Raw genomic sequence first — 72,089 nt, 5'->3', positions numbered from 1 at the left:
AAGCAAAGGAGCGGAGGAAAATGTAATGCCTGTGACACATGAGCGGGCAGTACTGATTACGACGAGCCATGGCGTCCAACACAGCTGTGCCAAAACTGAGGACCATGCCACCAACACAGAAACCAGGTTGACAGACGAGGTACAGTAGGAAACAAACAGAGCAGCCGTCACCTGCTCAGATAACGCGCTGAACAAAACGGCGTAATTAAGTAATTAAGGTGCCGGTGCAGTAAGAAAGAAGAAAAGCTCTGCTACATTAGCATTTAGGTGCATAGGGGCACGAGTTAGGCTGTAAACCTTTGTGTTTTAGCAATCACCTTTCTCTTTTAGCTAGTGATGGCCAAATGAAGCCTCGTTAAGCTATGTACATCATTTTATTTAATTTCTGAGCTTGGTTTAAAGAAAAAGGCTCAAGGAATGGAAATTCATGGTGCTTTCAACCCTTTGTTGAACAGAGAACGCCATCTAGTTGGCTCAAAATGGTTCACAAAGCTTTATGAAGCTTCAAGAAGCTTCTTGAGGCTTCATTTGGCCATCACTAGCAAAGGAGCGGAGGCAAATGTGACGCCTGTGACACATATAAGCGGGCAGTACAGGAAACTGTAAGAATGCATACCTTACAATCTGATTGTGATGTGCCAAGGTGTCTAACCCAGCCGTGCTAAACTGTGAACCACGCCGCCAACACAGAAACCAGATTCACAGAATGAGTAAAAAAAAAAACACTAGAGCAGCAGTCACCTGCTCAGATATAGCGTTGAACGGCTTAATTAAAGGGGCGCTATGCAGTTTTGGCCATTTCTTCGCCGTTTTCTCACTTTTTGCTGGCAGGTTTCTCTATAGAGCCCCCCCTACAGCTTCAGAATAGATATTTGGCAGCTCTTATGTTTCCTCGTGTCTGACTCCTCGTCGGTCCGTCTGCCGTTTCCTCTTTCTCTGTTCCTCCTACAATGCTTTCCTAGCTTTCTGCTTCTTTTTTGCCAGCTCAGCCATGACGATAGTGTGAAAAACTCCATCGCTACCTTGTTAGCCGGATCCTGAATGGGCGTATGTATGCAGTGCCGTGAAGCAATTCATTACAGTGCGAGACCTGACATCATCAAGCGATACTTCCTGACGCTGAGGCCAGCGGCCCAGCGCCCAAAAGTTGCAAGGGTGGTTTTTCCGCACACAGGCACTAGGGGGGAGCGAGACGACCACCATTCAACTAAAAAAAAAGTCATATAACCATTCCAATGACTCCAAAGCTGTTCAGTTAAGGTAAGGTACGCTAAAAAAAAAACTGCATAGTTCCCCTTTAAATTATAAAGGTGCCAGTTTATCATTAGATCACAATTTAGTGGGCAGATAGAAAGGAGAAAACCTCTGCCACATTAGCATGCTGAAATTAGCATTTAGATTAAGGGCTACTAGCTTGGCTGTAGACCTTTTGTAAACCTGTGTTTAGACTTTTGTGTTTTAGTGATGGCCGCATGAAGCCTCATGAAGCTTTGTGAACAATTGTATTTATTTTCTGAGCCCACTAAATGGCGCTCTTGTGTTTTTTTTTTAAAAGGCTCAAGGAATGGCAATTCAGTGTGCTTTCAACACTTATTGAACAGAGAGCGCCATCTAGTGGGCTCAGAAAATAAAGGAAATGGTTCACGAAGCTTCATGAAGCTTCATTTGGCCATCACTACTTCTAGAACAATAAATGTTTGCACTTACTTGACATTCAGCTTCTGTGCTATATTTCTTCTTCTTATATTTAGAAAGGTCATGTTCCATTCAACCCCCTTAGCTAAGCAGCCCTTCTCTTCACTACATGGATGTGTCTAAAAGAATATTCCTTCATTATCAGAACGATTGAACCTGAACAAGCCTCCAGTTCATTACTGGGTCTACAGTATATCAATTGACAGATGGCTACACTGGGACCAGTAAAACAAGTGCACTTACGGGTTTTTTAATGGCCGTGTGACACCTAACCTGTGTAATGGAGCTCCAGCTGTCAAACACTGACTGATGCTAATGAGAGATCTGACTGTGTGATGCATGCGTAACAGAAAGAACAGGTCCGGGGTAAATGAGACCTGCTCAGGAGGGACTGTGCTTCAATGAGACAGGTTTAACTATGGCATTTTGACTAACCAGGTTGGATTATCTGGGGCATTTTTATTCCAGGATTGGATGTTACATGAACCACATTATACCTGGGACACCATTTCTTACATTTTGACATTTTATTGGAATGATAAAAAAACAACTAACGTTTTATTAGGTTTTTGCACAGGAACAGAGCCGTCTTCCTGAAAAGAGAGGAGGAGGAGGAGATCAAATCTTGTATAAAGAGGCTTATTAGAATAATATCTTGGTTGCCATGCCACCCGATGGTATGAATAATGAATTTAATATAACTCCATTGTGATTGTAATTTGTCATACTTGGTATGACACTGACGGTTTGATGGTCTCAGTGATGTCAGCAATGTGAAATCTTACTATGAAAGATTGTTAAAATGGACAAATGCAGAGATATGCTTGATGGAGCTGAGTAGTCTCGCATTGCCAGATGTATCGCCACAGCGCTGTAGAGTAAGGTCTGGCCCCTCCACACATACATTCCAGGATAGAAGAAAAAAATGATCTGGGTTGTTTGCATTTCTTTAAACCAATCACAGGCGACACTATGCAGCGACGGTTCTGCAAAATAGTCTCGGGAAGGAATTTGTTTTGGTGGAACATTTGCACCCAGCAAAAGAAAAACGGCACATTAAATATTAACTGTTTACACAACACAGTAACGTGAGCTATTTAAAGAGCGGAAGGCGAGGAAATATCCGGCGGAATATCAGGCGGTGCCAGATGTGAGGCAATTGTATCAAATTGAGTAACAAAAAAAAATGTAGTGAGTAATGTAAATAATTGCTGTTGCTGTTGATTACTTTTACTAAATAATTAATGATGTTTTTTTAGGTAACTTGCCCAACACTAGTGATGGTCAAATGATGGTCTTTATTTTCTGAGCTCACTAGATGGCGCTCTCCGTTCAAAGAAAAGGGTTAAAGGAATGGCAATTCAGTGTGTTTTCAACCTTTTGTTGAACAGAGAGCGCCATCTAGTGAGCTCAGAAAATAAAGACAGTGGTTCGCGAAGCTTCATTTGACCATCACTACCCAACACTGGTAACAATGCAACAAAAATAAAATGAGACCCATGAGTCTGTTGTCCCGGTGCATGCTGGGATGGTACCAATGCAAACTCATACAAGTACTAAGTTGGAACCAATTATAATTTTCAATATTCATCCTCCACTGTCAACTTAATATTTAATTTGCTTCATAAAGCTTTGTGAACCATTTTGAGCCCACTAGATGGCGTTCTCTGTTCAACAAAGGGTTGAAAGCACCATGAATTTCCATTCCTTGAGCCTTTTTCTTTAAACCAAGCTCAGAAATTAAATAAAATGATTTACATAGCTTAACGAGGCTTCATTTGGCCATCACTAGCTAAAAGAGAAAGGTGATTGCTAAAACACAAAAGTTTACAGCCTAACTCGTGCCCCTATGCACCTAAATGCTAATGTAGCAGAGCTTTTCTTCTTTCTTACTGCACCGGCACCTTAATTACTTAATTACGCCGTTTTGTTCTGTGCGTTATCTGAGCAGGTGACGGCTGCTCTGTTTGTATTTTAGTGATAAAATGAACTGACTCTGGCTCTGAATGCATACCTCTTTACCATAAGATGGGATATCACTTTGTTCGTAGGCACAACAATTTGTCTTGCAATACAAGCTCCAACAATTAAAAAGATAACACAAAAACAACTTAAGACAAAAGTTAAAAATATATCAGGCATCATTAAAAACATAAATAATTAATATGACGGGGGCCCAGCCCTGCAAGAGTGGTCACAAATAGTCATACATATATAAATATATGGGAGGAAAACTGTCACTTCCACTAATTATTCCACTAATTTTTTAAACAATGCAATTACCCATTTGAGCCACCAGGGGGGCAGTGCTCCTCCTGCCCCCCCAGCCGTCTCCGCGTATGCAGTCAGACCCATCTGCTAGGGGGCCGAGACTGAGAACTACATGGATAAATATTCACCAAACAAGCCACTTGGAAATTTTGCTCTTTTCATGAATACAAAAGTTGGGTGACCACCCCCCGGACTAAAAATTTTTTTAGTCCCCTCCCCTCAACAAAGAATAAAAAGACATGACCCTCCCTTATTTTCCTCCGGTGGTCCATTCCATAAATACCGAACGGTCCCTTAGGCCGGATATCCGTTGTTTTGGGCTTTCTTTGTGTTGGAATTTGAAACTCCAGTGGATTTGTGAGGACTATGGTTAACTGCTCCTCAGATCTCTGCAGGGTAAATCCAGACAGCTAGCTAGACTATCTGTCCAATCTGAGTTTTCTGTTGCACGACTACACACGACACCTTTTAAACGTACACCAAAACAAGTTCCTTCCCGAGGCTACAAAGACAATTGTGATTGGTTTAAAGAAATGTCAATAAACCAGAGCATGTTTTTCTCTCATCCTGGAATGCTGTGTGGATTCGCCAGACCCTCCTTCACAGCGCTGTGGAGGAAGGTGTGGGAAAGGGAGACTAGGAACAGCCCTTCAATTTAGCAAATAATTTCCATAGATTGGTCAAATTAGTTCTTACTTACTCGAGTTTTATTATAATGTGTCCTATGTATTTGAACTTTAAAAGGTATAATCAGTTGTCTTAACAAACAGAGGAGTTTTAGAGGGAATGGAGAAAGATAAGCAAACTAAGGACACCATCTTGTGGTCAAACATGTCAGAGCAACACCCTTTGCATTGGGGTGATGATAAAAACCTTTACTCACATGCAGTATATGCTAGTTTAAGTGATGTATATTCTTATGAATGGAATGTATGTCTTTGTTCAGTCAGTGATGATGTCTAACTACATTGGCGTTCCAAAAGCACCACTTTGGCTTATACCTTCCACACTGTACAGGCTCAGTGATCGTCACAGTGTTTCCTCTTATATCAGGTACGTAGTAGACCTCAAACTGGATCCTGACTGGGATCATGTTTTAACTTCATCTGATTTTGAAGAGGGAGCAGTCATTAGTCTATATTCATGACATTCCACTTCCGGAATTGCTCCAGTGCCGTCAGAAATTCCGACAGATGTCCCGTCACCTTCCGTTTTCTTTGTGTTGTAATTCTAATCTCTGGTAGATTTCTGAGGACTATGGTTAACTGCTCCTCAGATCTCTGCAGGGTAAATCCAGACAGCTAGCTGGACTATCTGTCCAATCTGAGTTTTCTGTTGCACGACTAAAACAACATTTGAACGTACACACGTTCCACCAAAACAAGATCCTTCCCGAGGCTATTTTGCAGAGGCACCGTGGCTCTGTCCGACACTTAAGCGCCGCCCAAGACAATTGTGATTGGTTTAAAGAAATGCCACTAAACCAGAGCACGTTTTCTCTCCCATCCCGAATGCTGTGTGACTAGCCAGACCTTCCTCCGCAGCGCTGTGGAGGAAGGTCTGGCAAAGCGAGACTACACAGTCATGAATGATCTGGTGCTTCCTGTTTTATGGTGATTTATTGTTTAAGTCTGTGTCTTGTATTTTTGTCTTGTTGAGTTCAGAGTTTTGCATCTTATTGTTGAGTTTGTGTTCTCTACTGTCTTTTATGTAAGTGTTGAGTTTTTTTTTCTTTTTTCTTTTTAAAGGCCCATATAGGGATGTGCAGTGCAAATAAGCTTAGACTATCAATGCTGTTGTGTGTGGCATAGGTCTATGCTACATTCATTGTCCCTATACAAATAAACATGAATGGTGTAACATGACAGATAGCTAGAGATAGAGATAAATAAGATACTCAATATATACAGAGAATATATGAAAAGATCGTGTGCAGCAACTGCTTAATAGCAAAAGCTATTTGCTGTGATTAAACTGTACTGAACTCTTTATACCACTAGATGGCAGTGGAGCATAGACAACAGTAAAACAGAGGGGTGTTACAGCCCGGCACAGTTTTGCATATCACTAAACATGACATATAACATTAAACATATGCTGAATTTAACCCTGATGTTGTATTTGGGTTCCTGGAGGCACCTTTTTTACCAGCTCAAAACAAGACAAAAACAGAAAATGACACATTGGGTTCTAAACAGTGGTAGGAGAGGATGAGAGACTGTGGACGGAGCAGATTCAAATATTGCACGTTAACATGTTTATGTCTGTTGAACAGGTGTATTGATTAGGAATTGGCTTTTTACTTCTGAAGGTTTTATTGCACGTACCAACGTGATTGGTTTAAAGAAATCCAAGAAAACCAGAGCACGTTTTTCTCCCATCCTGGATTGCTGTTTGGAGTAGCCAGACCCTCCTCCGCAGCGCTGTGGAGGAAGGTCTGGCAATGCAAGACTAGATCATATGTAATATATCTGTTTTGCACTCTTTGACCAACAGGTGGTATTGTGAGCAAATGAAGCCTCAAGAAATGAACCGAAAAGTTGGGTTTATATTTCCCCAAAACAAAGATTCAACAAAGGAAATAAAGGGAAAGAGTTATAGGGCCCTTTAAAAAAGGTCAACAAAACATAACTATAAAAAAATAAAATAAAGCTAGCAAAACCGAAATGTTAACTCAATTAAGGTACCTCTCGAATGAGACATGAGGGACACTTACAGTATATACAAGCTGGCCAAACCAATAAACACACAGGGGAGGACAACATGGACAATCACTAAAACTGGCTGAAAGAAATCCTTATCCCACCACCCCTGCTGTCAGATGTTTTGGTATGGTCCAAGGTTGGGGTCTTTGCATAAAATCAGGCTCCACCCTTTGCCCCATCTTTTGTTCCATCACGAAGAGAAGTCAGCAGACAGGTAACTCTAAGACAAAGAGAAATGAATTGATATATTGAACTAAATAGCAACATGACAAACAATGTAAACTGTGTGCTAGAAACATCGTATTGTCTAAATGCTAATAAGGTAAATCTAAACCAAACAAACTAATGTCTTATGTACTATTATGTGACTGCAACTTCAAATAACTGAACATGTGGTCATGATGTGGGTGAGTGTGGTACAACCTTAACCCTCCTGTTGTCCTCGGGTCAAATTTGACCCGTTTTTCAAAGTTTCCGCATCAGAAATGTGGGTCTCTTTCAACCAAATTGTCCCAAAAATAACACGGATGGTTACATACAACACTCATAGCAGGTCAAATTTAGGATCAGTTCACTACTTTCATTGCATTTTGGGTGTTTTATTCAATTTTTATAGCATTTGAAAAACTATGAAATCTCTCGCTTTCTAAACAGTATACCTGAGTAAACTGTGACAGTCTGTGATTATCCACTAAATTGTAACTTAGGTTTTAGTCTTGATTTAGTGTTCACATTCGTTGGGTCACCATGACTGAGACACTGGGGTAGATTGATGACCTCTGTGTATCGAGTGTGTGTAGAGGTTGAATAAACATCCGTAGATTTCAATATCTCTGGCTCGTTGACTTCTTCCACGTAGTTCACTACAATACGTATATACAGTCTGTTTCTCCCCCCGTCTCCTCCTACTGTTGGATTGTCCAGCCCATTCTGCTGCATTCTTACTCTTTCACCTGTTTCTTCAGCATGCTTTCTGTCACAAACCGGCAAAACTCATACCAGTGTATTCCCTTAGTATGGGAAGACTTAGGTGCGTGTATTTGGCGGTGGGTTTAACGTTGCATTTTTTAATTTGGAAAAAAAATGAAGCAATTTCCCCATACATTTTGTGTCTCTCTGTAGTCATGTCTCTTTTTGGTCATTTTTGTTTTCTTTGGGTTTTTTTTGGGTCTCTCTGGTCATTTGGCGTCTCTTTGTAGTCGGTTTGTGTCATTTTGTGGTAGTTTTGCGTCTTTTTCACATCACTTTGGACCGTTGTTATCACCATATCTGGGTCTGAAACGTTGGAAAAGCTAGAGCAGATAATACATTAATAACACACAAAAAGCTTCAAGACAAAACTTGCTGAAGAAGTCGAACTAGAATCATTAGGTCTGAGAAAAGTCTTTTAGTTACATCCATTAGGCCTATGTGCTGCCCAAAACGGCTCGGGTGCTGCACTTAACCCTTACAGTGGCAGGGAAAACCCTGCATATGTGTAACCAACAGTGGTGTGAATGTAACAAAGTACATTTACTCAAGTACTGTCCTTAAGTACAAATTTGAGGTACTTGTACTTTACTTGAGTCTTTTCTTTTCATGCCACTTTCTACTTCTACTCTGCTATATTTCAGAGAGAAATATTGTACTTTTTACTCCACTACATTCATCTGACAGCTTTAGTTACTAGTTACTTTACAAATTAAGATTTTGCACACAAAACACATAGTTTATAAAGTAGGATATGTTATTATAAATTAAACTAGCCAACAATATATAAGCCAACAAGTCCAGCTGAAATGACTAGCCAATTAAACACTTAGTTGATTGACAGTACAGTTTGGATCATTTCCAGTTTCTAAAATGGGAGGATTTTTCTGGGTTGAGTACTTTTACTTTTAATACTTTACTTACATTTTCCTGACGATACTTCCATACATTTACTTAAAGGTGCAGTAGGTAAGACTTATAAAACTAACTTTCTGTCATATTTGCTGAAACTGACCCTATGTTCAAGTAAAACTACATGCAGGTAATTAAAAAGAAAATCCAGCTCCTCTGGCTCCTCTGGCTCCTACAGCCTGTAGTGTGATTTGCAAAAATCCACCGCTCCCTGTTCAGATGCACCAATCAGGGACAGGGGGGGTGTCTAACTGCGTGTCAAACACTGCTCATGCACACGCATTCATTCTCCCTTGTGGGGGGAGGGGCTTAGGAGACAGGTTTTGGGCTTTAGCAGAAAGGGGGGGAGGGACTGAGAAGTTGTCGATGTTCAAATTTTTTGGCTAAGTCCTGGATCTTCACAATCCTACCTACAGCACCTTTAAGTAACATTTTCAATGCAGGACTTTGACTTGTAACAGAGTAATTTAACAGTGTGGTATTAGTACTTTTACTGAAGTAAAGGATATGAATACTTCTTTGCTGCCAAATGAATCTGTCTTCCCCCACCCACACTCTCGGATCTCAATTTTAAGGCTATTGCACGCATCGCAACCACAATAGCACAGGACAACACACACCCACTCAACAGCCACTTCACTATTCTGCCCTCTGGACGCAGGTGCAGGTCCGTAAGATACAAGAGAGCTCTCTATGGCAAAAGCCTGGTGCCTGCAGCCATAGCAACCCTAAACAAGAGACCCAGATTAATCACTGCCACTTTGTCTGCATTATCTGTCTATAGATATGTTTCCATACACTTGTCAAGTGAATTATCTGAAATTCTCTAAAAACATTAATGCAAATAAAGCCCATGAAATCGGTTTCCATCCGACGACTTTAAAGCGAATAAAAACCTGTGCATAATGACGTCACATGCTGTTTTGCGGTCAAAGTCAAAGTTTGCTAGCCAAAATGGATCGCGTCGTCTACTTACAAATGATTAATATTGCAAAAGTTGTAATGGTGCCAGCTGATAGCAACATATCAAGCTATAATAAGACAACAACGATGCTGTGATGATGCAGATGCACGTAAATGCCAGACGACAAAGATTTTTGCTATCTAAAATAGCTGTTGTCTTTTTGTCCACTTATATCTGTCTTTGTTGACACCTGCCATGTCTGAAAAGAAAGCGGAAATGCGTGGCGGAAATGAATAAAACTTAATGTTTTATGGCCAGTTGCAACCATAAAATGACCTAAAATGTAATCGCAACTCATTCCATCAGTGTTTATCGCATAAGAGAAAATTCCGATGAGAACGTGTCTATATTCATGAAATTCAGTCAGATTTTATTGTTTCCATGAGGCATTTTTCATACGATATTACTTAATTGGCAAAAAAACGTGTGGATGGAAACATGGCTTGTGTTATTTCTCTGCATGTCATTCTTTTATGTTTGTACTTTTGTTTGTCTTTAAACGTGCTGTGTCCATAACGTATGGTGTTTCTGGCACAGAATTTCACCTTGGTGACAATAAAGTCCAAAGTCATATGTGTGTAATGTGAAGGGGATATCATGAAGGCCCAGACACACAGAGCCGACGGCCAAACATCGGCAGAAAAGGCAGTTGGACTGATCAGTCTCCCCAAATTGGTCAAAAAAATGCCTCAGAACACACCAAAGCGACGAGATGTAATACGTCTCCATAACAGCAGGCGGCACTTATCTGTATTGTCGCCCAAAAATGAAAACCGGCAGCTGATTGGACGAACGCGTCACGTGGGTCTGGTTTCTCCGGAAATTCAAAGACAGACTGTCATGGCGGCTTGTTCAGATTCAGATCTCATATTGTACTAAAATAGTTCACCGAAACGTGTTTCTGAAAACATTTTAAGCGAGAAATAGGCCGTGCAGTTGCTGAATCTGTCTTCATTTCAGATCGACAAAGGTCAGTTTAAAAGATTTTCGTCAGATTTTGAGAGACTCAGTCACGCTCATTCCGCTCCCCATTTCCGGGTTAGCACTCTACCAATCGGATGGGTCTTTTGAGTCCGACTGCCGGCAGTGCCCGCCCCGCCGATTATACATGTCAAATCGGCCAAAATGAAGGCCGACGGACCCTCGGATGGAGGACGGCACGGAACACACCAAACAGACTCGAGTCACTGACGGCCAATTATCGGCTCTGTGTGTCCGGGCCTTTAGAATCAAGTTGTCATTTATTGAGAATATTTACATTTACATTATTCGATAGGGTTGTAATTTTACTACATACTACATACTACTACAAAGTCATGACAATATGATAAAAGTACTGTAGTCCTATTATTATGAGTCCTTTTTAAGATTATTTTTGGGCATTTTTAGGCCTTTATTGACAGGACAGCTGAAGACATGAAAGGGGAGAATGGCATGCAGCAAAGGGCTGCAGGTCAGAGTTGAACACTGGCCCGCTGCTGCTTCGAGGAGTAAACCTCTATATATGGGCGCCCGCTCTACCAACTGAGCTATCCAGGCGCCCTATTATGAGATTTTAAAGGAAAAGGTTATACAACATTAAGGAAAGGCATAACATGAAGTTGGGTTTTGTGAGAAGTCGTACTTTAAGATAAAAGTTGTACTTTTATGAGAATACATTTCAAAATATGAATCTAAACAAGTTGTTTATTCATACTTAGCTGTAGTAAAGCAATTCACTTTTACTAAAAAAACAACGTATTGTCACAGATATTGGGACAATGAAGTAAAATCAATTACATAATTTCAGAGTGGTATAATCAGATTCATTTTTTCTCAAAGAACATTTAAGTTTAAATTTTTCAGAAATAGTATTTACTTGTACACAACAGGTATCAAAATGTAAATCAGGACAAACATTAAGCTCAAACTTTGAAACCCAAGCAACACAAGGAAGGGAGAGATGTTTGGTTTGCAGACGGTCCTCCCCCCAAAAAACGACCCCATAAGTCATTTTTTAAAGCAGCAATTACGACCCATGTTTACGTTTATAGTTGAAGTCAGGTAACGAAGTATAAGAGCGCCCAAAACTCCACATCAGGAGGCAGATTTGGTAGGTGTGTCAAACAAATACAGGACTTTCACCCAGGAGACCGGGGTTTGTGTTCCATTTGAACTTTTTTAAGTTTACGAAACAAACGTAGTGATTTAAAACCAAACCATGATGGTTTTCTAAATATAACCAAGTAGTTTTTGTGCCTAAACATAATCAAACTGTGCCCGTTTAACAACGTTAAAGCTATAGTGTGATGTTTCTGTCTCCCCCATGAGGAATTCTAACTAAACAACATTGTCGGCGCGTCCACATGATACAAGCCTTCCGTGATCGCACACGCGCCCCCTCCCAACCCTCCTCCACGCAGTTGCTAGTAGCCAAGGAGGACACGGAGGATTAAATAAACATGGACTCTTCAGAAGAGGTCATTATCTTCACTTGAGCTTCTGCGCGGGAAAGTCACCGGACGACGACATTTTCTGACCATAGCCATACTGAGAAATACAGAGAGAGTTGTGTGGAGCTAATAGTCTTAATTAGCTTTGTAGCAACTCATTTGGCAATGGCTTGAATGTAACGGCCGTTCAATAATATCAAAAAGTTACGCACTAAAGCTTTAACGACGTGTTTAAAACCACGACCGTTACGTTCTCTGGTTTAGATATGAAAAACTCCTATGGGTCATATTAAAGGGTAGGAACATAGTCTATTGGCGCTTTTCCATTACATGGTACCTTCTCGACGCGCCTTGACTCTACTCGCCTTTTTTGGTTTTCCATTACGAAAAAAAGTCCCTGGTACCTGCGAACAGGTACTTTTTTTAGTACCACCTCGGTCGAGGTTCCAAGCGGGCTGAGCCGATACCAAAAGGTGACATGAAAGTGACAGAGGGGGGTGTCCTGAACAAACCCGCCATTTTTAAATAGTTTATCCAACTGTGTTTTTTTTTTTTGCTGCCTCCAGCTTCATTTCAAACTAAATGTGTCTTCTGGCTGTGGCAACAACAACACACCTTTGACGTTCTGTGTGTGTGTGTGTGTCGCGTTAGGTCACGGCAGTTTACTGCGGCGCCGCTATGACGACCAGCCACACTGAGGCGGTACTAAAATCTGCAATGGAAAACGGACGCACAGTGCGTCGAGGCAAGTAGAGTCGAGGCAAGTCGAACAAGTACCATGTAATGGAAAAACGCCATATATAAACGATTTGTCTTTGTGATGTAAAATTAAACTCCGGTGGATTTCTGAGGACTATGGTTAACTGCTCCTCAGATCTCTGCAGGGTAAATCCAGACAGCTAGCTAGACTGAGTTTTATTTTGCAGGACTAAAACAACTTTTGAGCTTCACATGTTCCACCAAAACAAGTTCCTTCCAGAGGCTATTTTGCAGAAGCACCGTGGCTCCTTAGCGCCGCCCATGACGATTGTGATTGGTTTAAAGAAATGCCAATAAACCAGAGCACGTTTTTCTCCCATCCTGGAATGCTGGGTGGACTAGCCAGACCTTCCTCCGCTAGTAGGAACGAAACACCAATGTTGTCGTATGGTTTGGAGGACTTTTTGGCTGGATGTAAACGTGGGTAGGTAAGATTTCTGCAGTTTTTGTCACTTTTTTCTGTTTTTAGTTTTTTTTTTCTCGCTTTTTCAACATTTTTTGGAACGTTTTTGTCGCTTGTTTCGACATTTTGTTGCTTTTTCCAAAATGTTTGTGTCGTGTCAGGCATTTTTGTCGGTTTCTTTCCTTTTTCACGCCTTTTTGACGTTTTTTTTTTTGTTTGTGTACTTTTTTTCGTTTGTGTACTTTTTTTCCGGCTTTTTGTCACTTTTTTCAACAGCTTTGGCGCTTTGTAGACGCCTGTGAGGCTTTCTTCGCCGTTTTGCTCGCTTTTTTCAAGGTTTTTGTCGCTTTTGTTTTCATCTTTTTGGCGTTTCTGTCTTCTTTTATTTGGACTGCCACGGGGCCATGTTTTAATTTATTTCTTTAAAAAAAATTAAACAAACTTTATTGACAGTTGACAATAACGATATCCACCAGGGGGTACACTAATGGCAGAAAAACATTACTAAACAAATAATTAAGTTGGTGTGCAGCAGCCCCGTGACGCGAACGGAATAGGAGCCCCGAAAATGCGCAGTTCCTCGGACGTGCTTGTGTTACATCTCTCTCTCTCTCTCTCTCTCTCTCCCCCCCCCCCCCTCCGGTTTACTAAAGGTGACCGCGCTCACTGCTCATTACTTAACGTCTTCAGATTGAGCGGCAGCGGGAAGACAAGCATTGCCGCAGATCTGCCCCGGTGCTCCGGACACACTGCTGTGTCTGCTGGAAAAAATCTGACAGTGCTGCCGGAGGGGTGTGTGTATGGTGTGTGTGTGTGTGTAGGCTATATGTGTGTGTTGACATCTAGAGTGCCGGGAGAATGTATGCGCCGCTTCATGCGCCAACCTTCACTCTTCATATAAAGTCTCCACACCTACAGGCGGGTTTCTTTTTTTCTTCATCATCGCGTTTTGGTCATTTTGTCTCACCTTGCCGACTGACGCTTGAATGTTGATACAACGACGCGCATGCGTTGCTCTCGGAATAATTTGTGCAGCCTAAGTTTGCATCCCTGAGATCTTGTGGTCAAAGTCGTCGGCAGGATCCGAGTTAGTGATGTGGACTACTCTGGACCGCGGATGCTGGGGAGTCTCGTGCTTGTCCTTGCTGGCGAGTGTGGTCTGCGGGGCGCAAAGGTGAGCTCACATAATAACATCATGTCATGTATTAGCCTATTTCAGACAAGGCCCAAAAGATTTCATTTATAGTTCTGAATTGAAACGTGTGTGTTTTGTCCTCAGCGCTAACGAACCTAGCAACATGTCCTATGTGAAAGCCACCGTGGACAAGCTGCTGAAGGGCTATGACATCCGTCTGCGGCCTGATTTTGGAGGTAAAAAAAAAAACTGTGTTTGTGTAACAAACATGTGGCAATCAGTGGGCTGCTGTAGCGCTGTATCATGCTTACTGATACTCTGCTGTCATGTTGTTTTTCAACAGGCGCCCCTGTGGATGTAGGCATGAGCATAGACATCGCCAGCATTGACATGGTGTCTGAAGTCAACATGGTGAGTTACCTTCTCCATTCTCCCTATACTGTAGGTGATGCGGTATGAGACACACACACACACACACACACACACACACACACACACACACACACACACACAGCCTCTTTCCTTTTTCCGTGCACTCTTCCAAAAACAGACGGAGAGAGGAGAGAAATCCGTGTCAGTCCGGTTTTGCCTCTGTACTTGGTGCAGCGCTGCTCCTGAAGGAAAACTAGCCCCGAGCCCCCCCTTCCCTCCCTACCTCCCGCTCCCTTTTCAGCACCATGGAGAGATCCGCAATGTGTCAAAGCCAATCCGTATGCATCGAGTACTTCACCGCGGTGGCACAACCAGCGAACGCTGTGAATTAACAAGACAGAGAGAGAGAGAGAGAGAGAGAGAGAGAGAGAGAGAGAGACTGTTAACTCATTCTACACACGTGTCTGCGGCCAGTGTGAGCCTGGTGTCAGAAGAAGTAGGGAAACGGACACAATCGGGAGGGAGAAAAGGAAATAAGATGTCTGTGTGCATGTTTTGTCCCTTTTTTCTGGCCTCAGTGCAGTAATTACATAACGGCTGACTGAGAGTATGAGTCAACAGGAGGAAGGAGGCCCAAAAAAAGCAGAGAGTGTCTGCGGAATATGATGTTACCACTTAATACACAGTACAATGCAGCGCTGCCAAGGTGCCCAGGGAATACACACCATCAGTGTTTTATAGCAGGACCAACTGTTTGAAGTCGGTGAGACTGTGTGTGTGTGTGTGTGTGTGTGTGTGTGTGCGCGTGCGTGCGTCTGCGGGAGGCATTCAGATCTATTAACACATACTGATGGTAATGTACATTTGAACTGCTGTTGCTTTACTGCAGCTTTACGTAGGCTACAGCCTGATCTGTTATGTAACTTCCTTTTACCTACCTGCGTACAGTAAGTCTCCTCTTAGATCCAGATATATTGCACCTTTTATTCTTCATCATGAGAAATGGAGATATTTGTAAATGCAAGGCAAGGCAGCTTTATTTCTACAGCACATTTCAGCAACAGGGCAATTCAAAGTGCATTACATAAACATTAAAGAGCAGTTGAAAACAATTAAAAAATATAAAAACAGAAAATAAAATGAGACAGATATGAAATGCATGAATAAGAGAGAGAGAGAGAGAGAGTTGCAGCGGACCTGCAGTTTTCTGGGAGTTTGTTCCAGATATGCAGGGTGCGATTTTCCGGGGAGGATGCATGGAATTTCCCCCTGTCTGGTATACATACCCCGGCCTCTGATGAATTATTTGTATTCCCACTGGGGACAAAATGTATACCCCCCTCAAAGTGATCAATGCAACTTCACCAATAGACTATATGCACTATATACAGTACCTAAAAGTATTTTAAACTAAGTAAAGCGCTGTAACGTGTCTATAGTGCGATAGAATGATAAAATCCGAGTGGGACGCCGGTTACCAGCGGCAGTTGTGTAGCCGCCAACAGGTGACTGCGATCCGGCTACAGGCACCGCCAGATGACGCTCCTTTCAGGGGCCGTGGTAGTGGAGTTTAGCCAGAAAAAGTGAGCGTCATGCAGCGATGACAGTTAAGTTTAGGCACCAAAACGATTACTTAAAGTGCTCATATTATGCTCATTTTTAGGTTCATAATTGTATTTAGAGGTTATATCAAAATACGGTTACATGATTTAATTTTCAAAAAGCACCATATTTTTGTTGTACTGCACATTGCTGCAGCTCCTCTTTTCACCCTGTGTGTTGAGCTCTCTGTTTTAGCTACAGAGTGAGGCATCTCACTTCTGTTCCATCTTTGTTGGGAGTCGCACATGTGCAGAACCTAGGTAAGGACTACTAGCCAGTCAGAAGCAGAGTATGAGAGCGTGCCCTGACAGTACCTAGGTAAGGACTACTAGCCAGTCAGAAGCAGAGTATAAGGGCGTGCCCTGACAGTACCTAGGTAAGGACTACTAGCCAGTCAGAAGAAGAGTATAAGGGCGTGCCCTGACAGTACCTAGGTAAGGACTACTAGCCAGTCAGAAGCAGAGTATGAGGGCGTGCCATGCTAGCAGCTAGGTGAGCATTATAACGTGTGTTCCAAAGTGACCACGTTTGTCTCTGAAGTAAAGGCTGGACTACAATAGAGCTGTTTGGAGCAGTTTGTGAACAGTGTTTTCTGTTGGAGATAGTAAGTCCCTTTGGGGTGGACTTTGGGCTTTTTCACTTTGTAAACCTATAACATGCACAAAAAGATATATAACACAATAAAGGAAAGGGAAAAAGCCAAAAAGCATAATATGAGCACTTTAAGTTTAGAGAAAAGATGGTGGTTTGATTAAGACATTCACCCAGGAAACGCTCGTTCAATCCTCGTGAAAATATTTTGTTTTCGCCGCGAAGTGAACTCCGCTCACCGGCTTTGAAAGCGCTGTTTTATTTTGACACCACGTTGTGTCATTTCATTTTGAGATTATTTTCCATTGAATATTGAAGTGCATAAGTAAGTGTTTTGGCCTAGCCGGCCGAGTGGCTCTATATCCATGGTATTGAAAGGGGGATTTAATTCTGGCATGTTTTGTTATATTGTGCATGATCAAAAAACATTTATGTACTTCCGTTGATCCAGACTTGGTGTTGTAACAAAAGCAGAACCTGTGATAATGGATGCATGTTGGGTATGTTAAATTCCTGCTGTAGCATGACTAAGACCATTGCTGTGTGAATTATCTTTTGTCATTGCAGTGTTTCCTTTAGGATGTTTTTTTAGTAGTGGGGGCAGGTCTGTCCGAACAACCCATCCCCCAACCCTGCGCCCTGCCGCCAACTGACACTTGGCTGCAACACAAACAAATATATGTATTCACCTCTATTCACACACAATGAGGCATATTTTTGAGGAACTATAGGGTACTTAACATCTACAACAGGTCTACACTTAGAACGGACCCACCGCGGTGACATTTTTGGTGGAGCTGTTCGTTTAATAGTCGACTCGGAAGAAAGCGAACGTTTTGACGATAAACTACATCAACACAACAGTATGTGGAGTTAAACTGGACGGGCCCAATAACTCTGAATAGTTCTACTTGTTGTTAAATGCAATGTGAGTGGCAGGATAATTTTAAAGGCAACCACGACTACATTTTTTGTACAACCCTGTTTCTGATAACGTGGCGGCAGAAATTCTTCCATGGTGGGCCGCCACTACAAAATCAACATAGAGGAAACACTGCATTGCCTGTAGATTTGCCTTCTTGCATTTGTGTATTTGCTTACTAGCAACCCACATTTTAAGGTATAATACATGTAAATTCAGCATTGGAATAACTGTTATGGGGTTGGAGTGCAACTGAAACTGCAATGTGTCATTTTGTGTCAGAAGCTAGGGCAACTGTCTGTATATAAAATAGATACTAGTATGCTTTGTGGAGTTAATGATGTGTTGTCATTGTGAGCCTAGGTTATGAATTGTTTAGCAGATTAACTTGGAGCTGTCAAAAGTACCCATGGAAAATGGATGGAGCCCAGCAGTGCTAAGATCTGATTGGTCTGCCTGTCTTTATGGGTCAGTGATTGGACCGTGGTGCCCTGTCTGATTATGCATCTCGATGAAAACAAGGATGGGAAAGGCTTCTTAATGCTGTTTGATGGAAACTCTTGGCACAAGATGCCACCTGAGCAAAACCAGAGCCAAGCTAAACCAGAAGTCTGAATGGTCTTATACAGTACAGTATTGATTTAAGGTAAACGCCTGAAATTGTGGTCTCAAGAAAGTGTAAAACAGAGACTTTGTTAAAGTGTGTGTGTTTCAGCAGGCTGTTCTCATGAACCATGCGTACGTATAGCTACAAAAAGTAAAGCACTGTCATTCGTATGTATTCCACATAGATATACGAGACTAGATATCGTCTTAGATTTCAGACATAATATTGTAAAATGGCATAAGTGTTGTCTTTTTCTGGTTTTAAAGGTGGCATTACAGTAAAGTGATGTACTTTTCTGAACCTACCAAACTTACTAGCTGTTTTATTTGCCTTTACCCACTTAGTCATTATACCCACATTATTAATGATTATTTAAAAAAATACTCATTGTGAAGGAGGGAGGAGTTTGGGGTGGATGGGCGGGTCGTAAAACATAGCGCTTTCAAGCGGGGGGAGCGGAAATGCGTGTTTGTTTTCTTGGTAGTACTACTTAAGGGGGCCAGTGTTTTAATTCAAACCACAATTGTTTTTTCTAATCTCAATTAGTCCTTTTGGTGCTTAAAAGTAATTGTCGTCACCGCAGGATGGGCAACTTTTGTTGGCTTAACAGTGAAAGGTACCCGACTTCCAGTAACCTTTTTACTTTCTTAATTTAACTGTAAAGACCGCTAAAAAAATCCCTAAGGGCCCTATTTTAACGATCTAAGCGCACGGCGTGAAGCGCATGGCGCAGGTGCGTTTAGGGCGTGTCCAAATCCACTTTTGCTAGTTTAACGGCGGAAAAAAGGGTCCGTGCGCCAAGCGCATGGTTCACAAGGGTTGTACTTGGTGTCATCTCCCATTCCCTTTAAAAGCCTGGCGCGTTTGTACCTTGACGCATTACTATTATGATGGTGGATTTGCACCGTAATATTTTTATTTGTAATCTTTTGCATGTGTGTGTGCTGCTGCGCTTCCCCGTGTGTGTAACAAGCATAGTGTGCGCACGCTGTGCACGAGTCTAGGTGCTTGAATTGCTTTAAATTGACAACTGGGGCGGTCTTAAAATGGCAAAGACACTTGCGTCGGGCTTTGTGCTGCGCCGGGTGCAAGATAGGGCCCTAACTGCTCATTAGACCGGTTGTCAACTAGCTTGCTAGCTCGAGGTTTGTTGTTGTTTCCCATAGCGAAGGGATTTATCCTGGAAATGTACTTCCGTTGATCCAGACTCTGTGGAAACAAAAGCAGAACCTGTGATAATGGATAGATGTTAGGTATGAGAATGCGTTGGTTTTAGCTCCTACTTATTTCACTACATTAGTGGATATATTTTAGATAACCCTGAGAGTCTGAATTAAATCGTGGTGCATGTTGGAAATCTTTTGCACCTAGAAAATGACAAATTGAAACTAAAGAGTGCTTCATGCAGAGAAAACTTAACTCACCTACATCCCATTTTCTGCTTCTTTACCACCTTTGGTGAAAAAGCAGTGGTTCCCAAAATGTGGGGCATACCCCCAGGTGGGGTGCAGATCCATTGCAGATGATCAGGGGTAAAATGTGGAGTGGCAATAAAGTTGACAATTTTCACCACAACATATGTTGACTTATAAAACACGTGTCGATTTAATATTAAAGCCGCACTCGGTATCAGTATTTTTAACAAGCAGTCCCATGGCTTGTGTGTCATGTAAAAGGGGTCAATCTAGAAAGAGGCTGGTTGCTGCCACTTTCATGTCTGTATTTGACTATGGTGATGTTTTATACATGCATGCTTCTTCTCAAAGTTTACGTGCACTGGGCACTGTATACCATGGAGCTCTGAGGTTCATCACTGGTTTTAAAGCCCTCACTCACCATTGTGAAGTGTATGAACGTGTTGGATGTTTTGCCTTCCCTGTTAACACGGAGACTTCAACACTGGCATATCTTCATATACAAGGCTATTTTAGGTCTACTTCCATCCTACCTTCTGACCTATAGCGGTGGAAATAGTATCGGGACTTACAATCTTCGTTCCCAGGATCTTTTCCTTCTGTCTGTTCCAAAGGTTAGAACTGAACTGGGGGAAAAAGGTGTTTTAGTTTGCTGCTCCCCCTACCTGAAAAGTTACAGAAATCCATGAAACTTACTGAGCTGCTCTCGCTTTTAAGAGGATGTTGATTGACTTGGAGGCAGCCACATCTGGCTGTAGATGTTTTGCCTGATGTGTTTAGGATTGTGGTTGACTTTGAATAAAGGTAAATAAATAATAAATTCATCGTGACAAACTCACAGAGAATTATGGGTAACTCTGCACCTCCTCCCAGCTCTTCACAGCTTTTTAGCCTCTTTCAGCCCATTGTTTTGGTTCAGTGAAAAAGCTAAAGCCACTTTACACTACCAAGAGCAGACTGACACAGTTATAGTACGTGTCCATTGTCAGCAAGAAATCCATGCTTCTCATTCATTTCTATGGGAGCAGCTGTGCAATGCAGGGTAGCATCGCGGGGACTTTTGAGAAGCGGGGCGTCGAGTCGTCTGCTCCTCATTTGCATAAAGTTGAATCCAGGCAACTTTATGCAAATAAGGAGCAACCGGCTCGGCTCGACGCCTCTCAAAAACTCACGAAAATCTTTTAAACTGACCTTTTGTCGATCTGAAATGAAGACATATTCAGCAACTGCGTATCCTATTTCTCGCTTAAAATGTTTTCAGAAACCCTTTTCGGTGTTACAAAAGTTACAAAAACATTTGGACACAATCAACGCCACATTTGGACACAACTAACGCCTAACATATGTCTTAAGAGCTAAAAGCAGCCCCTAGAAACTGCAAAAAGTATTGCATTGCATAATATATAACTGTGGTAGTGAGGATGTCCCTAAAGGAAAGGCCACAAGTTCATTATAATTTGAAGGGTTTATCCCGTTGGGAGTATGAATGTGCTCGGTAACGTTCATGGCAATCTGACTGTTAGATGATGATTGAAATTGGAACGTTTGGCCTGAAGGTGGAAATAGAGAACAGCTCATGGAGTGTGTTAAAATGGGAAGGGTTCATCCTCTGGGAGCATGATTGACCTCAGTTTCATGGCAAGACACATAATTCTTGAGTGCACGTAGAAAATGTGGCATTAGAGATGATGGTGGCTATAAGGGACAGGTGAGGGTGTCACTGACAAGAAGATAATCCATCCTCTGGAGATCCTAAATATTCATAGCAAACTGTATTCAAATGCAAATAGTGCTGGTGATATGTGAATATTATGTTCACTTTTTCACAAAAGCATGACATTTGGTACAATTGCACAGTTTGGGGTGCTACACATTTTTAAAAACGCCTATTTTACTACTCCACCATAACCAAATTATGTATTTTGCATCATATCTTCTGAGACAAACGAGGAGAAATAGTTGACTCTAGCACTTTATCAAAGCTCAAAGAGACATTGGAATGATTAGGATTCATTCTCTGGTGACTATGAATATCCATACGCGATTTCATGGCCATCTGTCCAGTAGTACCTTTATTTTTGTGGACCAAAGCGTTGCTTCGACAGATGGGCCATCTTGACTTAACCCTGAGAGTGTTAGCTTTCTACTTGTTTACATATGGACAAAGAGCCAGGTGGTAGAAGTGGCCTCCTTCAGATAACCCTGAGGACATTTCTAATGTCAGTGTGACAAATCAAGCAACCTTGACCCTGACATTGACGTGAACCCGAGAGACGGGGCCTGCATGTCTCGTGAAGATCTACTGAACTTGGCAGTTAGTGAACAGATTACAGGGAGATTTGAGATCATTGTCAGGCCCGTACTGGCCTTAGTCATCAGACATGCTGTGCTGTCATAAGCAAGAGCAGCCGGTGAGTTTAAAGCGACAGTGATGCCACATGAGGTTTTGCTGCTTGCTCGATGAGATCCGGCCACTTCTCTCAGCATGCAGACTGATCGGCTGTGGCATCGTTTCTGCCTGGGTGGTGCACATTGCTCTCTGCAAAAAGGACAATGGCATGCATTCATGTGTAGAGATTATTTGTCTTGTGGATGTCAAACATTGGCCATCCCAGCGATCCCTGCAAATACAAGGGGTTCAGAGCTACTTGCAGAAACTGAGGTGGTATAGGTGTGTGTGACTGCCACGACCGTTGGTTCAAAACAACAATGGAGGACGTGATAGACCAACCCATTCTCACTAACCCTTGGCATCATTTTTCAGCGCGGCCAGGTGCCTTTGGCTTCATTTTTCGGCACGCTTGGTCGGGATTCTTGGTCTGTGTAGGTATCGATTGTGTTGGCGTCATTGTTTAACGTGTATGTCAACTGACAAGACCGGGACAGTTTGGTCTAGGAAAAGATCGTGGGTGGGGTTACAAAATGTATGTTTCAGTGACACAGTACCCTAACCTGGGACAAAAATGGGACACGCACCCCGGTCTCCTGGGTGAAAGTCCTGTGAGAGTGAAAGTCCTGTGTTGTTTGACCTATCCACCACCCCCAGCCAACCTCCTTATGCAGATTTAGTCTTTAGTCTCAGTCTTTTATACTACTCGATACTGTTGTCGCTATTAATACTACATCATCTTTCAGTACCACGGTCGACCTGCTGCTCTGCCCGGTGCATTCCATACAGATGCTAAAGGGTGATTTTTGCATCGGTATCTGGCGCTGAAAGCCATTGACCAAGCATCAGTACTTGACGAATTGGGGATAAGAACAGGTCGGATAGACAGATGGTTAATCCAATCACCTGGCAGGTATTTTTTGAAAGTGCCTTTCCTTTTCCAAACAGTTGACAATTAAGGCTTGTAGGGCTGTATATTGGCAAGAATTTGGCGATACAATACGTATCACGATACATTCATATTCAATATATTGCAATATATTTCGATACTGTGCGTAAGGTGATTATATAGGCATTTTTTTTAAAGTATAATTTTAGAAAAACTAAGACATGATGTGCACAAAAGTCAAAGAAGTTTACTTTAGGTAAACAATTCAGTACACAGAAAATCAAACTGCCAGTTTGGGATTGTGGTTCACATGTTCTTAGTGAGGAGGAGTAGTAGTAGTAGTAGTAGTAGAAGAAGTAGGCCAAAGTTCAGCCATAGCTACATTGTTAGCTTCTAGCAAAAAGTCAGGCACTGCTTGGCGAGGACACTAGTGGTGAGTCTCAGCATAGCCATCTAGCGGTAGGGGGTTTAATCACAACATAAACATGAACCACTGTCTTACATGAATATTTTTGCATGTAAACTTTGCATATAAAATCTATTTTATTTCGTTTTTGAAAATTGATATAGTATTGCTAAATAAAAGATCGCAATACTCCAGTGTATCGATTTTTTTTCTTACACCCCTAATGGCTTGGCAATATATCGATTTTTATATCGATATTGTGATATGTGACTAGATATCGTCTCAGATTTTGGATATTGTAATGTCGTAATATGACATTATGTTATATAATATGACAAGTGTTGTCAGACTGTTCCAGCTGTTCTGTTATTTGCCTTTACCCACTTAATCATTATATCCACATTACTGATGATTATTTATAACAAACCTCATTGTGTAAATATTTTGGGAAAGCAATAATTGTCAACAATATACAATATCTTTGCAATATCGATATCGAAGTATTTGGTCAAAAACATAGTGATATTTGTTTTCTCCATATCGCCCAGCCCTATTGACAATGACATATTCTCAGATGGTTCTGTGTGACAAACCATATCATAGTTTGTAGCTGAACTTTAGCAGACCAGTTTTTTTTGCCGATTAGAAAAAGTATTTAATATCACGGCAACCACAACGAATTGCTCAGACTCTGTCGCAGTGTGTTCAGTTGGAGACTTTTGAGTGCATCTTTGCATTAACTCTATGAGCGCTGTGTGCTTTAATGGCACATCTTCTGATACAGAACACCGTCCCTGAGACTCTAGGAAGCTCGCCGCTGCCAAAATCAATCAAACGCATCGGCACACAAGCAATAAGCAACTCATCAGCTGTTAATGAAAATGCACACATTGCCTTCAGTCCCATCAACATCTATCTGTGCATTACACTGACAGCCAACTAATAAGATTACATAGTAGTAATGGATCTGATAGTTTTGTCTATAAGTAGTCATTTTATCCATGTTAACAGCGGCTAGCAGCAGCTGTCAATGCTTTGGAGTGGTTTTACAGCAACAGACCTGGTATTACTGCTCTCTAATGAAGACTTATTTTGTACTGGCTAATGTGAGAAAATTAGACTGATAACATTTAATTCTGCAGTATACCTGACAAGGCTTAAGCGACATGTGATGATCTAAATTGTTGTCGGTTCATCTAAAAATGAACCGACAAAAATGACCCTCCCACAGGACTGTGTTGTGCATTTAGAGAGCGTCGTGTGTTATGTGCGTGTGTGTGTGTCCTCTCAGCAGCTGCTATTGATCGGCATGGCAGAGTGATGTGTCCGGCACCACTTTAGGATTAGGATTTATGAAGAAGCGCTGCAGACAGCACATTTTAAGGTGCCAACAGCTCATTCGGATCAGAGTTCAACAGGGGTCACACAGCTCTAATGCTCCACGTTGGTATGGGCAGGTTTTTGGCGATTGGATGGCAAGCACTTCTGTTCTGGAAACTGCTAAGGAACCCTCTTACTGTCAATATACATATGAAAGCCATAGATTTTCTGAATGCCCTAGGTCTCTAGTTTGTGGTTGTAAGGTTTCATGAGGCTTCGATTATCCTAGAGGTCACAACAGGTCATTGTATACAGCGAGGTCAAGTTTCAAAAACCTCATGCGATTTATGAAATCTTATCTGTAACCTGAGAGTTCGATATGTGGCGAGTTTTGAGGTAAAGGATTTAGAGTTTTATGAAGTCGATGTTGAGTTACGGTTAATTAAAAAGATTGAACAGTTTTTATACTTAAAAATATTCAGTTATGTTAGTTTAATATTTTCCAGTTACATATACAGATACTATTTGAGTTGGCTAATTTAGTAAGCACTACTGTATAGCCTATTAGTGTACTGATCAGTAGAAAATGTGTTTCAAAATAGAAAACGGTACACTTCATGATGTGTTGTATTTATAACACGTGTTATAATGTTAGCCTAGAAATCTAGACGCACCCTAGCCGCAGCAAATGTAATTTTCAGCCAGGGTCAGTCTAGCAACTCTCCGTTGGCTTACGAGCTGGAAAAACCAAATTCTGGTCGGGCCAATCACATCGTGTATTAGAGTAGGTGGGCGGGCTTATGGCTGCTGCTGCTGGTGAACAGCGGGCTTTGGAATCGGCTTTGGCCGCGACTCTGGAAGACTTGGAGTTAAGCCTTTCTTTGAGAAAAGAACAAAGAACGGCACTGAAGTCATTCTTAAAAAAGGAAGATGTGTTGGTAGTTTTGCCGACCGGATACGGCAAAAGTTTATTCTATCAACTAGCTCTGCTACCTTCTTCGTTGCTGTGGTTGGTTGTAGCGCTATCCTATTACGTGCAGAGGGAATCTGAAAGACAACCGTTTATCCCGCCCCTCCGATTGAGCCCTGCCAATGGTGAGTTCCCAGACCCAACATCTGGATGTGGGTCTGGCTTGTCAGGCTAATAATATGTATTATTGTAAAAAAGAAAAACAGTAATAGCAGTCACCTTATGTAAGTCACGCTATTAGCTGACTGGAGTGAATTCTCCAAAGGTCTGTCTGGATTTAGTGGGACATTTGTTTTACAATGACCCTTGAACCATGTATACCATGTTTAAATGTATACATTACATCATTAAATACAGTTTGAAGCAGAAATAATCAAAAACCTAGTATAGGCTACTTGTTCTATTCAAATAAATGAAATCCCTTCGCTTGTAAATGTCTCCTCGTATTCCTTTTTATGAAAGAAAAACCATCGAAAAAACCATTTCCATTGCGCCCATAAAATTCTTAGGCGCACATGTGCTCCTTGGGAAAAAGTTAGCGTTGAGCCCTCCATATGCTTCAGTCAATGTGCTATAAACTCTGTGGTATAAAGTACCTTAGAGGATATGCAGTGTAAGAACTGGTTTATTGTTTTTTACGTTTTGTCTTTACGTATTCAAACTAAACTAAAGCAGCCTGGCTGAAGTTGTTCACAACAAAGGGCAAAGCCTTTTAAGTAACACTTAAGGTTTTGGTTACAATTTGAAATGTGCCAGCCAGTATTTAGTTTCCCATCTAGGATGAGCTGTTTTTGCCTGAGCTTTTTAACAGCTCTGATTTCACTGTCGAGTGTGTTTTAAACCTACTCTATCTGTAGTGTCTCGAGGTAACTCTTGTTGTGATTTGATACTATAAATAAAATTGAATCGTTAGCCTGTCCAGACAGACAGAGCCATTAGACAGGAGTTTAATGGAGCTCCATTGGATCACGTGGTCAGAGATGGAATTTCTGAAAAGGAAAAAAAAACAGAGACGAAGAGCGAGACTGACCTGAGCTCTAGCTGAAATATGATGTGATATCGTAACAAATGTTATCCTGATATGAATGCAAATCATGGGGTCGTCAATAGCGAAAAGTCTGCTGCAACCTCGCAGCTCCTCCAAGGTGTTTGAGTCAAAAAGAAGAAAAAAAGATTTTAAAAAGCAGAGATTCTTAGAACAGCCCAGAAACCCTGGGAATTACACTCCTATTGGACGTTTCTGCACCTCATAATTTATGTCCACTGCTGCCATTTAGTGTAAATGAAGGAAGTAGAGTGCCCTTTATGTAGCAGGGTGGTGTAGTAGTAAAGGTGTGTGGAGGACGGGGTGGGGAAGGGGCATATAGCAAGTCTGACGTTCAGACTTTCAGAGACCGGAGTTCCTGTTCTGTCTCTCCCAAACTTTAACATTTTAAAAGTATTTAACCCTCCTTTTGACCCATTTTCAAAAAGTCTCTATATCAAAAATGTGGGTTTCTAATCAACAAATTGTCCAAAGAAAGTAACGTGGACGGTTCCATAAAATGTTCTTTAGTGTAAAATAAATGATCAGTTCAATACAGGGCTGGACTGGGACAAAAAAATCGGCCCTGGCATTTTTGGCCCAGGTGGCCCACACCCACCGTGATTGGTCAGACACATTCCCTGCAGACAGTCCTCTTAAAATATGCGTGCATTCTGTGATACGAGTCGCCTAGTGTTCTGCGTTTATGATAGTTTTGGATCCTTCAAGAGGGGTCTCAAGACTTACAGTATCTGTTGATCATTATTGTAATAATTACTATTTTGCTTAATATTGGCTTAGCAACTTTTAAAAACTGTTTACTGTTAATTTTAACTATTGTAAGATTCATATTTTGTCGCTTTGTCTGCTAAATACAATAACCATAACCCTTCCCAAAAGCTACAATAAAGCTGAGAGTAGTATATGCCCTGGAAAAGAGCAGTGTACTCACTCACTTTTGATTGACGATCTGGAGGCCATAGAGTACACAATGTCCATACTCAAGTGCAAGTAATTGCCAAAGACAAAGAGTTTAAAGTATAATTTCAAATTATTTAATACCATTTAAGTATACAAGTATGTATTGTCAGTAAAGTCAGTCAAAATGTTGCCTTGGCCCACACCAATGAACAAGAAAGATTTACTCTAACAAGGTAACCTTTAAAAGAGAGAGAAATGTCAGCTAAGTTAAGGTTTAATTAATTTAGCTTAAATGTCTGGGCAATGTAGAGAGACAGCTGTATACATTGTATACATGAGCCTAGTAGAACAGGCTGCATAGATCACACAGACTTTTCAGCTACCCAACAGGCCAACCGCTAGCATTTACAATGTAAGCTTAAGCAGTTAGGTTACCTGACGGCCACTAACTTTAATGTTACAGCCAAACTGCTTGTTGTCTTTATGACGTGAGACGCACGCACACACACACACACACACACACACACACACACACACACACACACACACACACACACACACACACACACACACACACACACAGCCTCCCTTCCTCCCTTCCTCCCTGAGAGTCCCTGTTAATGTGCCTACTCCTTACCACGTCGTCATCTACTCTCTCTTCCATCTTTTCCTCACACGCTCCCATGGCCCTGTCATGGTCACTCTCCTCCTCCTCGGCTTCTTCCCTGTCATGATGTTGTTTCTGCTTCTCTGTATAGCCAGCCACCTCTCCTCCTTCCTCTACTTCAGGTAATGCTGATGTTGAAGCAGCTACTACAGCCCCAAACATCAAATGTCAGAAATGTTGGCACATTTTGAGGCATCCGCCTGTAGATTCTTAATCTTTTTCTCCCGTAATTTCTCTGCACTTCGGTGGTCGTTTGTCCATTTTAACGTGGATGCTAAGACTTCCAGCATAAGCACAACTATTACAGCTGGTGTCTCAGGGCCGGGAGTGGGGGGAAAAAAAATTGTTTGGTTCTGGTTGGTTGTCAGTTGAGGTCATGGGTCGATAGAGAATTTTTCATTTTTTTTTATTTTACTTTTTCCCCAGTGGCAGCAAGGGATAGGTAGGGTTTTTTTTTTTCCTTTACAAGAGCGATGGATACTATTGGATACTATTTTTTCATAACATAGCCTACCTGTTACTACATGTTCAGTTGTCGCTTAGTAAATTGAAAACATGGTGAGGCGTCATTCACGTACATATTAAGTAGCCACATGTATCCGTTTTGGTCTTATACATCCACAGGTTTACCGCTCCAGCGGAGAGGATGGTTCGTTTATTAGACAGCAGTTACGTTTACAAGAGTTTGTCCAAAATTCAAGATTCGTTGCAAACTAAGATGAACAGTTAGACTACAAACTGACGTCTTTCGGTGTAGCTTGTTTGTAAAAAGTCGCTTGTGTTTGCACAGCGCGGTGGACAAGAGTGGACAGCTCAGACAGAGCAGACTGAAATATCGGTTTCTACATGTTTATGCCTGTCATACTCTGTGTGTGTGTGGGTGTGTGTGTGTGTGTGCAGCGCGGGCATCGCTGTTCAGAATCCCGTCTATCTTCCATAATCCAACGCTTGTATCCAAATGAATTGTGTTGTGACGTTGTCATTAGCTTCACTGCTGTTAGCCACCTCCATTGAGCCACAGGGACGTGCTGTAACGTTAGATCACTCTAAAGGATGTTTACCTTTCATTTGATCTTGTTTGCTTGCTACGTTGCCATCCTCTTGAACGACATTAAACACAACATATAATTTATGAGTGGTTTCATCTGCCCTGTTTAACGTGTTGAAGCTCCCCCGGCGGCGCTGTAGCGCTGTAGCTGGCCGGTGAGGGCTGCTTGAAGGCGCCGTCCTCACGCTGCTGCCGTAAAAATGGACACGGCAACGTTAAGTGCCGCTGCGGCGACATCGGGTCCTCTTCCAGCATTGCTGGATGACAACAGGCATCTTGCATCACAAGAGTGCTGTAAAAAAATTTAATTTATTTGGGTATTTATTTAATTCGTATCATTTCTTCCCCAAGCTCATAAAATAAATTTGGGTCGCACATAAATTGACAGGGTCGGTCGGAAACCGGAACCAAACAATTCATTTTGTTAGGCCTGGATTTGATTGGGTCAGGCCAGTGGCAATAAAGAAAATTAACCAATGGGCCGCTGTCAGTTCTTTATGGGCCGGCGCGGCCAAAAAAATAAAATAAAAGGCCTATAAATTATATCGGCCCAAAAGTGCGTTGGCCCACCAGGAAACTGCCCGGTATGCCAGATTGCCGGTCCAGCCCTGGTTCAATACTTTAAATTAATTTGGGTATTTTATTAGATTTTATAAAAAAATCGATAGAAGGTTGAAAAAAGTGACAAAAATCTTTCAAAAACATGGGGAAAAAAACACGAAAAACTTCAGACAAAAATCGACAGACATCAGAAAAAGTGACAAACTTGGAAAAAAATCCCAAAAGCTTCAAAAACTTGATACAAAAACGTTAAAACAACTAAAATCAACAAAGACATCGTAAAAAGTGACAAAAAAACTTGGGGAAAAAAGTTTCAAAAGTGTCAAAAGACTGCGTGGTCGACGGGAAGACAACACGAGGGTTAACCCTCTTATTGTCCTGGGGTCAAATCTGACCCATTTTCAAAGTGTCTTTATCTGAAATTTGGGTTTCTTTCAACCAAACTGCCCAAAAATAACACGCATGGTTCCCTACAACACTATTGGCAAGACAAATTAAGGATCACATGACTACTTTCATAGAATGTTGGGTATTTTTTTTAATTTTTTTTAGCATTTGAAAAAAAAAAGAAAAATGGAATGGCTTCAAGAGTATTCCGACTAAACTTTTGACAGTCTGAGATTTTCCATCAACATACTGTACGTTCCTGTGATCTTAACTATTAGTCAAGATAATATAATTTAAGCTTTTTTAAACTCAATAAGAATTTTATATAAATGAGGTTTATTGAGTGGTGGTAGTGAAAAAGATTGGCAAAAAAAAAAAAAAGTATTTGGTTAGGTTAATTATGGTTAGGCAACTTAACCATGCTTTATTTGCCATAACCCTATCATAGTTGCTCTCTGCAGATATTATACAGAGAATGAATTTTCTATTTCAGTCTGTCAGCACCTTTCTTGTTTCTTGGTGGTGGGAGCCGTTCCTCTTGTCCTTGTGCTCGCTCCTGCCCCAAACCTTGACTTCTGAATTATTACTTTCTACCTGCATGCAAGTGCATGCTTGGGTTGGCATAGAAACAAGGGGAGGGAGAAGAGCATGCTGGTTGGTTTGCAACAACAAAAGGCCTGATTGGTGACACACAACAGAGTGTCAGCATCTGTATTTTTTGTGGGGTTATCATGTCATCTGTCATTATTATCATTATTAAATTAACACTGGAAATGTGTACATCCCTTAGTATGCGGTAATCATTAAATAAAAAGACAATGGATATAGTTTTCTGCTGAGTCAGAGGAACGTTTAATAATAATACATTTAATTTATAATGCACTCTTCAAAGATCTCAAAGTGCTACAGGTTAGAAACAAAAAAGATAAGCAGTTTAAAATACAAAAAAAAAAAACATCTAAAGGGGACCAAAAGCTTTGCTAAAAAGTAATGTTGTTTTGTTTTATGTCAACGTTTTAATCTAAATCAGAGCTTACCACTGCGTTGTTGTAAATAAGATATGCTACAGATTTCTTTTCTCCATTACATTTAGTGCATTCATTTAAAATGGTAAACAGACGTTTCACCAAACTACTTAGTAGGTGTCCTACATCACGTTTGAATCGACACACTGCAGACGAGTATTCACCCAAACCAGGGGTCAGCAACCTCCTATTAAAAGAGCCATTTTTGGCCCCAAAAAATAAAATTAAAATCTGTCTGGAGCAAAACATGTTGGAACTTTTACAGAAGTTCCTCGGTGTGTTTGTTACGGTCATGTCTCATAATATTACTTTTTTTGTTGTTTGCTAAATTTCTCGCCTCAGTTCAGCATAGCGGTAACCCGGCAGCATCTGCACTATTCATTTCTTCATTTTCTTTCAAGGCTTTTGTTTTTTTGGGATTTGTAATTCATAGCTAGTCTGTAGAAACTCAAGACCGCTTCGGCAAGATTTATAGTATAAGGCTGCAGAAGTACGTAGGCTATGACGCACATTTTAGGTGACTGAAATGTTTTTGTTTTTTTAGGGCTGTCAAACGATAACTTTTTTTAATCGCGATAAATCGCCAAATTTCTATAGTTAATCACGATTAATCGCATGTTTTATCACATGAATACAATTTTATTTTGCATTTCAGAACAGTTTTTAAGTACATATTAACAATGGAAAGCCATTCTTACCAGTGTATCTTAATTGGGAATCAAATGAATGCAAAGAGTTACTTTATGAATTTGACTTTAAGATTTAAGAAAATTGTTTATTATTTATGTACTGTAAACAAAAGAAAAATGTGTGAATCTGTCATTATTGCTCAATTCCTCCAAGTACCTAACCTAACTGAGATGTAACACTAACACTGTGCTTATACAGTACAAACAAAATGGTCCAAAAACCAGATGCCACAGCAGGACATTTGTAACCTTTACGTTTTTCTAATAAGGAATGTAACAATTCTCCTGGACAGAAAAGGGGGTGGACAATGTCCCAAATGACAAAAACAGTCAAAAAAAAGATACAAACAACACAGTCCTAAAACCGTGTGCTGATATACATAGTCAATATAGTGTGCAGTAATTCTAAATAATGTTGATTACTCACTGACGTCCAGTGATCACCGGTTAATGAGACAGCGTTTGCACTCTGCAGCATTTCCAGTGTGGCTGCTTTCTCCGTGTCGTACAGGCTGTGTATGCGTGAAAACTACTGTCCCCCTCGACAACTTTTTAAAAGTAAACTTTCCATTCAGAATCTTATTGGCATCCATTTCGGCGTCTCGTACTCGCCATCCACTCAAAACGTAACGTTAGCCTACTACTCTTCAGCCGGCTCGCAAGCCCAAACAAGTGTGTGCGCATGGTGTGCGGCGTGCCTGTTTAGTTTCCGGTCTAGCTAGATCCGGTGTGGTATTGTAGTTTTTCTAACGTTACTAGTTGTTGCAACAGCATGTGAAAAAAAACTACAAAGTTTGCCAGGCCAAAAAGAACATTAATCTCGTGATAAAAAAACTGCCACCGCTAAAATGGGTTTGCATTAACGTGTTTAACTGACAGCACTAGTGTTTTTTTAAGATAATTCGGCTTTTCCGCCTTTATTTGATAGGACAGCTAGGTGAGAGAGGGGAGAGAGGGGGGGGAAGACATGCAGGAAATCGTCACAGGTCGGATTCAAACCCTGGACCTCTGCATCGAGGCATAAACCTCCCACTATATGTGCGCCTGCTCTACCAACTGAGCCAACCCGGCCATGACTGAAATGTTTTAATGCCTAATTGAAGAATGAAAGAACCACTTTAGGCCTTCAACACTAATAAATTACATTTAAAATGTAAAAAAATAACCATTATTTATTTCCATATAACTTGTTGTTAAAGCCGCAGGTTGCCTACCCCTGACCCGAACCATGGTATAGTCCTTCAGTGCAGTCTGGTCTCACGAAAGAAGTTTGCATATGAATAACATACCAATTTGTTCGTTATTTGGCGTGGTAGCCCAATGCTTCTTTTTTTTTTTTGCGTTTCGCATGTCATTTCTGTTGGGGGTTCGCTGCTTTGCTAAAGGGGTACGTTAGCAGCCCAGGAGGTGAACTGGCACCTCTCCAGCTTTTGTAACACGTGCCGTTATATTCATCTGTCACGAATGACGACTGGAGAGGAGGCTTTTCATGTTCTCAATGCATGTGTTTATTAACAAAACCTTTACCAAAACATACTCAAACCGAAATACAAAAACAGAATGTTAAAATGAGGCAAAAAAACCCCGCAAACAAAACAGCCACCTCACAGCAAACCGCCAACCTTCCTCCTGCCTTCTTCTACTGAAGCCCTTTTTAACTCCGCTTCCCCTAATTAGAACCTACCACCTACACAGGTGATCATAGGGTGAGCTATCCTGAGCAAGCACCAGTAACACTTAAGTTTCTCAAAACCTCATTACAATAGGATAGATCAGTTACTGCCAACATTACTATTTATACATATATGTGCACCCACTACAATAGGTACCCCAAATATTATAAACATGTCATCTACTACAGAGCTATCTTACCTATTGTTCTTCACCTTAGGATTGCCCAGCCCCTCCCTACAGAAAGGACCTAATGAGGCAAACCTGCATCCACTCTCCCTGATTAAGCTGATGAGCAGCTGAGCTACCCCCCAAACGGAATATGCTGTTAACATGAGCTGAATCAAATTCGTAATATTGTCATATTCAGAATAATAGTGGATCATTGGTGTGCATGTAAACATACTCACTGGTGCCAGCCTGCCCTCCATCCAGGACTTTTATTCCTCAAAAATCAGGAAACATACAGGAAGCATCACTGCAGACCATCACACTGTTTCAGCTTCTACCCTCTGGTGCGTGTTACAAAACACTGTTTTGCCAAAACAACCAGACATAAGAACAGTTGAAGTAGCAGTAGCAGTAGAAGTACTGCACTGCTACCCCACCACCAAACCCACCCCCTTTCTTATGATGTTATCCGGGCTGCACCCAGAGATGGCTGTGGGTAGGGAAGAATTAGGTCAGGCTGGAACATACTGCAGTGGGGTTAGCATGGCATAGGTGCCCATACAGTTGAAAATTGCTGTGGCTGGTTAACACTGGCACGTTTACAGAAATGTTAAATAATGTGCGTTGTCCTTTTTATAAATAAAATAAATGAAATGATGTTATGCTGTGCTGCTTGTCTGCTGCAGTAAAATATGGACAGAGAGGTAGTTCGCTAGAAATGTGTAGAGAGAAAGAGAAGAAGCATAGCAGCACAGACTGTTGGAGGGAAAAAGGGAAACAAACCAAGGGCATTTGTTGGCCCTGTTCTCCTGTCCGCCTGGAGTGCAGTGCGGTGCAGTGCAGCAGCAACGGCGGAGCTCTGCTTCTCCCTGCCGCCGAGGTTTAGCACAGCTCACATGCATAACGGTATTCAGCTCACGTTAAGGCCATCGCTCTGCCGCGGAAACAACGAGGTGCCAAAACGATGATGGCAAAGCGGGTGCCGAGGGGAACAGCTGTTTCTAATAATAGTCTCTTAGAAAGTCTTCATCCCCAATGGTACTGCAACCCTCACCCGCTCCCAACACACACTTTCACACACTTCATTTCTCAAAAATGAGTGCAGAAGAATTTACCAGAATGCAGGAAATAGTGTTTAATGCTCAAAACACACACGCGCACACACACAAAATTTGACAAAATACCTCAGTGTCGATATTGTAGTGTGACTATTGATGCTTTCACAAAATATTAACACAATGAGTTTTGATAATGACCAATAATGTGGATACAGTGACTAAGTGGGTCAAGGCAAATAATACAAATAACAGCTAGAACAGTCTAGTAAGTTCAGAAAATGACATCACTTTACTGTAACGCAGCCTCTAAAACCAGGAAAAGACCACTTGTGTCATATCAGGATATTACGATATCCAACATTTAAGACGATATCTAGTCTCATATATTGATGTCGATATAATATTAATATATTGCCCAGCCCTAACACACACAGCAGCAGTTTCTCACTGCTTCCTCATGGGATGTGATGTCATCTCCAGTTTATTATTGACGACTAACAGTTCCAGTGGCGGGCTAAATGGCTAATCCGTTCTTATTTATGTTACTGTAAACAAATATTGGCTCTGGAGCCCTGACACTGCTTTTGTGATAGCAAGTCATTGTCAATATACCATAGACATAGATTCACTGATGGATGAAACAAGACAAATGAAAATTATACTTTCTTGCTAACTCTAGCATGTTTTTGGAAATGATATTAATATGTCAAACAAAGTAATAAACTAAACTATTCAAAGGCTCGTGAATCCAGGTGATCGTGAGTCTGAATATCTGTTTTTAAAATGCCTTTAATGATGTAAGGCTTTAAATGCGCCTATTAAAGTAATTAGCAGATGAATTAAATGCATATGCTGTAACCACCCTTGTCTTTGTCTGGGGAAATTGTTCAGATGTCCAGGACATGCTTGCCTTTTTTTTTTTTTTTTTACAGAAAGTTTGCATTTCCCTCTAGCTTGTTGGGGGGAAATGCATGCATAAGCATCTTTAGAAAGTGCAACGAAAGCCGGAGAGCTGTGAGTGGAATCTTAACTGCAGCTTTGCACCGCAGGTTAGCTCGATAGAAGAGCAGTGATGCAACATTCTCCTGCCAGCTGTGTTCAAACGTTACCTGCAGTCAACTGAAGCATTTTGATGCGTAGTTCATCAGAATGCCCGCAAGGCTTTTAGGAGCTAATAGAGGTTTCATAAATCTTCATTTCTTTGACTTTTTACATTCTTATCCATCGTCCATCGTTCCTCCACAAACAACCCACTCTCACGGCCGTTCGTGAAATAGAATTTCAAACTAATGTAATTTTAATTAGAAGTATCTTTCTTGCCTGCACCCTGTATTTTTTCTGTCAGTCAGGACGGCAGCAGAGAAGCTGTATCGCTTTGTTGTTATTGGTATTTCTAGGCCAATAACCGCTGCTCTAATCAACATGTATTCCCTGGATGTTACAATGGATTTTATTTCTTTATTTTAATGTTATTATATCTTCTTCTATCGTCTTATTATCAGTAAAATATTACAGTATGCTGTAAGACACGACACTCCAAGCTCATTTATAGCCTATATCCCACAATGCAATGCGGTCATTCATATCACAGAATCGGACAGCGAGCAAGCAGCTCTGTAAAGCCAATATTGCTTGAATTTACATATTTAATGAATGATTTTTGTCAACAGCAACTGTGGAACAAGTCTTTCTAGTAATTTAAGCACCATGAAAATGTGACTCCAGCCGGCCAGGAGGCTTTCAGGAAGTGACATATTACAGCTCAGTACGTCTGAAAGAACAAACAACTAATGTAATATGGATGTATTTGCCATACGTTGTATGTGAGGATTTATACAATACAAATAACAATAATAAAGCCTCTGGCCGGCAGATAGCCAATCATAGTTTAGGATAATGGAGTGGCACCTGCATAGGGGTGCCAAACTGATTTCAGTGCTGGCCTGTGCCACTCCTTGGACACGCCTTAATACATATGACACATCAAAACACATGCATTGTGTGTTTTACTACAATTTATACTGTATCGTAACACTACACTACCTGAATTGTTATTGTTATGGGTTACTATGAAGAAAACAGAGCTCCCATTCAGTACGGCTACAGGCGATGCAAATCAATACTTCTATTTTTAAATGTCATGTTTGTTGTGTTTATCAAGTGTAAAAGTTGTTTGACCATACAGTATTGACATTTTACAAGTCACTGTAAATAATTATTAGGCGTGCTGTGATGGAGCATGTGGTGCAGGAGACAGCTGTCAGATTATTCTACCCAAAAAAGTGGAAGACATGAGGTTTTGTTGTTGTGATAAAACTGACTGGAAAACAATCATGTCAGGTCATATGAGCTGTCATACCTTTTATGATGGGATGAAGATGTGGAGGAGTGGAGATTGGGAGTGGGTGGATGTGTTGACCACAGGGCTGCATCAGGAACAGTTGAAGGGTTCAGGCTGATGAGGTGACAGGAGCCACTGAAGGGCAGGTGAAGGAGGCAGCTCCAGCTCTCTAAGGAGTCTTGGAAAGAATTGGAGCGAGCAGGCCGGTGACTGTTCCCGCTGCTTAATAAGAACTGACGTTACACAACATTATCCACCTCAGCAGTCTGTGCTGCAGCTGGAACAAGTTATTTTTGAAAAAGAAGGTACAGACTGCATGGAAAGATATGGCACTCTGCCATCTGACAGCCCAGGCTGTGAATCATGGCGCACAACTCAACTGTGCACAGAGATTATTTTTCTCTTACACAGAAGTATCCTGTGACACTAACACACACCTATTGTTTGTTGTCTGATTGCTTAATATTTCCATTGCCAACCCTCTCACTGCACTAACTCTACTGATCCACATGGCTGAAGCCTGATTATAATCTTAAAAGACCTGTCTGGCCGTTACAAAAACAGCGCATGTGGAATACATCCATTCAGGGTGAGATTTTGTATGTTAAGTCCATGCTAAAACAAAAAACAATGTAATGGGTAATTTCACATTAGTCTTTTCCAGAGCATACTTTACCATAGCCTCTTGTTTAACCGTAGGGTGGTACAATGATGTACCGGCAAAACAAACTCAAATTCAATAAGTCAGAGGAACCAAAACAAGCAGGGGCCATATTCACAAACATTCTGAGAAAAAAGAGGCGTACATCATATTTATGATGTGAAATGGAAGTTTAACTGGGAGAATGTGACTTCTGAAAGTGACGTGACGCGATCAGCTAGAGGGAAGTGTACACAACATAACTTTGGCAAAAATCAAGGTGAGATTCAGTAACTGTGACGTTACAAGCTTTTCTAAAGCCTACTACACACCGAGCCGATAATTGGCCGTCGGACAGTCTGGTGAGGTCAGTGACTCGAGCCTGTTCAGTGCGTTCTGTGCCGTCGTCTGTCCGAGGGGCCGTCGGCCTTCATTTTGGCCGATTTGACATGTATAATTGGCGGGGCGGGCACTGCCGGCAGTCGGACTCAAATGAACCATCTGATTGGTAGAGTGCTAACCCGGAAACGGGGAGCGGATTGAGCGTGACAAGAGTCTCTCAAAATCTGACGAAAATCTTTTAACCTGACCTTTGTCGATCTGAAATGAAGACAGATTCAGCAACTGCACGGCCTATTTCTCGCTAAAAATGTTTTCAGAAACACGTTTCGGTGAACTATTTTAGTACAATATGAGATCGTATTCTGAACAAGCCGCCATGACAGTCTGTCTTTGAATTTCCAGAGAAACCAGACCCACGTTACGCATTCGTCCAATCAGCTGTGCCGGTTTGAATTTTTGGGCGGCAGTACAGATTAGCGCCGCCTGCTGTTATGGAGACGTATTACGTCTCGTCGCTTTGGTGTGTTCCGAGGCACTTTTTTGACCAACTCGGGTAGACTGATCAGTCCAACTGCCTTTTCTGCCGAGGGTCGGCCATCTGGTCTGTGTGTCTGGGCCTTAAGTCATACTGGACATGGATCCTCTAATTCTTGCTATGGTTTTAAGATTACATCATTCTGAATGTGTTATTGATTTGATGTAACTGTCAAAGTTTAACTGAGTCAGAGATTAACTGTGTAAGTTTATGACTTCATTTTTGGTTTTCAAAGACAGTCATGATTTAGAGTGCTGACTCTCAGGCTTAAATTTTTTGCACCAAAGGCAGTCTTTAGCGAAAGGACAATTAGGCACATCCACCGTTGATGGCTCTAACAGGACAGATTCGCTTGGCAGCAGAATAAGGTGCATTTGGGTGTCGCCTGCAGAATTATGATAACTGATTTTATTGTTTTTTTGTAATTTGGCCTAATGGAGGCATTAGATTAGAAAACTTAATTAATTCCCAATGGAGAAACTCATTTGCCACCAAATCATACAGACAACAAAGACATCACATTCACAGTACACAACAAAACACAAATACACAGTACAACTAATAAATAACACAAAGAGCCATCTTAGACATGACCAACAGCTGAAAGGCACTATATCTAAAGACTACATCCAAAAGTGTTGTAAAAATCTGATCAGTAATGGATCAGAAGACCTTCAGAGTCGTAGAAAAGTAGAAAACTGAGGCATCCTTAGTCGCTTACTGAATAAGCTTGAGTCTGTAAAAAAACAGTGTAATGTAAATGATAAGAGACCCAAGGATTGAGCCTTGGGGAACTCCACAATTCATGCTGTGTACTTTCAGACTGTGCTATAAAGTCCAACCCAGTTTTTCAGTTTGTCCAGCAGTACTGTATGGCCAGTGTTGTCAAGCCAACGGTAAGATTCAACAGGACTAGGACTGAAATCTTTCCTAGATCAGTTTCTAGATCAATATCATTGTGAACCTTAATGAGAGCAGTCTCAGCACTGTGCTATGGCCAAAATCCAAATTGAACATTGTCACAGTAACCATTTGAAGGTCAAAAGTTACTTAATTGCTCATACACAACTTTTGCAATAATTTTACTTACAAAAGGAAAGGTCAGTCAGTAGTTGCCTATCACAATCTGAAGGACTATAACTCATATCAGTTCTCACTTCGATAGAAGAAACTAAACAACGCAAGGGAAATTGCACAGGGCAGGAGAATTCCATCAGCCGTCAACCTCTTCAGGTTGATGTGCTAACCTTCCTCTCATTCTGTGTCCTTCCCGCAGGACTACACCATCACCATGTACTTCCAGCAGTCCTGGAGAGACAAGCGCCTCTCCTACACAGGCATTCCTCTCAATCTCACCCTGGACAACCGGGTGGCAGACTCGCTGTGGGTCCCTGACACCTACTTCATTAATGACAAGAAGTCCTTCGTACATGGGGTGACGGTGAAGAACCGGATGATCAGACTGCATCCTGATGGAACTGTGCTCTACGGTCTCAGGTGAGAGCTGTTTTCACTCTTTTTGTCAGAACTTTGGTAGGCTTTGGTATGGGTTCTTTTTTTGTATATATTATATATTATTTCCAAACTGGGACCAGGGAGCATGGACAAACGCTGGATTGACTGTCATTTTTATGTGCTATTTGGTAGATGAGAGAAGTAAGCAGTTGTCAACGCACAACAGAGAAAGTGACACTGATGCTATTGCTTTTATTTGCTCTTAAACCCGAAAACCCCCTGCGGCAGAGGCAACACGTGGCATAGTTACAAAAAATTGCTATTTCATAATCATCTATTTATAGAAGTTAAGAAAGTTTATTCTGTTTTAAAAACATGGGGCCTTCCGGTTTCAGAATCCATATGCTCCGTATGCTGTCCAAACTTATCTTCTTATTGCAAGTATTTTAACAATAAAGCAGTACAAATATAATATTCATAATTATAAGAGCAAGTTGTGTTCAAAAGATCCGGGATAATTTTCTTTTCAGTCTACAATAAGATGCTTGGCATCGCTGGAAACCCGAAATTCCAAGCTTTCCGATAATAAAGCATCATGATTGGGATGACACAGCGTCCGCTATTACCCAAGGAATCTTTAAAAGAAGGAAGAGTCATTATGTCACACAAACGTCATTGGAATGTTTCTATTGAAGACAAGCACCACTAACAAAGCTCCCTTAACTCTGTGACAAGCACAGTGCATGTCTTCGCTGCTGCACAATAAAAGCCTCCCACTGGTTTGCCAATAGAAAACGTTTAATATAAGGCAGGACATATTTGGTGTGCATTAAACCACTAACCATTTGTCAGTTATTCTGGTTTGGCAACAGGTTCTCACACCCATCTCGTAAAATATGGACGCTTGGTCAGGTGCCTTTGTCGTTCTTATTGACGCTAAAAGTCTCCTTTAGCGCTTTAAGTAAACACGCTTGGTCGGGACTATTGCCGTCCCTTTTGACGCAGTTATGTTAAGGAAAAGGTCGTGGTTGGGCTTACGGTTCCGTGACACGCGGAAACTACGGGACGATTGGGTTTAGGAAAGGGAAAGAAAAAACGATTATAGCAAGCGTGACAAGCGGGACACGATCCCCGGTCTCCTGGGTGAAAGTCCTGTGTTTGACCCATCCACCACCCCAACCAACCTCCTTACGCGGAAATTCGCCCTTACATACTACTCGCTAAATCCTATCTAACTGCTGCTCTCCCTGGTGCTTTACACAAACACGCTGAAAGACGCCTTTTTCGTCGCATCAGACACTGACAGCCACTGACAGCCACTGTCCAAACGTCCTTATTTTACGAGTTCGGAATGAGAACAGGTTGGGTTTGGTCATCTCAGACGGTTGAGATCTGAGATGTATTATTTGCAGAGACAAATCACTTGTTCTGACAGTTGCTATTTCTGACTGCTGTGCACCTGGGAAATGCCTGCCAAAAAGTGCCTTGCTTCACTATCGCAACAGTCAAATATGAGTTGTCATATTAAGAGTATTCTCTGACATAACTGCATATTGAGGGCTTTCAATGGTAGGCCTACTTCAGTTAATGTAGTTGGCTTTTTTATGTGATGGAATATATAAATGAAAAAATGTAAATGAGCACATCTTGCAGCACCTTGGCCAATCCTCAAGGCACCCCGGGGTGCCGCAGCACCCACTTGCCACTGCAGTAGGGAGTGCTACCGTATATATATTGGCATTCTTTATATCATTATAGTGGAAGTGGAAGTGTAATGAACAGTAAATAAGAAAATAAATGTCTCGCTTTCAAGCAATCAGACTGTCTAACAACTCTGGATTCATGATTACATAAATGGTTACTTCATATCATGGTTACTTCACCCAGTTAAAGGCTTTTCCAAAGAGTGGCAATAATAGAGCTTTATTCTCCACAGGCCCATGTGGGTATGTTTTCCCTTTTCCTATATAACACCAACAACTCCTAATTAGAGTATGACGTTTGGTCATGTTCGCATACAAAAACACTGCAGAATTCAGTTAGCAGCTGATTAGCATGGAGAAATTTCCTCAAAGGCTTCCATCAGAAGGGTAAGTGTTGCTCTATCTGTGTCTCCTCTGGAGCTTTGAGGGGAAACCAGCTAGTAAATCATTTATGAAGCCTCTCCTGGTGCAGTGTACACACGGCCGTGCCCTCTGCAGCAGAGCACAGATACGATGAAGTGAGATGCGTGGAGTTTACTGAGGAAACCGGTCACTGTCTGTAATTCGGTCCTCTGAGTTCAAAGGCATCCTGTGTTTGAGAGAGAAAGGAATGATGACTTGGCAGATTTCAGCTGAGAGATTTCTTTTTTTTTCTTTTTTTTTTTTTAAGCTTTGAGGCAATGCTGCACATTTCAATAAGGTGCTGCTGCACACATACAAGGCCTCTCCTGGACCAGCATCTAATTATAACATTTTAAATCACTAACATATAATGGGTGTCATAGAGCTGTAGTGTTTATAATGTCACTGACCATTTGAGTTGTTGGCTGTGATTTAATGCTCTCTTGGGGTTCCCCATTGTTGTAAATTATGAGGAAAGTAGAAAACAAACCTTATCGAAACAAATCCTGTCATATGTAGTGTCAATATGCCACAGCTTTTTACTTTAGGACAAAAAAACATATACAACATATATTTCACATTTATAATCTGTCTTAAGTAGACAATAAGTTCTCAATTTTGGCTTTTTGGCCAGAACTCCTTTTTGTTTGTGCCTTTAGCCCTGACATGGTACTGCCACGTTTTTTTTCTTTCTTATGATACATCAAATATTTCAGTTGCCCATTCGCCTCCAGTAGAAGAATTGTAATGACATATTTCACAGTAAGCCCTTTGGTTGGTAAATCCAGCAGCCTATTCCATAGTTAATGTTGTGTGTTATATATATTTTAGTGTGTTGTTTTCCATGATCATGAAAGGACCGTCACCTCGCGGTGACTGATATCAGGCTCCCAGTAACTTTCTCTGGGCTAAATGTAACTGTAAAGACAGCTAAACTTAACTGTCATGTGACCAGCCGTGACAACAGTATCTGTTAGGATATCATACAGTACGGATTGTTGTGCACAACCTTTCGTATGATATAGGAACCCGTTCATGAGAATGTGTTGCCAAAATACAGTAGGGGCACAATTTTGAAAGGCCAAAAAAGAATCTAATCACCATGTTTATTTGTTTAAAGATGACCACAGTGTCTCATGTGGTCCATTATGTTTGCCACAGGTGTAATGCCATCTGATCATCCTTTGCACACGAGTCTATATCAACAACGTTTTATTTCCGGGATTGTTCAGGTGTCGCTGGAAATTCCACCAGATGTCCCTCATTTTCGGTCGTACGTCCGTTACCTTCCTCTTTCTTTGTGTTGGCGTTCTAAACTCCGGTGGATTTCTGAGGACTATGGTTAACTGCTCCTCAGATCTCTGCAGGGTAAATCCAGACAGCTAGCTAGACTATCTGTCCAATCTGAGTTTTCTGTTGCACGACTAAAACAACTTATGAACGTACACATGTTCCACCAAAACAAGTTCCTTCCCGAGGCTATTTTGCAGAGGCGCCGTTCCTCCGTCCGGCGCTCAGCGCCGCCCAAGACGTTTGTGATTGGTTTAAAGAAATGCCACTAAACCAGAGCACGTTTTTCTCCCCTCCGGGAATGGACTAGCCAGACCCTCCTCCGCAGCGCTGTCGAGGAAGGTCTGGCAATGTGAGACTAGGCTCACATGAACAGTTTGTGTTGGTGGTTTTGTCTTGGTCAGCACCATCATGATGTACAGGACTTGGTGATGGTGTGGCAGGTGGCTGAGCAGCAGGCCTCTTTTACAGTCGACCAGCACAGGAACACATCCAACATGGTTATCATGGCAACACTTTGTTTAGAGGAAGACATTGTGGCGACTGTATAGTACGCAGCATCCCTTGTGTAATGTTTTTTTAGTTTTTTTTTAGTTTTTTTTAGAAAGGGCTCTGAGCGGTTTTCATTGGACATGTCCTCTTCACTTTCCAGCCAGAAGAGAAAATAAAGATAAAGTAGTCAAGGTTGCTTTCAATTATTACTATACACTCACAGCAATGAGCTTCAGCAACTACTCTGTGAACATTCTTTGCCCATTCTAGCCTCTCAGGCTGCATACAGGCTGCCCTCCTCTCTGATTGGTGGAGCTTGTTGTAGCCGTAACCAGCCTGAGAGGAAGATCTGCAGACCTTTCTCTACTGTGCTGTTTTTGTGGAAATGTTTCATTGAATCTATATTTTGACTAGAGTTGACCATGGTTAAATATAATATTCTTCAAAAAAGACACTAAAATTGAACATCCATCAACGGTAAGGCAGGAGAATGCTCTTTTTTGACAAAGATGCAACGAAATATCTGCAGAAAATCTGCAGAATTAAGTGGACTGTTTTTTTGCTTTTGGTGGAGATGTGTTAACATTCTAAGTTTTATTCAGTTTAATTTAATAATTCATTTTGAAAAGCCTTTTTTAACATCGAAGCCAGGGGACTACAGTACAGATTATTCCGGCATTTCTAACCCAATGCTGAAAACGCTGCGGAAAATTCTGGGGACTCTGTGTAGCCCTGCTCATAAGAGGTAAGCACAGCTAAACACAGCATAACTGCTAGGTTTTCACCAGATGAACTCAGCCCAGGTGACACACACACACACACACACACACACACGCAAACGGTGAGGGGTTGGCGGTGGGATGGGGGGGGGGGAGCAGTATATCAGGACAGACCCGGAGTGCTTTCCATTTAGGCCCAAACAGGAAAGAACATGTTGAAAAGGACAGAGAGCAGTGGCTAGATTTGTCCAAAACCAACAGTGGCGGACCCTGCCTTCATGGCTGAGTGAACACAGGCCTTGTGGGCTGTCCTCATCATTCCCTGTCCCCTCCAAGGTAAACACTTCTCTGTGTGTCCAGATAAGCAGTGCTTGATTTCCCCTAAGTCCATTCACACACAACATATCCCATCTGCCTCGCCCCGAATCTCCTTCAATTTTTGATCTTTCCATCACACTTATTCGACCGCCCCGCCCCCTTCTTCTTTCTCCCCTTTTTTAATACTGCCCTTGAATTTTTCATTCCACTGAGGGAGGCTGTTTCCAGATTGAGAGAAAACATTATAGTGATGAAAATGTCAATCCTTTTTATGGTGTTATTGTCAGCTTGACAGAACGGCATCCGTCTGCATCTCTGCCTGAGAACTCCTGACGTAGAAGGCACCCATATGCCAACAATCAATACATCCATCAATAAAAGACGGTTTAATTATGCTATTATCATATCCGTTCATATCTGTTGGTCTAAATGACCAAAAAAGTTATGTCACTTCTCAAAATGACTGCTACAAAAACTATACATACATAATGAGCCACTTCTTTGGTTGGCGAAAGATCGTGCAACAAAACCAGCTGTTTGTTGACTGTTGGTAGGACACGGGTAGCAAACCCTTTCCACCAGGTGTCCTCTCCAGGAGGTTTTGCGACATTATAACATTCATGATTCAAGGCTTAGATTCTGAAAGAGGACAGAGACAATAACAAGAAGTCACCAGGGCCTGACATTAAAGGTGCAGTAGGTAAGACTTATAAAACTAACTTTCTGTCATATTTGCTGAAACTGACCCTATGTTCCAGTAGAACTACATGAAGCAGGTCATTAAAAAAAAAAATCTGGTTCCTCTGGCACCACCACGCAAAAATCCACCGCTCCCTGTTCAGATGCACCAATCATGGCCGGGGGGGGGGTGTCTAACTGCTTGTCAATCACTGCTCATGCACACACATTCATTCTCCCCTGTGGGGGGAGGGGCTTAGGAGAACGTTTTGGCGCTTTAGCAGAAAGGGGGGAGGGACTGAGAAGTTGTTGATGTTCAAATTGTTTGGCTAAGTCCTGGATCTTCACAATCCTACCTACGGCACCTTTAACTTTTTGAGGCACTTGTCCTTTGGACAAGTACATTTACGTTTCACTTGTACATGTACAAAAGTCACTTTTAAAAGTGTGGTTAAAGATTTATCATTTTATAAAAAATAAAAAAATGTTTTGCTAATGGAGAATTCGAACAAACTGTTGAAAGCATCCAAACACTATCAACAGTAATACAATTCAGTTGAAACAGTAGAAACAAACTTGTCCCAAGAATAGATTTCCCCTTCAACAAGAAAAAAGGATCTCCAGACTCCATAATACAAAGTAATACTTTGCACGCCGGTGTGCAGTGTATCACCAGAGGTAGTGGTGACTTGAACTTGAACTTTTACTATATCTAAAATAATTTTTTAGACATAACAATGGTTTTGCCACTAAATGGTGTTAACTTAGTTTTTTTTGTCTACAATTTCACTTTCTACCTGGCAGAGGCTGATTTACCAAGGGATCCTTTAAGAGGTGTAGCTACTTTACAGTTGATTATTACGGCAAGTCGCGGAGCTGAGGTTTTACAATAACTGACGGACAAACGAGCAGTGGAGTAGTAACGTTACAATGCAGAGAGGCACTCGCTAAATGAGTCAAATTAACTTCATGCGTCATCCACACAAAGCACATTGCTATCGACACGAGTGACATCTGTATTTGGCTTGTTTTTTGTGAACGATGTGAACGACTGTGGTCCGCTGACCCGCTGCCGCTGGGTCTAACGTTAGCGGTCCGCTGACCCACTGCCGCTGGGTCTAACGTTAGCGGTCTGCTGACCCGCTGGGTCTAACGTTAGCCGTCCGCTGCCCCGGATTGTGGGGAAAAAATTTATTAATTTCAAATCGGTAACATAAATGTAATGAGTGGCACATAACGTGAAGTAACATGGCATTTTATTTTCTTTGAGTTTTAACTTGTCCAGTGGAGCAAGTACATTTCTCTTCCACTTGCCCTACAAAAAAATCCACTTGTCCCGGAGAAGCCTTAATGTCGAGCCCTGCAGGTCCCTTGACAGTAGCCTCGTGATGCTTCGTGAATAATTTTCTGAGCCCACTAGAGGAAGCTTTCTGTTCAACAAAGGGTTGGAAGTACACTGAATTGCCATGCCTTAAGCCGTTTTCTTTAAACCAAGAGCACCAGTTTCATTCATCATCATCACTACAGGAAAATGTTGTTTAAAATGCTTGAAGAAACAACCAATGCTCCTGTGTTTCTGGCGAGATAGTCTATTCAACCCTTCTCGAAACTCCCCATAGCCCCAATACTGCATTTTGTTCTGATGGAGACAAGATTTTTTCCCCCGCTAGATAAAAATAGTTTTTTATTTGGGTTTTCCTAAAAAAAAAAAAAACGCACTACACTTGGTCAGGTGCTTTGGCGTTTGTTACTGACGCAAAGTCTTCTTATGTGTCCTTTTGGCATCAATTTTAGACGCACTTGGTCGGAACGGTTTGTGTAATTTTTTGACGCTCTGGGTCTGGACTCTTGGTGTCACTTTGTGACGCTCTGGGTCAGTACTCCTGACTTCACTATATCGATTTGGTCGGGACCTTTGGCGTCACTTTTTGGCGCTCTGGGTCAGGACTCTTGGTGTCACTTTGACACTCTGGGTTGGGACTCTTTGGCTTCAGTTTGACGCTTTGAGTCAGTTAGGTTTAGGAAAAGAACGTGGTTGTGGTTACAAAATGTGCGTTTCAGTGACACGCAGGACTAACCTGACTCCGCCAGATGGATTGCTTTGCATTTGCTCGGCATATCCATCTGGGAACTTTCCATTGGAGAACTTTTGGGAAGGGGCGAAAATACTGGTTAGCTGATTGGATAAACCATCTGTCTATCACCACCTATGTTGGTGATAGACGCACTAGATCAATGATATATCAAACTCTTGCCGAAACCAGTCGGGAGAAGAGCAAAAACATTTTTTCCTCCGAGAAAAGCCTCCAGTGCCGTTTTTTGCTCTTCTTTCAATGAAGGAATACTTTCTAATTCGGATAAAACTTGCGCGATAGCTACGCTCATCTCATCAGTGGAAGCCGCCATGTTGTTTAGACTGAACAGTCGCTTCTCGTTGCGTCACACCTAAACCCGCCTCAAAACCAACGCTGATTGGTCAGTCGTTTGGCGAACGGCTCCAAATTTTCTCTATCTCAAGATGCCAGACTGATCTGCGAGTGGAAAACTGGAGCTCGCAAGATCAGGACGGTCTCACGAGGCTAACGCAGGACAACAACGGGACATGAACCCCGGTCTCCTGGGTGAAAGTTCTGTGTTGTTGTGTTTTCCATACTACTCGCTCTTAATACTTAACAGCGCCACGGTCGAGCTGCTGCTCTGCCCGGTGCATTCCATACAGACGCTAAAGGGTGATATTTGTGTTGGTATCTGACGCTGAGAGCCACTGACCAAGCGTCAGTATTTGACAAGTTAGGAATGAGAACGGGTTGGTTTACAAACAAAAAGCGAAAATTCCTGCGTTTTATGCCTTTTAAGGTGGAGAATCCAATAAAAAGAAGGTACACGGACCATTGAAGTTGCACATTTGAACAGACATTGTCCTTCTGACTTACAGGTTCTGTCAATCTGATTACCTTATCATTTGATTATATGATTTGTTGTCTACAGCCTGGCAGGTAATACAATAATATGCAGATATACTTATCACTATATGTGCTATCAGCACTACTTTCTCTTCTTCTCTGTCCTGAAATCATTTTCTCAGATACTGGGAGGATATGTCTCTTTCCTTCCCCACTCTGGCTTCAGCTTTTCACAGTTTTCTGAAGGAGCTGGAGAGATTTCTTTTACACTGACATGCTGCAGAATCATTATCCCCTGCAGGCTCCCACAATTATTCATCCAGTGTGCTCACTGCCGACACAAGGGCTATATTTAGGTTTGCCATAATGACCTCACCACTGACTGGCACATACACACTTTGGTTGTTAGCAGCTCAACACCTCGGTTCGGCGAAGAAGACATATGGTCTTTTTGTTTATAGTTAGTAGTCCACACCCCAGCAGAATCAGACCTGTTTGGCTGTGACTGATGGAGAATGGCTGTCCTCAATAGCAAAAGAGATAAAAGATGACAGAGCAGCCCGCTGGGCCTGTGCTGGTGCACAGTTTATAACGAGTCATAGTGCGATGGTATCACATTATAACCCAGTTTGACGTGATAAATTAGCATCCTTGCACATGTGGTTTTTGGACATTCTTTACAGCACAGGTTGGAGTGAATTAACTTGCTTATACATTGGCCAATTAGTAGCTATCAAAATACAGTTTGCCCAGATTTTGTGATGTAAATGAAGATAGAATATTGTATATGTATATATATGTAATATAATACTAGATAGATGTAAAATTGGTGTTTATTGATGTCCGAGTGCCTGCACTTCTGTGAAAGCAATGCAGAGCTGCAGTTAATCAGAATCCAGTATTGTCTTCTCCTCTTTTCATTTTTTTACAGTAAATAGTCTTTCAACACTCCATCCATGTCTGAGTGAATAACTTCATAATTATGCCACTCAAAATAATTACAAACTCAGGCCTCCTATCTGTCGAACATCTCAACTTCAGTTTGATTCTAATTAGTTTCAGTGATATGGAATGCTTTACCATCAGATTTTTCAAAGCTGACACTTGTACAATTTAAGAAAACTGTTTTTGTCTGTGCAATGTTATCCCTATGGGATGTCTTTATAAACAACCTTACCTTTCATATTTAGTCTGTTGATTTGATACTGTGTATACTTTCAGTTGTGGCTTTTTTTTTCTCTTTCTTCTGTTTTCTTATCAATATTTTAGTTTCTTTCTATTTTAATTGGAGTATGCATTGGAGAGTGCCCAGATTAAGCCCCTCTGAGGTTTTTTTTGCATCTCTCCCTCACATCTTTTATTGATTGTGTATATTAATATGTAGTATTTGTATATGTGTAAACCAATAAACTAAACTATAGAAAGACAGAAATTGTGACCAATGCAATGCACCTTTAACGTTTGGAATCGCCCTGAATGATGTGTATATATCTATATAAATTGCATAAAAGGAGAGCTCCAAAGAGATTGAGTCCACATTGTTCATACTTTAAAGGACATGTTCCCTATACTACATGCGACCCAGTTGGAATGTGGACCATGTCGACTCTGACTGGGAGTCTACATGGATTGGTACCTAGGGTTTCAACATAGGGCAAAATGTAATTTTCAATCTCAGTGTGCATTCATAAGTAAGTAAAGTTTATTTCTAGAGCATATTTAAACCAACCTGATCTCACAGAATTCCGTGAAATGAACACGGCCCCTTAACTCAAAATCTGTGGCAGTTTCACGGAATGCAAAACATTCTGTGATGGGCCCACGGAAGAATTCTGTGAAATGAACACGGATCGCCGAAAATTCCGTGATGGGCCCACGGAAGAATTAAGTTAAGGAAAAGGTCATGGGTGGGCTTACGGTTCCGTGACACGCGGGACGGAAAAGAAGAAAGCGACTTTAGGAAACTTGACATGCGGGACACGATCCCTGGTCTCCTTGGTGAATGTTGGTGAATGTCCTGTGTTGTTTGACCCATCCATCACCCCAACCAACCTCCTTATGCGGATTTAGGCCTTACATAGTACTCGCTACCGTAGTCGCTCTTAATGCTACGTCATCTACTCATTGACTTTACATTGGCATTGTTTTCCGTGGTGGCCACACGGATTTTTCACACATTCCGTGCCACCACCACGTAATGCGTTAACAATTCGTGATCATTTCACGGAATTCTGTGTGACCAGGCTGATTTAAACACAGCTTTTTAAACACAATTTTACATTGAAATGTAAAAATAAAAAGTAGAAAGAAAACAGAACACACCAATGACAACAACAAGCAGCAATACACAAATACGGAATTATAGACATGAACGTCCATATCAACGACGTTTCAATTCCGGCATTGTTCAGATGCTGCCAGAAATTCCACCAAATGTGCCTCATTTCTGTCGGATGTCAGTCACATTTTGCTTTCTTTGTGTTGGCATTCTAAACTCCGGTTAATTTATAAGGACTATGGTGAACTGCTCCTTAGATCTCTGCAGGGTAAATCCAGACAGCTAGCTAGACTATCTGTCCAATCAGAGTTTTCTGTTGCGTGACTAAAATGTACACGTTCCACCAAAACAAGATCCTTGAGTTTGGAAATGGTTCCTAACTTATAGTAACTATTTTTAACAACAGAACATATTTTTGTCAACATTTTTGTTTAAGCTGCATTCAGACCCAAAAAAGCAATCCCGTGATTTGCTGCAGCAACGACGCCTCTGCAAAATAGCCTCGGGAAGGAACTTGTTTTGGTGGAACGTGTACGTAGGGAGGTGAGCTCTGGAATTAAAATGGCTGGTTGAGTGTGTGATGAGAATTTTACTCAAAAAACATAATTTGATTGTCGGTTCGAGCTCGGAGGATGTTTTTCCGAATCGACCAGAGTTTAGAATGCCAACACAGAGAAAGCGGAAGGTGAGGGATATCCGGCGGAACCTCAGGCGGCACCGGAACAATCCTGTAAATAAAACGTTGTCGATAAAGACTACTGGCACACTGTTTTCTCTGCGGTTGACTTGGCATCTTAGGAGTTGAACTACTGGCTCGTCCCATCTCTAAAAATGTAGGAGCAAATGTTTAAAATGGCATTATTTGATCAATCAACCACACAGTATTTGTAACAGTTTATCTATTTCTCGCCTAAAAAAATCTTCACATTCAGCTATGGTGGTTGCCACAATTTGGAAAAGAGTAAGCAGTGTGTGGGTACTTTTGGGTCTACCCAGCACCTGTTACGAATTTAAGGATTCATGTGACTTTGAGACTGACATGTAAACCCAGTTGGCTCAGTGAAAGACTTCATATTTCCATTATGGAACGGATGAACTGCAACATACTTACCTTATAGTCACAGAGTTGACACACTCTATTTTTACTGCCCGTCCACACACTCTGCACCTGCCTTATAATTAATCTAGTGCTTGCTAAGTGTGTCCAGGACATGGATCCACAGCCCCAGAATATTCAACAAGGTAAGAAAAATAATGAATATTTATGTCTTGAGGGGCTTTTTGCGTCCCGACACTGTAAGAGCTGAGTATGAGGATATGTGCACGTATAGCTGGACACTCCTTCAGCAGAGTGAAGAGAGATGATCAAGGAGGAGCATCAGTGGATTTTTATTGGCTTCCAAAGTCACAATTGTCAGCACTTTTCTCTCACCAGTACACTCTAAGAATTACATCTGTATAATAACAGAAAAAGTTCTCGCAGCTCATTACCCAGACTTTGTCCCGTAATTAAAAACGGAAATTATGTGTGTATAGCTACAGTTAAAATACAGAACAATTTCTGTTAGACCTGTATAAAAGTATCTAATAGAAAGCTGCATAATTAGTAAGCTTCTGAAAACATTGAAAAAAAACTTCATGAATGTTAAAAAAAGGGACAAAGGTCGAAAAAAGTAACAAAAATGTCACAAAGGTCGAAAAAGCGACTTCAGGAAAAATAAATCTCATCATAAAAAATGTTGAAAAATTGTTACAATGTGGACTTCTGTAATCTCCCAAACCAAAAAAAGTTGTCGGAGCACAAATTATACAATTCGAAATGTAAAAAATGAATTAATCATAAACTCTCCGTGCTCCTCCAGGCGCAGCTGTTAATCAGACATGTGCATCGGCCCATCCACTTCTTCCTTTCAGAAATTAAAATAAATACGTGCTCTTTTTTTTGTGACCCTGAAAAGATTTGTGCATGTTGTTTTCCAGGTAGACCAAGGGGCGGCCATGTGCCTAAATTAAACAGGTGGCAGTTTGAATAATGTATTGGAGCTCAGTGATGCATGATGTACTATGGCTGGGGAAATGTTTCTAACCACGATAGGCCTGGGTTTGCTGTAGACAGTACAGTACTGTACACACACCTACCAGCTTCTTCATCCTTGTGCACCATCATTCCTCGAAGTTACTGTAACACTAACATGCAAAGTAGTCTAACATATCCCAAAAAGAACATGTGACATGCCTAGCTAAGACGTGCCTGTAATAAAAGGTAGAAGAAGAGCAAAATGGTGTTCAACTTCTTTTTAATCTGACAGTCACCCCCTCACTCCATTTTATTGAAAGCCTATAATCAAAAAATAATAATAATTTGGTCAAGTGCTGCCTCCGATCCTTCCGAGTGGGCTCCTTCTCCGTCGGCTCATCTTCCAACTCCTCCATCTCCTCCCTCACACGTTTTGTTCTTTATGGATAGGAAAGGGAACACGCCATGAGCTATCCTCCAGGCTCAAGATCTACTACTACAGATTGGGTTTAAAGTGTTACAACCACTCCATAATTCATTTAGTTTTATTAGAAAGGACTTTTAAATAGAGAGGGGATAGGGGTATTTCATACTGTTCACATTCTGCTAAAACAAGGTATAAACAACAAGTAAACAAGTAAGTGAAACATTGTATAAAACGTTACTGAGCAAAATAAGCATATATGCATAAATACATTCATAACTCCCATAAAACCTTACAAAGTTGTTCAAGATTTGACAGGAACATACATTAATCGTACCTATGCAGACTATTAACACATTTTAATTAGCATGTGAAAGTGCATTGCTACAGAGGTTTATCTTTCTAAATAGAACGGGTTCATTTGAACTTAGAACATTTAGATTTTGAGAATTTAAATACATGTGAATTATTATACATTTTAGTTCATCTTAAAGCACTCTGTTTCTTGAGTATATTGCAGAACTCACTTATGAATACCTGTCACATTTGTCCTACAGTATATATCCACTGTGCTGCCAGTTCAAATTTGCAGTTTGAATGATTGTTACTGCAATGTCAACAAGACAATTGCTGTAATATGTTGTCCCATTACAGCATATTAAATGTTATCTGACTAAATGGTTTTAGTGGTTTGCTGGGATGTGGTTTAATTATGTTTTCTGTGTCGAACAAATGATGATGATGACTGAGCCTTTACAAACCCATAATCAGCTGGTTGAGGCTGTAATACAGGGCGTGCTGCTGCTGCAGACCAAATGAATGCGACTGACACTCTAGACGCCCACAGCCTGTCTCGCTCTCGCAAAGAACTCACCAAGCACCTGCACTTTTTCTTCCTCAAGAGAAAGTGCCCTTTTTCTGGGGAGCTGTTTTATTATAATAAATATATATAGATTTGATTAGATTCAACTTTATTGTCATTGTACATGTCATTGCAACGGAATGTAGTTAGCGTCTAACCAGAAGTGCTTTAAGCAGTGATTAAATAACATATGCTACAGTATATGAAATGATATATAAATATATGGATATGTGTCTATATAAGTGTATTACCACAGGTATGTACAGGCTATGACTATGGCTATAGTAATACAGAATATATAACTATACAGTATGTACAGTGGTGCAAATTGTGAGTACTGGAGGGATTATACAATATGTACAGCGATTATACAATATGTACAAATTATGTAGATTTGGTAAGGAAGTCAGAGTTGTGTTAATATATTTAACGTTTTGTTTTAAAAAAAAAAAAAAATATATTTTTTTTTAAATAAAAAATTATAAGAAGTGCCCTTTTTTCACTTGAGCCCCTGCCAACCAAAATGTCTGTGCACGTCCCTGGAACTAACTGTTAGTGGCTCTCATCTACACAGAGCTCAGAAATAAAAAAACAAAAATCAAAATGACTCAATCATTAATTCTCTCCTGAACCTCAAAAACTCAAGTGTTTCCTGCTTCAGATGTAAGACTTCAAAGGGGGGAAGTCGCGTCGCGGGTTTCACCCGATTTTAGTTTTAATTCTTACATTAATTACTCATAGTTGTAATTAAGATTGAAAACGAGGCTTTTCAAAGAGAGGGGAGCTGCAGCCGTGACTTCAGCAGTGCAGAGGCAATTATGGGAAAGAAACGGAGAGTTCAGTTCCAGTCGTTATGTAAAAGGATTTGTGTGATTGAGGGCTGCGTAGGTAGGAAGTGTGCTGTGGGATTCAACGTGAGTGGGAGGGTTATTGTTTATTATTTTAGAAAGTCAAGTGTTTTCCCCTGGCATCAGGAAATTAAATGTTTTTCCTCCTTTGAAACTTGAATGCTGTGTCATATCGTGGGCTGAATTTGTCGGTACGCTAAAGGAGGATTTCTAGTTGTGGAAGCACAGTAATGTAACGGCAAAATGTGTTAGTGCTCTAGTCATGCATGGCCAGACCTTCCTCCACAGCGCTGCAGAGGAAGGTCTGGCTAGTCCACACAGCATTCTGGGATGGGAGAAAAACGTGCGTTTGGGTTATTGGCATTTCTTTAAACCAATCACAATCGTCTTGGGTGACGCTAACCGCTGGAAGAAGCAACGGTGCCTCTGCAAAATAGCCTCGGGAAGGAACTTGTTTTGGTGGAATATGTGTACGTTTAAAAGTGGTTTTAGTCGTGCAACAGAAAACTCTGATTGGACAGATTGTCTGGATTTACCCTGCAGAGATCTGAGGAGCAGTTAACCATAGTCCTCAGAAATCCACCGGAGGTTGGAGCGCCAACACAAAGAAAGATGAAGGGACATCTGGTGGAATTTCCGGCGGCACCTTAACAATCTCGTAAATGAAACATCGTCGATATAGACTAGTGCTTATAATGGATTTATCCATAAATATCAGTAGACTGTTGGATACTGTTGACTCAAAAACCTTTTTTCTTACAGGATCACCACGACAGCAGCCTGCATGATGGACCTGCGTAGATACCCACTGGATGAGCAGAACTGCACCTTGGAGATTGAGAGCTGTAAGTGGCACGGAGTCTGTTTTTGAGTATTTGCATGTATGAAGAGTCATAGCGCCAATGCCAAAGTTTTGCCACAGGTACCAAATATTCCTTCACGCCTGTAGTTGGTTTCAGTTGGTCGGGACCAAGGAAACAACTAATACACTGGTGCTTTTTGGTGTCCATTTTATGTTCTGACTGACTGAAGAGGAATAAACATAAAGTCATGTGCACTGACAGGTAACTCATTCATTGGACAGTTTTCAAAATGTTTATCTGCGCCGAATCAAATGTTTTATATTCACGATTCCTATGTTAGCTGTTTGGCTTGGTTCCAGGCTTAAAACACTTTATATAAGCAATTTTTGAAACATCAATGAAAAAATTGAATAGGGAAAAAACCCTTCCAGAACCAGAGCCTATAAAAAAGTGGGCGGTCCATGTTGAACTCTATTTAGACAGTGGTAGCCCGATCTCATTCAGGTCAGTGTCCAACATAACCTCATTACCTGTCTCAGGCAGAGGACTAGTTCAACTCTGTGTCTCCAAAGATGACGGGAGATGTAACAGCTGTATGATAACACAGCACTGCCTCATCCTGCCAAGGTCATGGAGGAAGTAAACACATAACACTTTCTGTCTGTGCTGAGGAATTTGGGTTAAGCATCTGTGTTTCCGGCGCCTGCACTATCTTTGTTTACATTGAAGGTTCAGCTAAATGTAACGCCTCCAGCCCGAGTTGAAATACTCCTTCTGGAAGACAGGAACTTCAGAAAGTCGGGGGACGACACTGCGTGATAACACATCGTGGTTAAACTGTACCGTCTACCTTAATCTCGCCTCAATTGAGAGTCAATGAAATCCAGAAGTCTCCAGAAAACTTCTTCACGTATCTGAAATGAGTTTTTTTTTTTTTTTTCATATCACCACAGAGGAAAATCAAATTCCGCTGACTGACAGCAGCCAATGCTGCACTTTACTGAACCTTATGTGTTTATTAATCTTTTTGTGGTAGTGTTGTATTGCTTCTAAATTCCTGCTAAAATATTGATGACGTAAATTTTAGGATATGGATTAAAACCATGCTAAACCTGGGCCCTATCCAATATGTGAAAATGTTGATGTGCATATTACAAACACACAGAACTTTGCCACCTCCAACAAGTTGCTGTCAGTCAAACACTTGTGCACACTGACGTCACATTCAAGGTTTCACCCACAGTGACACTCTATGCTTCGAGCCCATTTGTCCATGTTATTTTAATATGATTGCTACGTAATTAACCCACAGCTTAAGTACACACACACTTATCAGACCACACTGAGGTTGTTATAGTTCATCTAGCTTTAATCTTTAAGTGGTGGCCTAAGGAAGCGAGTTAGGGACCGGGAGGCTGCCGGTTCAATCCCCAGACCGGCAGGATAAAATCTGGGTGGGTGAAATGTGAAAGAGCAGCGCGTGTCCCTCCCTCATTACCACCACTGAGGTGCCCTTGAGCAAGGCCCTTAACCCAAACCACTCCAGTGGAGCTGCTCAGTGGCCAGCAGATCAGACTGTGGTTCTACTGGGCAGCTTCCAGGTATGAATGTGTAACTGTGTGAATGTGACAGGTCGTTGTTGCAAATGAGAAATTGTTCTCAATCGACTTACCTGGATATATAAAGGTTAAAATTAATAATTAAAAAAAATGCTCCTCTTCCACAACTCTCTCCACTTATTGTTCTTGTCCACTCCGTACCTCAGGTCAGAATCCCCTTCCTGCAGAAGACTCTTTGGTTACTGAGCTCATGCTGCACTGTACGCCGACTAATGCAAACTGGCATTTCCTGTTCAATCAGTCCTGGCCGGAGTGCTTCAGTTAAATAATGGATTCTACCGACATACATAGTTAAAGTCCCACACATTATATACATATATATATATATATATAGAAACCCTCAGGGCTCAGTTAAAGGTTTTAAAGCCATTCATGGGGCCGACCCGTTCTCACTCCCAAGTCGTGAAATACTGACGCCTGGTCAGTGGCTCTCAGCGTCTGTACGGGACGCACTTGGCATAGCAGCAGCTCGACCGCGGTGCTGTGAGATGACGTAATATTAAGAGCGACAATGGTAGCGAGTAGTATGAAAGACAGAAAATCTGCTTAAGGAGGTTGGTTGGGGTGGTGGATGGGTCAAACAACACAGGACTTTCACCCAGGAGACCGGGGTTCCCTGTTCTTGTCCTTTTGAGTCACTGAAACGTACATTTTGTAACCCCACCCACCATCTTTTCCCTAACCTAACTGTCTTGTTCTTGTGTCGCATTTTAGTTAAACACTCGCCCCGACCCAGAGTGTCAATAACTGACGCCAAGAGTCCTGACCAAGTGCGTCTAAATATGACGCTAAAGGAAACTTTTTGCGTCAATAACAAACACCAAAGGCACCTGATCAAGCGTTGCTTTTTGACGAGATGGAAGTGAGAATGTGTTGATGGGACAGGGAATCCTTAAGTTTAGCAGCACCTGTCCACTACAGATTGGAACCAACCTGGTATTAACCTGTAATGAAAAGGTCTACCTGAAGGAAGTAGAGGACCTGACCCACTGGTATCAGGACAACAAACTACTTATAAATGTCAGCAAGACTAAAGTGATGATAGTGAACTTTGGAGTTATCCAGATTAGGGCTGGGTACCGAATTCAATACTTTTTAGGCCCCTGCCGAATTGCCTCTGAAGTATCGAGTTTCGAAAAATGTCTCGTCATTTAATACCCAATTTCAATCCCTAAGGAGTAAATCCCAGCAGCCTCAGTGAGCCAATAAGCATGCAGCAGGCTTCTACCAAAATCGAATAATGTTTGTGATTGGCTGTCTAACGTTACACGTCGCAGAGACACACAGGAAACACTCTACGTTGCACACAGAGAATGGGCTAACATAGTAGGAGCTGAAAAATAAAGAAATAAAAAGATTTGCGCTGTAATGTTTAATTTTTTGTATTATAAAATTGGCATTGAGAAAAGTGTTGTTTAGGAACGGGTATCAAAGTCACGGTATTGGTACCGGTATCAACATTTTTTTTTTTTTAAGATTTTTTTTTGGGCATTTCAGCCTGGAAAGGACAGCCTGACATGAAAGGGGAGAGAGAGGGGGAAGACATGCAGGAAAATCATCCAGGTCAGACTCGAACCCTGGACCTTCTGCGTCGAGGAATACACCTCTATATATGTGCGCCTGCTGCTCTACCAACTGAGCTAACCTGGCCACGGTATCAACATTTTTTGAACAATACCCAGACCTAATCCAGATACAGATCACATGGAATGGTGGAAGTAACTAAAAGCTGTTTCAAGTACTGCATATCAGACAGAGACATGTCAAGGAGTTGAGCATTTATATTTTATGATTTTACAGTTGGATTTGGTGGAAAAGGCTGCAGCAGCAAGCGGTATTGGTATGAGCATGCTTATGAGCAGAATAAACGTAAGAGGTGCATCAATACATCTATACTTTTACTCAAGAAAAATGTAGATTGTAAGACTTTATTATAATAGTGTTTTGATATTGCAGTGAAGTACTGACATTGCACGGCAGCTAGAGCTGGAACAATTCCAAATGTTGCCGTACAATTAATTGTCTCCGAAATAATTGCAATTGACAATATAATCGTCTCTTTCAGCCAAATTCAAAAATATCTATTTATGTATCTATTTTTCAGACAAATTAAACTTTTGAATGAATCCCAGGATACATACACTGTTATGTGACCCAGATAATATAATAACACAAGTAAACCAAGCGTCTTTATTATCATGAAACTTGTTCTTTTTTCTTAAATGATAATAAAACTGATAATTAACGTCAAACATAGCAATTAATTGTGGTTATACGAAAAAAAGGCGATACTTAAAAAAGATTGCAATTAGACAATTATGCAATAATTGTTACAGGCCTATTGGCAGCTGAGTTCTTGGGTATCACAAGATGAGGCGAGAATCCATCTGGTCAGGCTTCAAGAAATGCGTTTGTGTCCGAACCACCGTGGCTCGGACCAATCAGCGTCCTGTGACTCCGCTCTTCTCCTGACTGGCCTCGGCAAGAGTTTGGCAGACAGATGGTTCATCCAGCATCTGCCAAGTATTTTTTGAAAGTGCCTGCCTTTTTCCAAACCGTTTCCAATGGTGGCTTCCAAGTTGTAAAAAAAAAAATCTACCATAACAAATCAGCGTGGCATCTGTGTTTCTGTAGTCGATATAGAGATGCTATCGTATAGTACATTTACAAACACAAATTTACAATAGGAAAACATTTAACTGACCAACAGACTGTTTACATTTTTTCAAATAATGCATTCATAATAATGAAGACTGTGTGCAGCTAAACTGCACCTAGGTTTAATGATTTTTGTTTCACAAAATGTATCCTGTCATATTTAAATATCCGGTAACACTTTACTTGAAGGTATCTACATAAGAGTGACATGACACTGTCATGAACACATGACACAGTCATGACACATTAACCCTAAACCTAACCATAACCATAACTTGTCATGACAAAAACCGAATGACACTTACTAAAAGAAGCATTATGTCATAAACGTTTATGACTTGTTTATAATGTTTGACACATTCATGACAGTGTCTTGTCACTCTTATGTAGATACCTTCAAGTAAAGTGTAACCAAAAATCCTCTCTAATGTCAAAAGTGAAGGTCTTCTCACATACATTAGGTGGATGAGAAGAAAAAAAAAAAACAGAAGGCAAAATCATAACGAAGCCCTTCCAGTAATGAGAAGTAGCTAATTCCCTAAAATCCTGCTGCTGCCTCTAGATAAGATGAAGAATCTGAAGGGAGAGACAAGCTGGCCCAATTAAATTGGTCTAATTACTGAAAGGGCAGCTGTTTCACTGCGGTTCAGGCTGTAGACATAGCCCAGAGACTCACTTGTTGTTTCCGTTCAGCCCGTGGGAAACTGGAAGATGTTCAGCTGAGCAGAAAAGGAGAGGCCTACTTTCTGCATTATCAGTCCCACTGATTTGACGATTTATTTTTCCTTCAATTTCTCCTAAAATCTGAAGGACGTATTTGTGACACTTCCTGTGTTGAGGGGATGATGATGGACCAAGAGCATTTCACTGGTATAATTTGTTTTTGATCCTGGTCAAATTAACAAGACTGTAACGTTTTGTAAGAACGAATTCAACAAAAGTAGCCCATACAGAGTTTTGAGTCAGATATTGCCTTTGCACTTGATGCAGTTAAAAGCTCCACATTAAAAAATAAAGATTGCAAAATCCTGCAGTAGGGCTGCACAATATATCGTTTTTTTTTTGTTTTTTTTCCGTCATCGCGATATCAACTGCCGTGATAAAATAGCTTCTTCTGAATGTCGTATGAATGATGTTGTATAGATTGTGTAAATTTGTGGACCACATTTGTATTAGGGGGAGTCTAGTTCTATGTCCACGACATTCCACTTCTGGGATTGTTCAGGTGCCGCCAGAAATACCGCTGGATGTCCTAATTTTAGGCCGGATGTCCGTCACCTTCCCCCTTGTGTTGGCATTTTAAACTCTGGTGGATTTCTGAGGACTATGGTTAACTGCTCCTCAGATCTCTGCAGGGTAAATCCAGACAGCTAGCTAGACTATCTGTCCAATCTGAGTCTTCTGTTGCACGACTAAAACAACCTTTGAACGTACACATGTTCCACCAAAACGAGAAAAAAAAGTTCCTTCTCGGGGTTATTTTGGAGCAGCACCTTAGCTTTGTCCGGCTCTTAGAACCGCCCATGACGATTGTGATTGGTTTAAAGAAATGCCATCTCTGCAGGGTAAATCCAGACAATCTGTCCAATCTGAGTTTTCTGTTGCACGACTAAAACAACTTTTGAACGTACACATATTCCACCAAAACAAGTTCCTTCCCGAGGCTATTTTGCAGAGGCACCGTTGCTTCGTCCAGCGGTTAGCGTCACCCAAGACGATTGTGATTGGTTTAAAGAAATGCCAATAAACCAAACGCACGTTTTTCTCCCATCCCAGAATGCTGTGTGGACTAGCCAGACCCTCCTTCGCAGCGCTGTGGAGGAAGGTCTGGCAATGTGTGACTAGGGGGAAACAAAAACTGCCTTCACATGATCAGAGGTAAAACCGTGAGGATACATACGTCGTCATTGCTTCTGGCTTTGGTAGCGCCTTGAAAGATCAGCGGCAAATTTTGATCCGGCCTGCATATCAGTTTAGGTTCACAATAACTTTTGTCCTGTCTAGTTATGAACCAAACCAAAAAGATGGGAAACTGTTTTTCAAACTGCAATTACGCGACACGCAAAACAGAATTTGGCAGAGTTGCCGACTTTGAGACTCTGAAATTCCCAAAGAAGCAGAGAGTTTTCATATTCAGGCTGTGAAACAGGTTGCTGTGAGTCAGCTGTAATAAAAAATTTAATCATTGTTTAGCTTTATTTGCTAAACTCTATGATGGCTAGAGTTTTTGCTGAGTATTTTAGGGCTCTATGTGAACCAAACTGTAAGTGAGAAGACTATACGAGACATGCAACAATACAGTCAAAGATATTTTACTTTTTCGATTAAATCAAAGCACGTCTGGCTCTGGATGTTATTCTCATTTTCCAGGGTGGCCCTTAGTGAAATTGAGTTTGACACCCTCGGACTAGAGTGTGATTACAACATTCTCACCTGTCCAGGTGATCTGTACCAAAGTGGAAAAAAAAACGCGGCAGCTGTCAAGTCGCGATAGCATTCTGTTCATATACTATACTGTATTGTGCCTGGATCCAAATGTGTTTGTCCTTGTGTTTGAGTTGAGGTTTTTGTTATTGTTCTCCCCCGCCTCTCTCTCTCTCTCTCTCTCTCTCTCTCTCTCTCTCTCTCTCTCAGATGGATACACCACTGACGACATTGAATTCTACTGGCAGGGAGGAAGCAACGCAGGCTCAGTTACTGGGGTGGAGAACATCGAACTGCCCCAGTTCGACATCATAGACTACCAAACGCTCTCCAAGAAAGCTGTGTTTGCCACAGGTAACAGTCAAGAAATAGTCAGTTCAACCCTTTTTTGTACGGTGGCCCTGAAGGACAAAACACGACAGCATGTCAGACAACGCAACGACATTTCTGGAAACAAAACAGTATTTCAGAAAAAACATTTCACAAAACAAAACCACATTTCACAAAACACAAAATTTTAAAAAGAAAACATGACATTTCAAATGTTACAATGTTTTTTATTACAAAAGTGTTTTCTGAAATGTCGTTTTGTTTTCTGAAAGGCTGTCAGGTTTTATCCTTCAGGGCCACCGTACTTTTGACCTGTTAGGAAAAAATAATGGAATTCCCTGTACTAAACTGTAACTGTTGGGATATGACGTGGTAAATTATTATGTTCATTTCCACAGCATTAATTCCATCAATACAATGTATGTATTGTATGTAATGTACTGTTTTCAGTTACTGATTAATTCCAATCCAATTAAATATGATTTAATCCAGATTTTATCCAGAATCTACAGTATACCTTCTGTATTTTCACAGCAGAAGTTTCCAGGCTTCCTCTTATCTGTTGATAACTGAGAAATAGTTTGAAGACAAAGCCAGTTACTCTGCTGAGTGCCAACCCATTAAACCTTTATGTGTTTTTTTTAAAGTGTTTTAATACATCAAATTAATATAATATAAATATATTAATATATAAAATAGTTGTTTTTATTTACCTAGATTTTGCTCTTTCTGTTATCAGACAAGCATGAAATTGTGTTTTTTTTCATGGCACCTAAAAATGAAAAGTTAGTTACAAACAACCCCCAAGGTTAACCCAACTTAACTACAGGTTAATAACAACATCTGTTTGATTTGCTTTTCTGACATTTTAAATGATTGACCACAGTGACAGTTGTCTCCCTAAATGAACATATTTTATATTTCTGTGATTTTTGGCACTACAAAAGCAATGTTCTTATGAATCTGAATAAATAGCTGCAACTTTGTGTGTAACAGGCTCTTATCCACGTCTGTCCCTGAGCTTTAAGTTGAAGAGGAACATTGGCTATTTCATCCTGCAAACCTACATGCCCTCCACCCTGATCACCATCCTGTCCTGGGTCTCCTTCTGGATCAACTATGATGCTTCGGCTGCCAGAGTAGCCTTAGGTCAGTGACTTTTTTTTAAATTCTTTACAGATTAGCAATTATGCTTGCTGATATTCTTTTTAGTGGCATGGCTCTATATGGCAATGTGTGTCTGTTGGCCGGTGGGTTGGTCCACCACTTTGCTCCAGACTGAAATAAGAACTATTCCATGGATTGCCATGAGATTTGTTCTACCAGGGTTTCCGCGGGTTGTCTAAAAAAGTCTAACATTTCAACATCAAAATTTTAGGCCTTAAAAAAAGTCTTAAATTCGCAAAAGTATTGTGTTTTGGGTCCTAAATAATTTTCAAAAGGTCTTACCTGTCCAAGTAACGCTACCTCATTGAAATGTCTTTTCTTACTTCTGTGGCGTTGTAGTTCTTTCTTTCACTAGTCCAAATTGAATTGGCTGTATATGTACAGATTATTATCACTCCAGTATTCAATTTTAATAATTTTATTTACTTTGCAATTACTTTTGTGACTCTTTATTTCGTTGTAATTTCGTGATATACAGTAGGTCTTAAATTTCATTCATAAAGGTCTTAAAAAGTCTTACATTTGACTTGTTGAAACCCTGTCTACAGACAGTCATGGTCCCCAGGCGATGAATCCACATAACTTTGGTTAATCTCTGACTTTTCATCTAGCGCCATTATCAGGTCAAAATTTTGAAATTTGTCCAACACCTTTATGACCAGTGCTCAATTCATAAGTCAGAAGGTGCTGGAACGCGAAATGCATATGAGAGTGGAGGGGTGAAGACGCAGACGCAGGTCAACGGAACGCGTACAGAACAACAACATGCTATGTACTCAAATGCCCAGTTACTAAACTGTGGGGCCTACAGGCCTCAATCAGAATAAATTATAGTAGTCATCCATGTATATACCCTTGACTTCTGTGGACATTTTGTGGATGATTGTGGCGTACCGAATATTGCTTGCCACTACTTCGGGCTACTTTACTTTAGCCACATGGTCATCAGTCACATTGGGATCATTAGTCTCCATTCCACAGCTTCTGTGTGAGCTGGCCTGCTGGAAGGGCCTGAGTTATTGAGGCAACCAAGGCATATCAAGTCAAATGCCCATTCATTCCAGTGTTTAAAATAGCCATTATAAGTCATCCATTACTCGGGTCCTGTCTGTGCCTGAACCAGAGGTGAGTCAGAGTGCAGTACCGCCACTTAATTACAACCACTATAGTAGGTTTTACACAAATCTGTTCTCCGATGTGACGCAGTAGCCATCTGTGACAGTACCGTAAATTGTTTGTTATTGGAGGCAAAAGGGAAGGGAAGCTCAACCATGTCTCAACCCAACGTTCACGTCACCTGTAGATACCTTTTAACATATAACACCCCTGAATATATTTTTTCACATTCCTGCCTAGCTCTTTAATTTTTAAACAGTAACATTGTACATATAAAAAAAAATTATATTTTTATTGTATTTTTCTTTTCTATATTAATGTTTCTTGTCTATGCACCAAAGCGAATCGTCGTATGTGAAAACCTACTTGGCAATAAATCGGATTCTGATAATCGCACATGGAAAATCAATTAGAAACAACACAGAAATATAGCTCAACTCTGTGTTGTAGACCACACACACGCATACACACACACACACACACACACACACACACACACACACACACACACACACACTGTCTGGATCAACAGAGGTTTATTTACCGGATAGTTCCGACGTAACACGCTAAAATTGGCAAGTTTTGAAGAAAATTTGGATCGTTCAACAGGGCAGGTCTGCTTGGTGCCTTTGAGGAAATGATTGTAAAGATAGAAGAATATGTTTATGGCATTTACCCTCTATCTGGGAAGTTTTGGGACTGATTGGGGGATTTGCTATGGACGAATTACACACGGCGATAAACTGGTAAGAGCTAATGATGTTTAACCATGTATCCAGCTATTTTATGTAGCTCACGTTACTGTATTGTGTCAACAGTTAACTTCATTTAATATTGTGTGTGGCATTTTCTTTTGCGGGGCGCAAATGTTCCACAAAAACAAGTTCCTTCCCGAGACAATTTTACAGAGCCACCGTCGCTGTGCCCGGAGCTTAGCGCCGCCCAAGACGATTGTGATTGGTTTAAAGAAATGCAAACAACCCAGAGCGTTTTTTCTCCTATCACAGAATGTATCTGTGGTGTAGCCAGACCTTACTACACAGTGCTGTGGAGATAGGTCGGGCAGTGCGAGACTAACACACACATTAATAACCCATCTAATTGTACTTTTACACATGCTGTTTTCAGGATTTTGGCACATATTGAACATACCCATAGGCAGTCACAGCTACGCATTAGCTCTACATGATTACCTCTGCACATTAAATGCATTCAGGCATGCATGTACATGTGCATGCACAGACATGCAATGTAACCATTTAAAGTACAACATTTTAGGCAATGCTTTTTTTGTAATAAGGGCTAATGAAAGCCTTGCTCCTTCTGTAGCTATAGTGTCCACTCAGCATGCAATCTTGCCAAAAGACCTCCTTCTAAACGTCCCCTCCCTCCACGTCTGCTTGTCTGCAGGTATAACTACGGTGCTGACTATGACCACCATCAATACCCACCTTAGGGAGACTCTACCCAAGATCCCCTACGTCAAGGCCATTGACATTTACCTTATGGGTTGCTTTGTCTTTGTCTTTCTGGCCTTGCTGGAGTACGCCTTTGTCAACTACATCTTCTTCGGTCGAGGGCCTCACCTGCAGAAGAAGGTTGCAGAAAAGGCTGCCAAGTCCAACAACGAGAATAAGAGCAGACTGGAGAGCAACAAAGTGCAGGTGGGAATAGGGGCTTTGTCATACTGTTTGGTTAATGACATCATACAGCCCAGACACACCAAGCCAACAGTTGGCCAAAAAGTGACAGAGTTAGTTTTTCTTATTAATGAAAAATGTGAAGTTCAAACCCTGCTCCGTGTAACACCTCCGTACACCTGGCCAATCCCTGCATAAAGTGGACACGCTGTCCGACACAAGAACTTCTTTTTAAGCATACGGACACCTGGAATTTTGTTCTACCTTTACCTCTTAGTGGTTGTGGGATTTCCAGCTCCTCAAAGAAAACACTTTATGCTTCCCCCCTTCTCTCTCCCCTTTCTTGACTTCAAGCTATCCTGTCAATTAAAGGCCATAAAAGCCCCCAAAAAATATATTTAAAATAAATAAATAAATAGGTACATGCAATTTTGAAATTTCCCGTGAATAGGTTGCTGCTTGTTGTTTGAAGCCCAGCTCAGACCAAAGATTTGCGACGAGACAAGTTGAAACTACTTGCAACGCTTCGGTCTGCAGCGTTCTAAAACCTACCGATTCACACCAATGAGACGAGACGAGACGGTGTATTATCTCCATAGCAACGACTCTTTGTACTTCCGTCCTAACTTCCGACTTCCAGGCTTTTTGTAGCTAAATATATCATTTGTTGCGTCTAAATATGAATGTGGATAACGTTGGTGATAGTGAGATGTTTGCTACAGTTACATTTCTAGTGATGAATTGGCGAAAACGCGTTTTATTTCTCTGATTCACGGCTTTGTCCAAGGCGCTCCCTCTCTTCAGTCAATCTCTAGCTCCCCCGACCGTATATGCTTGCGGACGCTCATTGAGCGACTAGCTGACTTTACAAGATTACTTCTCTATTGGCTGTTGAAACAGGTGAACTTACGTTCTAAAACCAGCTGCTGGAGACTGGACAAGCTGAGTCACAGCCACACTATCAGCCGGTTTGAGACGAGGTGAGACGGGCCAGTTCAGACCGCTGCAACTTTTTTGTCTCGTCGCAAATCTTTGGTCTGAACTGGGCTTCAGGGATCCAGTCCATGACTTTGCATTCTATTTGGGTTTTGGTTACAGTATGAATTGATTGAAATCTGATGACCTTCTTCCTCAGGTTGATGCCCATGGCAACATCCTCCTGACCAACCTAACCAGCGAGATGAGTGGAGCAGACATGATGGGCGTTCTCAACGACCCTCGGGCTACCATGTTCTCTTACGACAGCGCCAGCATACAGTACCGCAAGCCCATGGCCAGCCGAGACCTGTACGGACGACCGGCCATCGACCGGCCAATGGGCCACAAGAAGGGTCGCTTGCGGAGGAGGGCCTCGCAGCTCAAAGTCAAGATCCCCGACCTCACGGATGTCAACGCCATAGACAAGTGGTCCCGTGTCATCTTCCCAATTGCATTCACCTTCTTCAACTTGGTCTACTGGCTTTACTATGTCAATTAGGGTGGCGGCAGCGAGCCTGTGTTGAAGCACCAATGATAATGGTTTGATAGAAAATCTACCTAGGTCTTGTACAGCGATGAAAATGAAGAATCGTTCAGGCCATTTGTACAAATCCTGTTTTGGAATGAGTAGTACTGGATGTCTTTACAATGTACATACAATTTAATATATAATATATAAATATATATATATATATAACAGAGGTATAATTTATTAAAAGTCCTATCACTTTTGCTGTACTCATCCATACAAAATAGATAGATACAAATAATGGAATTTAAGACACAGTATAGGTATGTTATTTCTAAGTTCAAACTTGCCAAAAAGACTTTGGTGACTCCGAAGATACAGGCAATGATCTTTCCTTTGTTCTATCTATTTTTCTTACCTTCTGTTATCTCACTTTTTGCATGTGAATGGAACACAACCTTTTGTTTGCTTAAGGTAAAAAAAAAAATGTAAAAAAAACAAGAGAAAAGGAATCCAAGTGCAAAATGTGTACAGGAGGTACCTAAAACCTTTTACATGATCTTGTGACTGAAGCTAATCCAACTAATTAACAGAGGGTGTCTGGTTGAATTCTACGGAGCCCCTTAAGGGACGTGGGGAATTAAAAAAAATTTCTTGCTTGTCGTGAGCACAAATACTTTCTGGTGCGCACACAGATAATTTTCCCGTGAGCACGCAAAAGTAACTCGTGCTCATGAGAAACCAATCTTAGGCTAGCAAAATGATGCTAACAAAGCACTGCTAATGTTATGTGGCTAAAGTTATTTCACAATTTCACATTCGCAGCATGAAATTGGTTAACAGCAACCTTATCATCTTTAAGTTTGTTGATGACACTATGAGGTGCAGTTGGTTGCGTTTTCAGGAAGATGAGTTCCAACTTGGAATCGTTTTAAAAAATTGCGATTCCAATGGAATCGTTTTTTTTTTTATTGGAATCATTTGGAAAAATTGGTTTTGAATCCGATCATCGGTTCCAAATTTAACATGCGCAAGTTATGGTTTCTGTAGCGACGACTGTACTTCCAGGCGCTTGTTGTGTTGCAGCCATGGAGCACAGTAAGCGGCGTTGAAAAAGCCCAGTAAAACTGTAAATTAACCATTGAATCAAAATAAAATGTTTCTCTTATCTTATTTGTGCAATAAGTATGTGACCCGTTTCAACTCCACCCCTCAAAGAATCAGAACCAACAATCCATAAGAACTGGAATCGAAAGAAAGATTCGGAATTGGAATCACAATTGTTAAAATCAAAACGATGCCCAACCATACTCGGCCATTCTGACTGGTATTCAGATTGGTTTATCGTGAGCACGCAGATGTATCTCGTGCTCACGAGAAACCAATCTGAAGACCAGTTAGAATAGTTGTAGTAGTAGTAGTAGTAGTAGTAGAAGTAAAGAAAAGTATCTCATGCTTATGAGAAAGTTTCTCGAGCACACCAGAAAAAGAAAATTCCCCATGCTTTAGGGGCTCCGTAGCAGTCCATCGTGATAAGTTAGTCCTTATAGTGCGTTCCATTTGTACTCAGAGGTCGTTTTTTCCGAGGTGAAAGTCGGAAACACGCCCCCTGACCTCGGATTTCCAAGCTCGGAACTCGGACAACCTCCGAGTACCCTGAGCTCAAAATCCAACATGGATGCCCTGTGCATCAACAGTTGTGAAAGCTTTAGTAACATACAGTTAACAGCACTTCTGTCATATTTGTTTCTCACTAAATCAGTCCTGTACAACTTCGAGCTGTGGACATGTTACGTACGTTTGTATGCACAAAAAAAACAGCGTAATGCGACAACATTAACTGGTATTGCTTCAACTTGGGTGTGACGTCATTCCCAGCTCCGGCTTCCGAGTTCCGAGGTAAATGGAACGCATTATTTGGTCTGGTTATAAGTTCAGTGCTTTGACTGAGCTGATTTTTTGTGGAGTTGGGTTGAAATCCTTCTCTGACAGCCATCTGTGAGCTAACAAACATGTCCGATTGCTTTTCATGAATGACATGTTTTTTTGACAAGTTTCTTTTACATTTCTGTAACAAAAAAAAAAAAAAAGCTTTGCATGGTTCTACTGAGCCACTCTGTATTATAAACATTATACTGTATGCTTTTGAAAAATCATTGCAAGGACAGATGTACAGGACAGATGGTAATTGGAACTCCACTAATTTCCAAAAAAAAAAAAAAAAAAAGTAGTCAAATTTGTACCTACAATATTCTCACAGCGTCTGTGAGCATGTACAATGTAATTTTCTTTAAAAGAAATCAGGTAAAGAATGACCAATGATGTCACCATGCTTTCAAAATCACATTCAAACACTTCAAGCTCTGATAAAACTCGCTGCTGGTGTTGAAACACGTGGTGTGACAGACTATTATTGAACATTTTTTGTCAGATACCTGAAATATTGTACATACTGTAACTGTTAGAATTGCATAGAGTTTCATCCACCTCAATGTGTTATCGAAGAGCAAGTGCTTGGTCAATGTTACTATTTATTTTGTCAGTGGATTGCCTTTTAGCTTATTACGAGGCTTATCTTCAGGGCCAGGAATCAGTTGTAAGACCCAAGTTCAAGTTTGCAGTCAGGTTCCAATACATTTTTGAAGGTAAACTAGTGGTGAGGACAGCAAGAGTAGGTGTGACAAAAAATTAGCATCACACAAAGTGAATAGCCAGTCGGTGTCCCAAGAATGTACGTCCATATTGGACAATTCCTTACCTCACAAATCATGTTCAGTGCCCATGCAGGAATAAGCGTCCTTTACAGTATATAGTGAAGCGGAAAGTCAGGGTGTAGACAGTCTCGCTTTGCCAGACCTTCCTCCACAGCGCTGCGGAGAAGGGTCTGACTAGTCCACACAGCATTCCGGGATGGGAGAAAAACGTGCTCTGGTTTATTGGCATTTCTTTAAACCAATCACAATCGTCATGGGCGGTGCTAAGCGCCCGACAGAGCCACGCTGCCGCTGTAAAATAGCCTCGGGAAGGAACTTGTTTTGGTGTGGAACGTGTACATTCAAAAGTTGTTTTAGTCGTGCAACAGAAAACTCAGATTGGACAGATAGTCTAGCTAGCTGTCTGGATTTACCCTGCAGAGATCTGAGGAGCAGTTAACCATAGTCCTCAGAAATCCACCGAAGGTTAGAACGCCAACACAAAGAAAAAGGAAGGTGATGGATATCCGGGGCGAAAAGAGCGTGATCCGGTGGAATTTCCGGCAGCACCAGAACAATCCCGGAAGTGGAAGGTCGTGGATATAGACTAGGGTGTAGAGAGCAGGGACGTGGATGGGCATTTAGAGTCCGATGCTGCATCCGAAATTCCATACTAGCGTGCTATTTAGTAGCTAAAACAGTATGTGAGATTTTTTAGTATGTCCAAAACCTTAGTGTGAAACCAATAGTACACAAATTGCATACTATGCCGGCATAGATATCCCACAATGCAATGTGGTAGTAACGACAACGTTCATGACAGACAAACAGACAGCAACCAAGAAGCTCTGTAACGTCAACAACGCTCTAATTTACATTTCTACATATTTAAACGACTGTTGGTCTGGTCGTTAACCCTTTCAGTAATGTAAGCATTATCTGGCGATGCCGCCAGAGCGGAGGTCGGCAGGGGTTACCATGGTTACGCGTCTTCA

At 41.2% G+C, this 72,089-nt stretch overlaps 1 protein-coding gene across 1 annotated transcript; it reads left to right on the top strand.

The window, feature by feature from the left end:
* Positions 1-13,804: 13,804 nt before the first annotated feature.
* On the top strand, positions 13,805-69,377 carry gabrb1 (gamma-aminobutyric acid type A receptor subunit beta1). The gene is made up of 9 exons (XM_078278187.1): positions 13,805-14,284; positions 14,390-14,481; positions 14,589-14,656; positions 40,085-40,305; positions 55,960-56,042; positions 62,912-63,055; positions 64,028-64,180; positions 66,725-66,978; positions 68,090-69,377. The coding sequence occupies exons 1-9, from the start codon at positions 14,205-14,207 to the stop codon at positions 68,429-68,431; spliced, it is 1,437 nt and encodes a 478-aa protein (XP_078134313.1). The 5' UTR covers positions 13,805-14,204; the 3' UTR covers positions 68,432-69,377.
* The last annotated feature ends 2,712 nt before the right edge of the window (positions 69,378-72,089 follow it).

This window comes from Sander vitreus, chromosome 20 (genome assembly GCF_031162955.1).
Source record: "Sander vitreus isolate 19-12246 chromosome 20, sanVit1, whole genome shotgun sequence".
Classification (NCBI taxonomy): domain Eukaryota; kingdom Metazoa; phylum Chordata; class Actinopteri; order Perciformes; family Percidae; genus Sander; species Sander vitreus.
This window is presented reverse-complemented; position numbering and strand designations above follow the sequence as displayed.

What these genes read in the sequence shown, in the direction of transcription:
- gabrb1 (XM_078278187.1), top strand. Translation starts at nt 14,205, where the DNA reads ATGTGGACTACTCTGGACCGCGGATGCTGGGGAGTCTCGTGCTTGTCC. An exon ending in GAAAGCTGTGTTTGCCACAG is followed by an intron (nt 63,056 to 64,027) that starts GTAACAGTCAAG and finishes TGTGTGTAACAG; the next exon opens with GCTCTTATCCACGTCTGTCC. An exon ending in TGGAGAGCAACAAAGTGCAG is followed by an intron (nt 66,979 to 68,089) that starts GTGGGAATAGGG and finishes CTTCTTCCTCAG; the next exon opens with GTTGATGCCCATGGCAACAT.